Genomic DNA, 60948 nt, shown 5'->3' on the forward strand with positions numbered 1-60948 from the left:
TCGTCTACCTGCTGGACCTGTGAGACACTCAGACTAGAGAGGGTGATGGTTAGAATCCTTTAAGTTTCTGTATCTACGTAACAAAGCCGCAGATGTTTCCGCTCTGATGTTTGGTTTCTTCTCGCATGTATTTTGGGATGTTTGCTTTCATCACCAGCACATTTGATCTTCTGTGGGTGTTTAGCAGGTACAGTGTTGACGTGGTGTTTGTGTTGATGAATTATTACAGGATTTATGAATCCATCTGTGTCTCGAAAGTCAAATGGTTCCATCGTGTGATGAGGCTGGCTGCCATTTTTTCTTTTAATGTAATTACTTGGTATATTTTGTGTAGTTGTGGCCCCAAATATTACATTTCAATTTCTTTCTTTTTATTTTTTAAAAATTAAATAGTTCTGTGGTTCACGAAAAATCAATGATTCATTTTTACAAGTCACTGAAAAACTTTTCTTACAGACTTTTTACCTTATATCATTAATAATTTAATTTTCAACTTTTTTTTTACAAAACTGTAGTTTCGATTTTAGTTTGACTAATATTATTTGATATGTTATTATTCAATATAGATTATTTTCAGGGACGTGCTGTGGCAGAGCCTCACCTCTCAATGCGCAATCCATCAAAAACTGCATTGATACATGCAACTTTCTCATGCTTATATTGACCCATTTAATAAAATCAATATTTATCTTTTTACCATAATAAACATTGTTCCTGTTTGTGTAAATCTAGCCAAATCACAGAAGGCCTTACAAAACATTAACCAATCAGGAGCAACAAAAGATAGATAGATAGGCAGATCTGTCATTACAGCACTACTTGTCTAAAACCGTCGCTCGGGATTCTTCACTCTTGAGCCAAAATCTTGGAGATTTCTCGCTAAACTTTACGGTAAATTCCCAAAACGCCATTTTATAGGAGGAATTAAATGCTCGGCTTTCAAATTAAGAACATTGAATCAGTTGCGTCTTCCTTGTAATCCTTTACTACCACGGTCATACTCTACTGTTTAAGTCCACATTTGCAAATCCATTGAAAATTATTTATTAGTTCATTAATTTTAACTTTTTCTATATCCATTGATTGTTTAAAACACATTTAGATTAAGGATACAGATTTTGAATACATAACTTTAAATAAATTGATAATTAAAACATAATATTTCAGTTATGACTGTTATGTCAATGTCAAAGATGACTTTATGAAGCTATAAATCAATATTCATCCACAATCGATGACTGCCATAGATCTAGAGGACGTAGACTAATATCCCAAAACATATCATAACAATTTAATATAGACTTGTTGTAGAAAAATCATATATTTTTTTAAACTTAATATCTGTGTGTATAATACTGATGAGATATAAAAAAAAAAACAGTAGTCAGTTGAATAATAATTGAATTATAATTGAATAATAATTGAATAATAATCTCTTTTGGGTTTATATACCTAAAAAATCTGGCACTAAAGGAGTCAGTGCCAGCCATGAACCTCACCGCACGTCACTGATTATTTTATATTGCACTTTTTGGTTAACTTTTTTTTCAGAAACTTAATAAAATCAATAAAATCAATAAAATATTTCAGGCCAATAATTAAAGAAATTAAGTTTTTTTCCTGCCAGTCTTTAAAAAAGTTAAAAGATTATTAAATTCTCAAATATATATATATATATATATATATATATATATATATATATATATATATATAATTATTTTATATAATAAGATAATAGAAGTTAGGTAAACATATGACACCCCAAAATATAGTTTTGCTTACTTCTTGCAAAAAGTCTGAATAAAAATAAATGTTCAGATCCCTCGGCGTACCAAAAAGACAGACATTTAAGTCCGTCTCCTCCACATGGAGTGGCGGTTACACAGTGGCAGCGAGCTTCAGGGCAGCTGGAGTTCTGACCCAAGTTGTGATCGGATCAGCAGAAGCTCCCGAGCTCACGCTGCTTCACGGCTCAGCGTGACGCCGGCCCGGAGTCACTGCCAGCTTTGTCCTGCCAGACGTAAATGTGGGTTACACCTTTTCCTGAGATGAACACACAAGACTGCTGACCACACAATCTGCTGGAGACGTGTTGTTGGGAAATAATCAAACTCAGCAAGATGATGGATCCTCTGATGGACCCCGAGGCTTTTTGTGTGGCCGTACTTCATATTTGACACTCTTGACCTTCCTATAACCCTCCAGAAACATTTAGCTACTTTTAAGATGTGACTAACCAGTCACATAAAAACATAAAAGAGTCACTTAAAGTCGTTTAGTTCCCAGAAACCACCGGGTTGACGTGTGGGTAAATATCATTTGATGATCCCATTTGCAGCTCAATGGATGCTACTGTGTCCACACAAATAATTCCCTCTTTATTCAGTCAAATGTTCAGCCTGTTCTATAAAGTACTTAAAAGCAGTACTGCGTTTTTATTACTAGGATATGAAAGTAATCAGTTACATTACAATATTACTCAGTCTCTGAATTATAAGGTGTTACAGTTATTTTATAATACTTCAGCATTAATTACCCGCAAATATATTGTTTTTCTTGTGTAAACAGTATATAAATGATTGGATTCATGGCTCACAATGCAATAATATTTTGAAAGACATACTTTAAATTCATTCTGACTGGAATGAGAGGAGAGCTGTGAATGTGAATAGAGGCTGAAATAAAAGAGTTAATAAGAAAAAATGCCAAACAAAAGATTCAATGCTATACTTAAATTGACACGAATTGCTTTAAATGAAATGAAAGTGATTTGGTCGACTGGCAGACTTCAAACAAAGATCCGATCAACAGATGTAGCATGATGCTAACAAAGTGACTAAAATGTACTCACTTTGTGTTCAATGCCAGTATTATTTTTATCAAATGTATGACAACAATTGAATTCGAGCAGCATTTTTCTTCTTCAGCTAATCATTTTTTAAAGGGCAACTAATGAGAATGAAAACCCAACTTTCCTTACTTTCATGTTTCAAATGTTAAAGTCTTCCTCTCCAAGATGCAGTAAGTGTCTCATTATGACAATAATGTTATATGTAATAATAAAGTTTTTACTTTATTAAGTTCTCCTCTGTCCAAAATCTAGGCGAAGGAGAGGTTACGAGAGCTAAGTCCATTATGACTTAATAATGGCTTCACTCCTCCTCCAGCCAGCTGTACTCACGCCCCGCTTTGTTTATACAATGAGTCCCTTGGTGGTGTAGACTTCCGGGATTGATGACGTGTAGTGACGACCCTTAATGTTTAACCAATCACAGCAGAGCGGGTGTGGTTATGGTTAACCAGATTTCATTTCAAGAAAAATGAAGTGTTTTCAGTGGGCGGGGCTTAAGCACATTTTCTAATGTAAATATTTAAATGAAAAGAGAGTTTTGTACAAACAGACACATACGGATGATACAATATAGTCCAGGATCAATTAAAGACACACTAAATCAACACATTACTTGCTTTTAAAGAAAAATAAAAAGTTATTTAAAATTAAATGTAATTGTTGTTGTAATGTATTACCATATAACTTTTTTTTGTAATGCATTGTACAGTAATGCATTACTTTAAGTTACTTCCCCAGCACTGATAACGGGATGGTGATGTAATAACCAAGCTATACTAAACAACAATCACTTCAGCTGCAGGTGAAGGTTTGGTAGATGTCTTCAAGTGGTCAGAGATATGAACATCATTTAAAGTTTTGGTTGTAGCGTAAAAACGCTCTCAAAGCCTCTTTGGAAGTTTGTGTTTTGACAAGACAAAGCTGCAGCAGAGTTCTGATGGACTTTCCCCGCGGACCCTCGTCGTCTGAATGTGGGTCATTGTTTGCTTACAAGTACGTTCATGAGATCATGAGTGATTTCCCGATGATCCCGGAATAACGCTGGATTCACGCATCAGCTGACAGCTGCTCTTCTCTTGGCCAATTGCACGACGCTCTCCCATCTCTGGGCACGAACACTCAAGCCGTCCTCGGATATCTGCCCCACAACAAGCTTCTGTGCCGAGCGTGAGCAGGAAGCTGTGCCTGCGCTACATATGACAGCCCGCATTACTGTCTGCAGCGGGAGGCTTCTGTGGGCCTGCAGCCCGAGGAGCTGCGCAGCTGAGTTACTGTGCTTACTCAAATATTCATAACCGGATAATGAAAGTAAAAATAGTGCTCGTGTGATAGTGCCGGAGCTGGAGGAAAACAAAGCTGCATAAAGCATTATCCTGCATGGGCTGCATGTTGGTGGGTGACGGAGTTCATGGATGTGCTCTGGAATTCAACTTCATTGATGGAGGCCTGGTCATGCTCAGTAGCGCCATCTTTAGGGATCTAAACTCACTTGGGATCATTAGAAAACTTTTAAAAAGTAAAATAAATAAAAAAATACATGACTAACAAAAGACATTAAAAATAATTGGCCATGCACTTGAAAGTATATGAAGAGTTGTGAGCATAAAATAAATATTTAAAACCATCAACAATGGAAAAAAAAAGGTTTAAAAAATTGTAATTTGTGACAAAAAAAAAAAGTACAACAAAAAGTCAGACAAATAGGAAAATCTTAACAAGAATACTGTACTAGTATATGAAATAAATAAAAAAAATCTTGTGAAAAGTTAATCAAAGGGAAAAAAAAGCCTGGAGAAATTATAGTGGGAAGAAGGTCTCATATTAACTGTAGCAGTAGAAGAAAACTATTTAACAATAGAAAAACTTTCTATTGTTAAATAGTCGTTTATTTTTTATCCAAGCAATATGACAGTGTTATTGTTGAGGAAGTCAGTTAGTAGTTACTAGTTAGTTTTAAGAAATAAAAAAGTTTAGAGGAATACATTTGAAAGTCAAAAACATTAAACTAAAGCTAAAAAAAACCCCCAGATTAATCAAAAATTAAGTATAAATATGTTAAGAAAAAATCACAAAACAGCTGAATAAAGAGAACATACTGTACATAAAGATGGAAGTAACACAAAAAAGGAAAAAAGCGACACCATAGAAACTGATGATCAGGCTTTTAAAAAAGCAAAAAGAAAGTTGAAATAAATTAAAATAAATTCACATGCCACGAACAGTAATGAGATTAAAAATACTCACAATCTTTTTTTAAATTTAAGAATGTAAGTTAAAAGTTGAATGTGAGTAAATCGCATGAAAGTTGCAAGAATGTTTTGTAGTCAATTTTGTTTGTCAGTAGGATGTGTGTCAGATGTTTTCTTGCTTCTAAACGTTTCAACCATCTTCTCTCCTCAGGTGAGTTGGACGAGGAGGTCCGTCACGTCGGTCCTCCTGCTCCGCTGTGGTCTTCTGTACCATGAGCTCTGGCTCCGCCCAGGATGTGGCAGTGGAGCATTTCCTGCGTGACATAGAGCGGCGAAGCAAGCGGCTACACTGCGCGGTCATCGGCTGCGAGGAGGAGCGACCCCGCGGAGACATGAACCTGCTGTACCGGAGGAGCCGACTGGACTGGCGGCAGCGGGAGCATGAAGGGAGCAAGAGGAGGTGAGGACTATCTGGGGGAAATACAAATCTTACTTATTGCAACTTTAAGGGAGTGTTTACACATCGAGAACTGCAACTTCAGTTTTCGTCACAGTGTGCAGTAGAAAACTTGTTCCATAAAAGATGATTTTTAGTTTTTAATACTTGTGTAGTAAAAGAAAAATCGAAAATATTTCCAAAATAATAATAGTTTTTAAAATACTGTATGAATAATATTTCAATAATTTTTTGTTAAGAATATTATTAACATAATGTTACATCGTATACACTTATTTGTATTTTGCAATTATGTATTTTAATTTTTCTAATAAAAGGTATGCTTATTATTATATTAATATTTAAATGAATAAGATCAATCCCAACTCAATCCCTTTTTAAATAAAAGAAATCGAGATTAAAAAATGCATTTTGTGTAGTTATGGTCTGATGAAGCTTCATGAAGCAGTGTCATGTTGTTCAGAGGTCAGTAGGTGACGCCATCAGTTTAAAAATGATGTGATGTTTCATTAATCATTTGTTCAAAACAAAGGAAAAATAGTGCAGAGACCGCCATCTAGTGGACTCTGAAAATAATGACACCGCTTCATGAAGCTTCATCAGAATATCACTGATTTTGTGTATGTAATTTGTAGACTTCATCAGTTGAATTATTCTTTTTTTAAATCAACTTTTTATATTGGAGGGTCAGTTTTCTGTGAGTGACCGCATGAGTCACCATTGTTTAAATGCTCTCAGACCAAAGTGTCTTGTTTTGTCCAAATTCCACTTTGCACACAAGCCTTTTTTTGTTTTTCATATGTGGCGTCCACTACTCTCTGACTCAGACGAGTCATGACTGGATGTCACGTTGTCATGACAGCCAGGGTGTGAGGGAGTGAGGTTTGAAAGTGGCAGAGGTGCGGAGTAGAACCTTGTGATAACTGAGTGGAGGTTGAGGTGCCTGCAGAGAGACTCGTATGAAAGACACTGACCCGCCCAGTTTGTCACGCATGTTACAGGACTTGCAATCCCACTGGTGACGCCAAACATATTCATCACCTTCTTTTGCGGTATGAGTTACTGTTAGAGGTCTCAATCCTACAGATTTGTCCTGTCCGCCTCTCGTGACCCCCATTAGACATATATAAATAACAAGTACTTACTTTTGAATTTAAAAGTGTAGCTTTATCACAATATTATAAAGAACATCCAGCTAACTTTTAATCATTTATTCTATTAAATATGATTAAGTTAGACAGTAATTTAATATTATTGAGTCTTGTTTCAACATTAATTCAATACAGAAGATTCTTGTGTTCTCGTTACAATTGTACATTCTGTCCGGCCCGCTGTCACAATGCTACTTTGTTCTGGACGTTCTTTATCGCTCCGAGTCAAACCAGCAGCCCACTTATTTCCAGACATAAGATGAATCACTAAGAACGACCCATAACTCAGGGCGAGCACTTACGCTCACAGAGGGACAGGATATCAAACAGACACTGACTCGCTGTAGTAAACTTTAACCTCTTTATGACAATAATCACTTTTAAGTTGCAAGTTTTCCAAGATACATTTGAATATCTGCTGTTTTTCAGTGTGACTGGGAGTTTTTGATTGTTTAACAACAATATAAAAGGAAAAAATACAAAAGGCCTTCATTGCACCAACGCTAACCAGTTAAAGTAAGTGATAGAAATAAGTATTGAAATATAGTTAATCATAGTCATCGTATTGGACGTAATTTTGGTTTATGTTAACATCTCAATGTCAGGACTATGTTAGCTCTTTAGCTATATTAGCAAAACTAAAATCTACACATTCTGGAATCTAAATATATTTGTACAGTACACACCCTTTCATTCAATGTGTTTTCTTTATTTCCATGAGTGTTAAGATTGTAGAAATGTATCACTGAAGGTCCAAACTAGGTCTAAAACTGTGAAAAACTATGAAAACTATGAAGGAATACACGCAGAATTATGCACCCAACAAACACATTTAAAATAACTGAAAACATGTATATTCTAGTTTTTTCAAAGTTCAACTGTTTTGCAGAATTTTAGCTTTTTATTATGTATTATGTCTTATTGGACGACTGTTAGAATTCATATCATGAAAAGAACCATTTAGCTAAATTTAAAGAATGGAGTGATCATCATTACTTTTTAGAAACAAACATCAGCCTGACAGGGAAATTGCAAACCCAAGCCTGTTTCTGTATTCTGTAGGTATTCCATGTTGTGAGATGTGTTTGTAAGTGTGTACCAATCATTTCTACAATGAAGAAAGTATCTTTGTCTGTTTTGAGTCGAATACTTTTCTACAAAATAGCCATTTTGTTTACAATGTGCAGATCAATTAAAACGAATAACGGTGATGTGGTATCTTTGCAACGACAAGTCAACTTTTTTCGGACATATATATATAATTTCTTGTAGCTTCTCTACTTGGTAGCTAAGATGGCTATGATGTCGACACACTTGCATGGCAACGCGAAAATATTGTTTCTTCACAACAAGGAGGTCTTGCTCGATGTCAGGTCCAAGTTCTTCTACTAAGACAGTCGGGGGTTAACGCCAAGTGTTCAAGGATTGCTCACTTCAGTTCAATCCCGACAAAAACAACACAGTGTGACACTTTTGCCCCTAAATACTGTCAAATAGAAATTAGGACGGCGGGCGCTCCGGGGCAGTGCGGCCTTGACTTCTTCGGGATGCGTCAGTAAATCTTTCACATCTGCTGGTTTTTTTACGGCGACGCACGGGCGCAGCAGGTGGGACTGAATATTTAACGTCAGCCGCCTGAAGTCCTGCGGTTTGATTTAGCGTCCTGAGTTATTCATGCGTCCTGATTTGACCGAACTTTATTTTGGGCTGGATAAACATTTACAAGATTGAGTGTTACATGTTGAAATGTTTGCGGATGAAAGGAGGCTTTCGCAGTTTCCTGCTGAGAGTCACAAGAGCGACTTGATTGAACTCCCCGCCCACCAAATAGACTTTATGAGCAGCGGCGTACTTCCCCCGAGCTAGTACGCCTTCCTGCCACGATTAGACGTTGTTAATGCATGAAACTGATTTGAACAAGTCTGAAGAAATTAAAGAGAAATACTACTTTTGGAGGGGAAAGAAAACTGAAGCAGTGCAGTAGAATAAACACACTTCTTGTGGGTATAGATGGGTACAATACTGTCACTCAAAATAAATTATAATGGTACTGGTTCTGATGTAAACAATCTTCTTTTGGTGCCACTAGCCTTCATGGAAATCTGTTCTTAAAATTTTGAAAGTAAAATTCTACATTCAACTTGTATTAAAAAATAATTTACACACGCAATGAATGCCCAAAATAATGCTGATATGAAATAACTCCAAGTTTGTTGCAAAGTAAACAAGTTCAAAGCAAAATTTAATTTTTTATACATTTTAGAAAATCCTTTTAAAGAGGGGCAAACCTTTTTTTTTCGTAGACAAAGTTTTCATCATTTTCATTTTTTAAGTAGTATTATTTTGGCCAAAGTATCAGATTACATTCAAACCATACAGATAATTTGGCGCTCCTCTTTTAAAGACATATGTTGAACGAACAAACAAACAAACAAACTATTTTTGATCCATTGGTATAAATACTTATGATAAATCAATTTTTATGAAATCAACTGCACAAAAAAGCACTGTATAAGGTTCACAAAAATGCATGTGTGGAATAAATTAGGAATAAGAAGTCTTTTTATGGGTTTATGTTTATTGGTGCGATCTCTTTATTTAAAAAACAACAACTGGTACTTCAGCTGCAGTTTCACATTTTTTATTTAAATCATTCTTGTAAAAAAAAAGATTAAATAAGAGTAGTTTAAAAGCGATGTTCCCATGTGTAGAATTTGAAGAAAAAAAGGATCGTCACATAAATGAAGTTCAAGACATTACGGTATATTTTGGTGAGTTTAATGAGTTTGATAAATACTATTGGATGCCATATAACACATGAATGCGATGATAAGAGTGTTATTACTCCACTGGTCTTTCACTCAGATAACTTGAGGCAGCCAGAGAGAGGGTTTAGTGAGTGCACAGACATTTGGAGCAACAGAAGTTTTAACTTCTGAGATTATTCAGGCTCTAGAAGAAGAAAGCACTTCCAGCTGCCTGGAGGAAAGCCTCCGTTCCGAGGCTAAATATGGAACAGTTGTATCCATGTCGACGACGCTGACTCGCGAGTCCGTCCTGGAGTCAAAAACACTAAAAGTCGGCTTCAAGTTAAATAAAGAGCCTCCTTTCTGAGCAAAACTTCAATTTTTTGTAACTCTAGTTGCAGAATCGTGTCTCATTCAGTAGTGAGAAGCAGAAGCTAACAGGATCATGTAGTTCAGTATCTTAGGAAGATAGCTGCTGGTCAAATGTCCATGTTTGTCTATTAAAACAACTGTGCCAGTAAAAGCAGTTTTTTTTAATAATAACTTACATTAAAAACATTAAATATTTTCAGAGGTTATATGTGACTCCATTGTTGGTGCGACTTAAGCTCCATTTCCCCCTCCCATCATGCATCAGGAACTACCTCCCGACAGATTTATTTTTACTTTCTTGGTACTTTTGAAATAAAAGTACTTGTAAAAACCTTCTCAATGACAGTAACATGACTAAATGTCATTTTGCTGCAGCTGTAAGTGTGAACACCTTTGCTCCAGTTTTCCCGCCAAGGATCAGTGTGACTCGAACACCGGCGCTTCACGATTACACGATTACTGCTTATCCACCTCACACGCTGGCGAGCGATGTGTTGTGAGTCAAGTGAGATGTGATGGACGAGGGAACGTTGTCTGACATCTAACGTGAGACTTTCAGAGGGACATTAATGAAGTGGCCGGAGTGTTTGAAGCTACATGACCAGCAGATGATCCCCCCGTCAGCGTGTGATGATGTCATCACTGACTTCCAAATGAGAAGGTGGAGATGTAAGCAATTTCAAACTTAATTTAATAAATAATATAACAATTATCCTATTTTATCCTCAAAATAATACTGACAGAAAACAATGCAAAAAAACAAAACAAAACAAAAACATGGTAAAAATTACCAACACATTTTTGTGTTTTCAATTATTTAATTCATTTAAAACCTAATCAATACCCTTCCGTAGATGAATGGCGCTTACTACACAGATCTTTTGTGAGTGTGGGTGTTGCTGATGAATTGAATATAAAAAACAAAACATTTAACAGATCTGAAAACACAAAATATTTTTTAATACTTAAGGCCTTCTCTTTATACTACACTCATGCTAAGCTAATATAACTGATATAACGTCTATTTTTGTAAAGCGTAGTTGCATCAAATGAAAATAAGACAAGTAGATAATCAGTAAATTTGATTAAAAAAACTAAAATATTGCTGATATAGGACAATTCAACTAGCCTTTTAAAAAAAAAAAGAAGTTAAATCAAGTAATTTGGAACATTTTTAAACAGATGCTATGCAATTTTAAACAAAAAGGAAATTTCCAAGATCTTTTTTTATATTCATACATTAATCCTATCTTTTAAAATTACGTTTACAGCCTGTGACATATGCGTCACATCAAGTTCTACAGGTGAAGTTATAATTTCTATATATTGATTAAAAGTATTTCTAAATCCTTTGCAGCCTCTTCACAGAGATTTCTCCTGTAGTGGTTATGTTGTTGACCTCTACCTTCCCTCACTCTCGTTTGGAAAAAAAAAGAGAAGAAGAGATGCCCTCAGGGTTTTCATTGCAGAAGGAAAAAGCCCTCAAGGCTCCTCCACGTCCCCCTCAAACGCTCTTAATTAGGAAATCAATTCCCCTGTCAAAACAAAGCACTGTGAGTGTGCACTTTGTTGCTGGAATTCACTGATTCTTTATATCCTCAACCCACGTCTGAAGTCTGCTCTCATGCGTCGCCATGGAAACAGTGATTGATTTTGATGTCTTTGAAATCAGGGACGGCACAAACGCTTGAAAATATACAAACGAAGAAAACAATGTTTGCTCAAAGGAACTAGATCTGTGTGATTAAACGAAGCTTCCAAAAAATTAAACGTATGATAACAATAGAGATATGCAACTCAATCATTGACATCAATGGCACAAGTTGAGTTAATAGTGTCAATCATTGACGACTCGTGAAAGATCAAACATATCTGGTATATCATGGAAATATTTACATCAATTAAAAAGTTCAAAATTGCAAAAGGAAATTCTTGCCACAGTCTGAAAAATATTGTAGATTTAAATCCATATCAAGACTCAAGTATGGTTGATAAATTCATATTTAGCTAGGAAGGGCATCTATGATCCATTTAATTGCCTAATGGAGACTGGATGTAGCCATTAGCTCAGGGGTGGTTAATTAAGTGGCCACATTACACACTGTCACTGATAAAAATAAAAACAGAAAAAAAAAATACATATATGCAAATAGAAACGTTAAAAAGATACCTTTTTGATTATTAATTATATTAAATTATGTTTATTTAGTATTTGCCTATATTGTTGCTGAGAACTGTTAGGAACCAAACCTAATCTCCGTTGTGTCGTCCTCAAAATAAACTTGTGTTGTGTAAACCATTCACTAATTCTAATATTTTTGAGATCTCCTGTTTGTTGGGAATACTTGCTTTTTAATTTGACACTGACAACCTCCTCGGCAGAGGTAATAGTATTTTGAACTTAGCAACACAAGTAAAAAGATAAATAAAGTGATTTCTCCTCTGAATTATTTTACTAGAGTTACAATAATTTGGAATCATCATCAATATTTGTAGTATTGAAATTCTAAATAACCGAAACAAAGAATGATAGTTTCAGCAGTGAATGATTTTGATATTATGTAGAGAATTTCCATTATTCAAACCTGAAATTTTGCTTGTATTTAGACCAATATGCGAAAATACTATTGACAAGTTGAACCAGAAGGACTCTGATGAAGCTTCATGAAACAGTGTAATGTTGTTTAGAGGTCAGTAGGTGGCGCCATCAGTTTAAAAAAGATGTGATGCTTCTTTAGAACAATTATTGAAAACATAGGAAAATAGTGCAGAGACCGCCATCTAGTGGACTCTGAAAATAACGACACTGCTTCATGAAGCTTCATCAGACCTTCACTACTCTGCACCAGCCGTCGTCATGGAGATGTCATACAGACAGACATTCCAATGGTTCGAGATGGTTGACTTAACTCTGTGTGTTTCTGTGATTGCAGCTCCACACAGAACGACCCGTCGGCCACGGTCGGAAAAGTCAGAGACCTGGCTTCTTTCCGGCGGCACTTCCGGATGGGATTCATGACCATGCCCGCCTCCCAGGACCTCTCCCCTCACTCCTGTGCCTCGGCGATGGCCCCGCGCTCGCAGTCCTGTCACGCCGTGGGCGCCGGCGACAACAGTCTGGAGAACGGGGATTATTCCGATACGCAGTCGCAGCACTGCGGGCGATGTCCTCCCGCAAAACCCAAGCGTCACCCCAGCACTCGCCTCAGCACCTCGTCGGCTGACGGCAGGGCGCCTTCGGAGACCCCGCCCAGCCACTCGCAGGAGAGGAGAGACAAAAAGAATGGTGGGTTTGATCACGTGTGTGGGCCCAATGGTTTATAGTTACTTTGTATATCCAGTAAGTACTGTGCTGTGTCTCAAATCGCATACTACTCAAAGTTAGTATTTTCAGTGCGTAAGTGCGTCTCAATTCTTAGTGTGCACGGCGCACTAAATTGGCGTACTAACACGCCCACAAAACTGAGAACGATTCGATGGACACTAACCACCCTAAACAGCTGCCATCTTGATGACGTTTTAAACGGAAGTTACGTCATATATAATTGCATATATATGCATATATTTACAGGTGCATTTTCAGCAGCAGTACGAGGATAAACACGTCTTCGCTGCTGATACCAGCTTAAATATCTTGCGAATCTTTCGATTCTCATATTTTTTCTTTATTTCTTTTTCCAAAGTTGCAAAACGTGCTGCCAGCAGGTGGCGATAGCGTTCAAACAGCTGGTTGAAACATCGTTAAATAGTAGTAGAAGAAGAAGCTGTCGCGTCATTTCCTGTTAGTGTGTAGCAGCAGTGTTTGATTTGAGACATACTATCTGTGGAGAATTTGCGTACTATCATGATGCATACTAACTTCTAGCATACTAAGAGTAGTATGCGATTTGAGACACAGCACTGGTTAATAGGTTAATGGTTAATCTTGATAACTGATGCTTTGGTTTGCTCTGGTATAAAAAAGTCGACACTCACTCTTCTGACTTACTTCTTCTCACTTCGCAGCCATGAAGAAGTCGGAGTCCGGAGACATGAGCTCCAAAAAAGTCCCCCCACTGAAGCCCAAAAGAAGCCCCAGTACCCAACTCACCTTCGATACACTCCCCCCACGTGTGCCTCACTCAGCCGCCGCGCTGCCCTTCCAGTCGGCCGACGGTCAGATCCAGCCGGGAGACGGCGACGACGAGCCGGTCTACATCGAGATGGTGGGCCAGGTGTTCACCCGAGACAGCCAGACCGCCACGCCCCACCCGGTCACCCCCGTCGCCACCACGCCGGACTCCGACTCGGACCAGAGCGAGGCCATCTACGAGGAGATGAAGTACCCGTCGCACGAGAACCGGGAGGCCCACAGACACCTGCCCTCCAAACACGAGAGACTGAAAAGCTCCAAACATTTCCACGTCACCCCGTCCCCGTCCTCCAGCAGCTCCTCGTCCCTCCCCCGTCCATCCTCCTCGTCACCCTCCTACTCCAAACCCAAAGCTACTGTTTCAATCTCTCACTCGTCACCTTTGCCCTCCTCGGCGTCCTCCACCCCGGTACCCCAGGTACTCTCCTCCAGTCCCCACACCCCACGTGCCCCGACACCGTACCTTCTACAGGGGAGTAAATCGGAGTCGGAATCCAACACCAAGATCCCCGCCCCGTTCCCCAATCTTCTTCAGCACCGGCCACCTCTGCTGGCGTTCCCTCAGCCCGCCGCCGCATCCAGTGGGGTCGGAGTCCAAAACAAGGGTTCAGGTTCTTCTAAGACGCAGACATCGAATTCGTCCACTCAAGCCAGCAGCTCCTCGTCATCATCCACCAATAATATGGGATCAGGGTCCAAGGAACCTTCGGGAGGGAGTCTCACGCCGCAGGAGAAACACAGCAGGGACTCTCAGCTCGGTCCTGCACCGGGACTTAGGGCCAGGAGTCACTCTACCCCGCTGCCTCCCTCATCGAAGTCCACCTCTCCCTTCTCCCACCACCACCACCATCCCAACCATCGGCCGTCTCACTACCACCAGTACCGAAAACCGGAGAGAGGGGACTCCCCTGCACCCGGGAAAAGCGGCTCCCAGACTGTCCAGACCCAAACATCTAGTTCTGGCAAGGAAGGAAAATCGGTTAGCTTCTTGTTGAAGGGCGATAAAGGCGAGAGGGAAAGGGATCGAGACAGGGATAAGGACCGCGACAGGGACCGCGACAGGGACCGCGACAGGGACCGAGACAGACACAGGGACTGCGATAGGGACAGGGATCGGGATAGACACAGGGACTGCGATCGAGACAGGGACCGAGATCGAGACAGGGACAAAGACAGGGACAGGGACAGGGGTCGTGACAAAGACAGAGATAAGGACAGAGACAGGGATCGTGACGGGGGCCCATATTCGTTGGACAGTCTCCCCACCACACGCAGTCAATCGTCCCAAGGCACCAGCTCCACGCCCACGCCGCTGTCCTCCTCGCAGCGCCCTCACTCTCGCCCGCATCTCCGCTCCCACACCTCCCACGGCCTCCCGGCCTACAAGCCCCCCTCGTCCGACAGCCCCCTGCTGTGGACGTACCCCTCCGGCGGCTTCAGGAGACCGCCGGCTTACGAGAGTCTGCGAGGAAGCTCCTTGACGCCGTCTCTGCTGCAGCAGCCGTCTAGCCTGACTGGAGTCGGCGAGTTGTCGTCCAAGAGCAACGGAGGGTCCTCATCCCTTCACTCTAAATCTGGCTTTTTACCGTGGGATGGAAGCTTAGCCGCGGATGAGGGGTCTTACTGGCCCATGCAGAGGAAATTGTCCTTCAGCCACGGGAGCAGAGAGACGGAAAGTAAGCGCTCAATACTTTTGTTTTTCTGTTCAACAGCGTAAGAAACATTAAACCAACAAAAGCTGATAATATCCTCAAAAAAATAATATCATAGGTTCTATTATATTTGAATCAACTTTCCCTCAATCCAAAAAAAACATACGGATGTTTTTTGTTATTACATTTGTTGGCTGGGGACCTTTTTAGGTAGTCCCTGCTAGTGTAAACAAAGTTCTTTAAGACGATTTTTTCTTTTTTTGTTTATAATATTTTTGAGAAATGCTTCTGAACCTGAACCGTGATGTTTTTTTGCGAAAATAGAAGAGGGTCGATCGTGGAACGGCAGCGCTGATGCCTTATTAAGGATGGACAAGGAGGAGTTCCAAAGCGGACCCTCGAGCATCCCGGTCTACATGAGTGGCACCAGCAGGACTCTGGGCCACACCGAGTCGCTGGGCGGCGTCGATGGAAGCCTGGGATTCAGGGCTCTGCCCAGAGGGATGAACCTTCCGTGTCAGACTTTCCCCGCCTGTCGCAACGGAGGTATGGTTTCATCACCCGCCGTCGCTTCACCAGAAATAATCATTTAGAAAGGTCAGAGGCTAAAGGTCAGTTCCAGAGGTCAGAGGCTAAAGGTCAGTCCAAGACGCTCCCGTTGTGTCCAGAGATGTGTAAAACTAAGTAGTTTAAACTGACTTCTAATGTAGCATGTAGCCTTGTCAGCCTGTATTTGTGTGCACTAAAAGTAAAATATCATATTTTCAAAGTTAGAGGAGCAAATACCAATGGAAGACGACAACTTTCATCCACAAACCATGACTATAATGCAAAGAGACACCTACAGTAAATGCTAAGCTAAATCATGCTAAGGTACCTAACACAACCATGGGCAAAGAGCTAATTTTTGTTTCTTATTGACTATTATTAACTTAGAAAAAGGATGCTGGTTGTGGCAGTTAAAGTCTATGAAATCCATGGCATTACCACTTTGTATTGAATCTTTTAAAATATAGGACAAGAATTGTTATTTGGGACGAATATGCAAAATGTAACTCCCACCTCTGCCATACATCTCTTATTGAACTTTTTCTGTCACCCAGGTTATCTTCAAAAACGAAAATCAATTAAGTTGTAATACATTATATTCTAAAGCATACTGGGTTATCTCCTTGGGATGATCAAGTCCTGAAAAGTGCTTAAATAAATTGATTTTTGGCTGAATATGTTATAATTCTTTGTAGGATTTGGATACGTTATTGAAACATTACTTAAAACAATTATTTAGTTTATTGAACATTATAATCAAGAAAGTGAATTATCAGAGCCTCCATTTTGGTTCCGAATGAGGACAAATCCACCCAAATATTTTGTTTTCTGTAGTGACGTTGCTGATGAAAGCAAATGTAATATTGCATATTGTAAACATGACAGTTCGTGACCTGGTCCCTCGAATGTTTCCTCGCAGAAGTGGGGCGGCTGGGCCGTTCCTCGTCTGCGGCTGGAGTCAGACAGGTGGGTGGAGGAGGCGACGTGGTGAGACAAAGCAGTCTGCCCGCCCGAGAAGCCCTGAATCAGGTGAATACCTCCTGTCACAGACTCCATTAGCCGGTGCCTTAACATTACTCTCATTACGACTGGAGACAGTGGACTATTTATAGCTGCTGGAATTACACACAACAACAATGTCCTGGCCTTTCCTCAAAGGAGTGAGAGTGTGACGCAGGTTTGAGGTAGATAGGTGGCAGGAAAGAGAAGAGAACACACTGTACAGAGCTGCAGCACATTTGTGTAGATGCTGCTGACGCAGTCTGCTGCAAAGACAGTCTCCCTGTCTGGACAACCCTCCCTCAATACGGAGGAGCTGGAGAAATGGCGCCATCTGGTGGATTTACCAAACTACAGCGTATTAAATCACACGCTTGACGCTTTTAAATAAAACTCCAGGTTTACTACACACAACAAACGCAATTTAATGATACAGCAAGTAATTAACTCGGTGTAATAACAAACTGAATTTATATTCATACATTTCATATTCCAGATTTATGTGTTGAAGATTTGTATCTCTATGTTTTATAATTGGGGAATTTCTTTTAAATGTTGAATTAGGAATTTGCTTTTGAATATTATTCAATCAATCATTTTAAAAATTCTCTAAACTCAAGTTTTAAACAAATCATAAAATAATAGTGTAATATTTTTGAATAATTAATAATTTTGTTCTTGTTCTTATTTTATTTTGATTATTTTTTATGAAAAATTGCTGTATTTGCTGTGGATAATTTGGAAAAAAAAAAAATTTTCAATAAAGTTCTACCTACCTATCTACCTAATATATAAAATGACAAGAAATAATTGAAAGTAATTAAAATATGAAGCATTTTCCCTGGTTTTAAAATTCATCAATGATGCCCGTTTTACAAACATATATTTTCTAAAATAACCCTCATTTGGAATGTAATTGTACATTATTTTACTATTGATTTATTCTAGTTAAAAATCGCAAATATAAATCGTAGTAACCAAAATAAAAAATGTAAATAAATGAAAGTACAATATTTAAAAATCAGTTGATGATCATATATGCAGTAAAATGTATGTGGTACTTAAATTCAGATACTGTCCTGTTGTCATACTTTATTTTCCACGTCGCAAACTGATTTTGACCGACCCCTCTTGTGCCCGTCCAGCTGCAGGGTCTGGGTCAGACCAGCCCCAGCAGCACCGGCGTGTCCCGGCAGCAGCAGCAGCTCCAGCTCCACCAGCAGCAGTTGCAGCTCAAGCAGCAGCTCCAGCAGCTGCAGCAACAGCACCACCTACAGCTGCAGTTCCAGCAGCTCGCCCAGCTGGCACAGGGGCAGCCACCGACCGGCGGCAGCGCCGCCGCCTCCGCCGCGCAGTCCCAGCGCGACGGGAAGCTGCTGGAGGTCATCGAGCGCAAACGCTGCCTCTGCAAAGAGATCAAGGCGCACCGGCGGCCGGACAAAAGCCTGTGCAAGCAGGACAGTATGCCCATCCTGCCCAGCTGGAGACGGACACCTGAGCCCCGCAAGACTGGCACGCCGCCGTGCCAGCGGCCGCAGGCTGTGGTTTGGGACACGGCGATCTGACACGACATGGCAGCGGTTAATAAGAAGACCAAACAAACAGCAGGTGGTTAAACAAACGACAACAGACAAGAGCAGGTCGAGGGCGGGAAAATGAATGAAACCAGCCACGGTGATGTGATAACCTGGAGGCCGTCGGGGGTCCGCCGGGCAAACGTTGGGGCGAAGGTGTTTGTCTGAATTGATTTCTAAAACATTTCTACTTCGGGTTCTAATTGCCAACGGCTCTCGCCTCATTAACCAGATACGATGACGTTTTTTCTAAAAAAAAATCGGTGTTGCCAAATTTTGTCCGCGATATCTCTTGTGAATAAGAAAAGACTCTCAGAAAGTTCGTCAAAGTGTTTCTTGAAGTCGTGAATGCTTATGAGATGTATCGTATCAATAGATTGTCATTGTGGATGCCGATAATCACCACAGAGGAGTTAGATCTTTAAAAAAAAAAAAAACTACCTAGCGTGTCTGTTTGCATATTTGTATTGTACATTTACTTTCTTCACTTTTATAGCAATATGCTCCCGACACTGGAGTGACATAACTAAAGTGTGTGTGACCTAGCCTAACAAACATATCTAAGACTTGAAGGAGTCATATTTACTGTGTCATTCTCTGCATGTCGCAATAGACATACAGTATCGTACGATGTATATGTGTAGAGATGATCATGTTTTACATTCAGCTTCACTGCTTGTGGTCGCCGGGCCTGGGTGGGATTCTTTAAACTACGATAACAATCAAATCTACAATCACTGAAATGTTCGAAAGAGCGCACCTGAAAGTTTTGTTTCCCTCCAGCACCTCAACTTTGCCATGAAGTCGCTAATGCTACATGCTAAAGATGCTAACAGCGGACATGCCACGTGGAGGATTCGACATGCTATAACTTTGAATCAAAAAAATGTTCTCTTTACTTAATACATTGAGCTAGCAGTAGCGAGCTAGCATTAGCGTGCTTGCATTAGGGAGTTAGCAGCGTGCTAGGAAACCGTTTTTTTCTTCTACAGTATAAATCTTCTAGCTAGGTAACATCTCCGTAAGGTCCAATTCTACACAGCATTTATGATCAATCATTTATACAAGTTAAAGGTATTGTGACATTAATTGTAATTGTATTCTAATGGACACTTTTACAAACTCAAGGAAATCGCTGTGTTAGCAAAGCGCAGCATAAAAAGCGGCTGGCAATCGGTGAATCTACTATAGTTAAAAACAGAACTCCCAACCAGTCATGCTGGCTGTTAAAAAGTGGCTTTTCGTGGAAAATTGTCTCTTAAAAAGTAACAAGATTTGTTAATTTTGACAAACCAGATCAAACGAAAAAGTTGGCAAACAGTCGTGGTAGTACGAGGTGTAAGTCCAGAAGTCTAGAGTAGCTATGACATTTTGGTAACCCTTGGCTTTCAGGGGAACCATTAGAATGCATTTGGCCTCACTCTGGTTGACGCTTCAAAATAGATAAAGAATGACCAGATCCTATCCAATCATTACTCAATTAAATGTTTGCACCATGTGTCAACTCAAGGCTGGTTCATTATTATTATTGTTATGTAGCCCAACTCAAAGTATATCAAAGTACTTATTAATATCGTAACCTTTTTCTCTATAAGTAAGAATGAGATAAGCAACAGAATGTATTGGTATCAACTAAACTATACAGAAACTTCCAATAAAACTTAGACTAATGCTGGCAAGATACATTTGATAGAAAAGGAGAACAAACACAGAGATAGTATACATTTCATTAGGCCTGCTACCTTAGCTTCTGGTTTTTCCTTTAATATCAATCAGTTGTGGCTCAGCTCATAGTTCTTATCCCTGGAAAACATGTTCTATTGTGCTTCCCTGTTCAATTTGCTTGTGCACTGCCCAAGTAGCGGGGAGGGGAGAAACTTTTTGGCCAACTCTTTTCTTAGTTTTTGAGCACTTAACTTCCCTCTGAGAACCATGGTTCTATCTAAACCGCTATTGATGGAGTTCGAAGAACCAAATGTAATGTAGTATAGCAGACTGTTAACCTTAAAATAGATGATCAGGGACATCATAGCAATCCGTAGCCAATTTAATATTCCAATCATGTCGTCTGCTTACCTTGAAGGATTACCTTGAATTCGATGGTTCATTAAACATTGGCAAAGTTGAGGTGCTCCATATTTGATCGTATTGTAAGGGACTCAGACTTTCATTAGTGCAACATATCTTTCCTCCTCATCCCTTCCTTCCCCTTTTTTTATCCGGGCTCATTTCTCGCCCGCTGACTGAGCGTTGATCACCTCAAACAGAATGCTGGAACAATCTGCACAAACAAGGTGAACTCGCGTGTAAATAGACCTGTATTGAAAATGTAGCATTTCCATTTTCATACTTGTACTCGACTCATATCATGTAGCATAAACTGTACAAACTTTGATCTTTCTTTCTGGAGAAGAATCTGCTGCAGCCAGTTGTTCATCACTTCATCCCGATTACGAAGCCCTCGGAAGAATTGACAACCTAACGTTTATGCAAGACTCCCTTTAAGCTCTTTTATTTATGCCTTTTTTTCTACATCCTTTGTGTACAGATTCTCACGGCTTGTCGTCTTGAAATACTTTGCTGCTATTTTGAACTACTGGTGTCGTTCTTTTTTCGACTACATGAGGCTTGTTTCCTTGAAAAGTGAGCCCTTCTGTGCTACAGGCACTTGAATGTCTAGCGGTCGTTGACTTATTTATTGTTTTTTCGGGGGGCGGGGGGGTTTTGGGGTGGGGGTCGTTAGCACCAAATTGTACAGTTGTGTACACCAAGTGAAAAGAAGACCTATTTTAAAACGTGTGAGAGTCACTGCTTGGCCTTTTTTGGGTTTTTATTTAAGTTTCCGCCTGCGTGTGCTTCTGGTGACAGTGGAGTCCATTTGCAGAGGTCAGGTGGGAGGAGGCGGGCAAGTGCAATGCATGCAGAGATTCCTTACACTTAAAATTGTGCCCGAGTTCAATTCTGATACCAAGAAGTCACCCAAAAATGATTCCTGATCAGACGTGGAAAACCCGGTAATCGCACCCGGCCTAGTTTACAGGAGCTGTTGGTTTTCGTGTGTGGACTAAAACAGTGGCCATTATACGAGTGCCATACTATATTGATATGGTAAGATACGGTGTTACCTTGGAAGTCACTGTAGTGCTATATTTGCATTGATATTGTCATTCAAATAAATTTTATATATTGAACTTTGACACTTTTCTGACTGTTTATCTTTCCGCAAGGACATGATGTTCCAGCTCTTACTTCTGAAGGATCTCTTTAATCCAGAAGGGGGCGCCCTTCAGTTCCTACATTTCCTGAGCTGTTGGCTCTGAACATTCTCTTTGATATATAATTCATGCCTATTAATGTGTTGATTACTTTACGTATTCACCAGTTTAATTTACCAAATGTATACAATTAAACACGCAATTCATTCATTCTTTATTTCTTAACTTCAACAAATAATTAATTCATATGCACATTTTGGAATCAATTCATCCGTCACTGTCTTGTGTTTCATTTTTCTATCCACTCACCAAAGCCTCTTTATCCGTCTATTCCTCCCCTCATCAACATTCATCCTTAATGCTTTCATGCGATAATTAATCCATTCATTAAACCACAATTTTAAATCTCATTTGTCCCATTATTCAGCCTCACTGTCCATCCATACGTATAATAATCCACTACATTAGATTTAATCCACACATCAGTCCTATTATAAACCCTAATTCTCTGGTTTGTATCCATTAATCCATTAATCTCTGAGTCAATTATTGCTCCACAAACTACCTTTTTATTCCTGTTAACATGAATACAGCCGTCATAAATTCTTATCACCAATTCAAGAGCTGGCGTATGTCATTGTCAACCTGTCATTCATCCCTTTTAATCCCGTCACCTGCCTGTCTCTCTTCATCCAGTGAACACAAAACTTTCATCACCATCCTCATTTAATCTACTCATCTATTAACTTGTCCGTTCATTATGTCATACATTCGTCAATATATGTTCCAACCATTGTTCCATTCATCCCTAAACATATCAATGTATTTATCCACTCGACTTCCAGTCCCTTAACAGAATTAATCTTTTCATTCACCCATTCAGATTCACCCACTATTTTGTTCTTTCATTCATCAGATTATCCATTCATCATTATTTCCTCTGCTACTTACTGTGTGCTCTGGGTAATTTCACGTTTTTCATCCTGCCATTTTTTTAATCTCTGTGTGGGATTTTCCATCAATAGAATAATGCCACTTACAATCATCCCTTAACACCAAGCGGGGCCTTTAAACCTCTATATTGCTGCCATCAAACCATCAGTCCATAGTTAGAGCCGCTCAATCTGTCTATGATTTGCTTGTTATCCTCCATTCATTTACATGAATTTACCATCTGTCATTCCTCACTTGATCATTCACACGTTCATGAAATATGTAAACACTACACATCAATCCCTCTTTTATATTCATGAACCCCCTCAGATGACAATATTATTCATTTAAGATGGAAAGACTCTTATAAATCCAACTTGGTCACGTGACTCCTCTCTAGCCAATGGGAGGCCGGTTTGTGTTTCTCCCCACAGAGGTAGAATTGAAGGAGTTGATTGGACGGACGCCGGAGCTGAAGGGGGAGGGAGTGTTTGCTGAGGGCGGGGGGTGCCGGGTGGAGAGAGAAGGAGGGGGGAGTGCTTTACCGCAGTATCACTAGATTTCTGCACCACTCATCAAAACTCTGCGGCATGCAGTGGAGAACTGGGGGAGGACAGTTTCCACAGTCTCTGCTCTCCATCTGACAGCCGTTCTCCTGCTCTTCCTCTCATGCTCAGCTGTTTCCCCTGAGCTGCTTTAATTGCCCCCCTCCCTCCCTCTCTCTCGACCCTCTCTGATCACTTCTGTAAGACTTTTTTTTGAAGCTCAACTTTTTACGAGAAGATGGCAAAGGACGGAGAAAAGAGCGAATGGAAGGAGTATATTTGGAACCCGAGGACGAGGGAGTTCCTGGGCAGGACGGCGAGCAGCTGGGGTGAGTGCAGAGCAATGCAGCACTTATTCATTCCAAAGGTGCCAGGAGGACGTTTCTCCTGTCGCTGTCCACTCGCCGCTGGTGCTGAAAGCGAAAACTCTCCCTGACAGAATCCTCAAATCTACCTTTCAATTTGCTCTTTATTTATTAATTTCCTGCCCTTGCGCAATGCGCTCAGCATAAGGGTGGAGGCATTATTTGACACAAGAATTATCCAGATTACCGCTGCAGTGCTGAAACAGGTTCCACTCTTGTTGCTCGTCCACGCTGGGGAAATGAAAAAAAAAAAAAAAAGGGTTTGATGATGTCACCGACTTTCCAAAAGTATGTGTTCTGGTTGATTTATTGGAAGAACCATGAAGCGATAGGCACATATGGCTCCGTTCTAATGACATTGGAGCATTTTAATCTGGGTAAAGCCGACGACCAAATGCTATTTCTATCACCTCCGACTCTGCCCCCCTCCCAGAGTGAGTAAACCAGTGAGGGGGCTTAATCCTAATCTAATGACTTCATTGGCCGACAGGCGATCTGGACTTTCAATTCATTTCTCTCCATTCTGCGTGATGTTCAGTTATTATAATAAAGTTTTGAAGTGGGGGATGAATGGACGACAACTGAGACGGGAATCAGAGACGGGAACTACAGTTATAGAAATCCTCCTGCAGTGTGTGGGTTAATCCAGATCAGTCTGTCCAAGGTGCTCCGAGGTCTGGTGGCCTTTAAAAGCTCTGTTCTTTTAAGGCTTACTAATAGGGCTATTTCGGTAGCTAGCTACAATGTACTAAACTTAGCTTTATTTCTTGTCTGGCGATGAAGGCCCCCTCGGTTGTTTGATGTTTTAATTACAAGAGCCAGCTTCAAGCATCAAACGCTTCTCTGTGGATCAAACGGAACACTTCCTGGTCTGCTTTTTGGGTGGCGCTTTGATGGATGGCATCATCTTAGATAACATGCTGCGCTCCTCTAGAACATCACGTAGCTCATCCTGGTGGGACGGAGAGATGCGGCTGAAAGGACTTCTGCAGTTCAATCTATTTTACCTGTAGTCTGAAGAGTTTCTGTAACTGTTCCATTTAACTGAATTGCATTTAGCTGTAAATGCTGGATGCTAATTAAATCCCAAATAAAACATTCTGGATTAGTGACAAAAAATTGACACTTATTCATCAATCAATTACCCTTGATAACTGTTTAGACCAGGGGTGGGCAAACTCGGTCCTCAAGGGCCGCAGTGGGTTTCTTTTCCAACCAATCAAGAGGACACCTTTTGACCAATCAGATCAGATCAGATGACTGTCAGTCTGATGTTGCTTGTTTTAGCTTAAACCTCATTGGTTAAACTGTGCATGCTCGATCCGTTGGAACAAAAACCTGCACCCACTGCGGCCCTAGCCAAAATGCCTCCATTTAAATATATGTGGTAATGTCCATCGACTGGGTCGCCACTGCAGCATCCCACAGTGCGGTGACAAATACTGTAACAAAAATTGTGGAAACCAAATCACAATATCGTTTAACTCACAAGATAACTAGCGACCAAGTGACGAAAAAGAAGCATAATATTGTTTATGAAAAATTATATTTGTAACTTTTCCATAGTTAACGATCAAGTTAGTATAATTACTTCTGCAGAAGATCAATGCATAATGATTAGTGATGGGTTGATGATGCCTTATAATACAGCTGTTTAGTGAAGAAACTGTGTCATGATACAGTATCGTGATACACAGTCTTGAAAGGCCACTAGATGGCACCCACTGTTTTAAAGTATAATGCAATGAAAACTGGAATCATTCTGAAACTGAGAGTGCCATCTAGTGGCCTTTCAAGATGAATAGAGTGTATCATGATGCCTCATCTGCTGTTTCATGAGGCCTCATCAACAAAACAAAATGCATCTTATTTTCCAAGTCACGCCCAAGTCGATGTTGGGTTGTTGGATTAATCTGGTGATGCATTATACCAGAGAAGAAGTAAGAAGACGGAAAAAGTATGAGCCACTTTTTGTCCACTGCTTTTAAGCATAACCTTGAAAATTCCACACTTTCATTACCTGCAGTCAGCTCAACTGGTATCATCCAATTTACAGACAATCTGTAATAATTATAAATGTCGTACCTTCATTCAATGCTATTGTCAGTCGCCCCCTGGGACACTGATGCTACGGAGGTAGTCTAACACCACCTGGGAGAATCAATCGTTCGTTGGGAAATGGCAAAGATAATCTATAATGTGCGCTTATTTATACTTTTTTATGATTTTGCGCCCATGGTTGCATAAATTCATCATACTGCAGGTTATGACTTACTTTAGCTACAGAACATTTCCTGAACCCCTCCCTAAATGTAACTTGGGGAGACCGCCAAATTTGAGTGCACTGGTGAGACAATGAACAAGTGGATTTAAGCAGTGATGGTCTGTTTCTGGGTGTGTCTGTGTACGGTGCCAAAGGTGTAGTCGGCTACTTATATAGATGGAGCTGGACGCCAAGGCCCCTACTGCACAAGTCCATCTGATTTCAATTTTTAACCAATGACTTTAACTAATGACTTTAATGATTCTGATAATGCATTCAATAACTAGCTATTTGTTCATTTTCTATTACAACCACCTTGTCCAGTTCCTCTAAATTGAATCTTATTTTGTTCTGTTTTCCATTATATATAAATAGTTGTTTATGCATGACCCAAAACTACAATAAACAAGTAAAGTATAGAGATGCCGTATGATCAACTGTCTTCAAATTATTAAGATTCAAATTGAGATCCGAGTGAGCGTGGACGACCTTCTCATTAGCGGTGAAAGAAAGCAGACACCTCCTGCTGTCATTGTTCGTCTGCGCTTTTGTTCTTCTCTTTCAACTGCTGTCTGTGAAGCTGAAAGAGAGAAGCTTGGCTGAACCGAGCCCGTGTGGGCTCTGAACCTTAGACCCTCCAGGAGGTAGGGGGGACGCCAACCTGCAGTGACCCGGTACACCTGCAGACCAGTGTTAGTGTATATGATAGTTTTATTCCTTTCGTTTGCTAAATTAACTTTCACATATTTATCTGTTCACTTATTTCCCTTTACATTTTTCTGACTTCCACTTGAATTTTTAAAAATTTATCATTTTTATGCTAATGTCAATTTATCTTGATTGAATTAGCATTGGTGTACCATAGCTACTGTTAGCTTATTTGAAACACCACTATGATTCCACAGAGTATTTTAAAACCAATCATCTTCAGGGTACTGAGTTTATTTAAATACCATCGAGAATAATAGTGCCATAGTGATAAATGATAGCATACATGCTACATTATAGTCTATCATGTTATGTTGCAGCATTTGACCTAGAAATAAAATATTGAACACGCATTTGAAATGTGGTGACAAGTTATAACTAAGCCTTGTGCAACACCCCATAATTATTAACAATAAAATGAGTAATTATAACAATTATCACGCTACATACATTAGCGCTGCCACTAGCATCATACATGGACAAATCTGAGCTGAACTCTCTTCGTCTGCAACAGAGAATACATGAATAGTAATTACATTTTTAAAACCAATTAAAACCTTTTAATTGAACAAATATTTGCTTATATATTAATGGTATATTTGCACATGTTGAGATTTGAATTATATGGAAGAGATTATTAGCAAAACTGAAAAAATAATTGTTAAAACATCATAATTTGAACTGTTGCTGTGCATTATGGGAATATTTTTTTTTAGATTTTACATACAAATTGAAATATGAAAAAACATTTATGTATCTAAATAAGCTACGACTACTTTAACAAAATTACTTTCGTTTGATGCCCTCAACTCTATGTGAGTTCTCCCCGACTCCGTGTGCCTGCTGCTGCAATTATTCTGAAGACATTGCAGAGAAAGACTGCAGCTCATCAGAATAAAGAAGAAGTGCAGCAGCTGTGTGTGACATTTTCTTATAGATTCCAATCAAGCATGTGTGTGTGAGCCGGCCTGATGCTGACACGGGGGCAGCAGGTCAGGAAGCTCAGCTGCTTCCCCACCGGGCCTCAGGTGTTGAAGGTTGATTTGAAGGGAGGGGGGATTTGAAGGTTATTTATAGGTCGTAGTGTATTGCTCAAGGTGTGGACCTCTGGGAATCAGTGAGTTGAAATGTTGACGTTCAGAGGATGAAGGATGATGACAGATGAGAGGCCATACCTTTATTTCTGATGCCTTCACTAACACCTGGAAATAATCATAGAAGATTTGATTTTGTATTTCTAACCCTATTTAAAATGTCACTGTGCCTTGGCTATTTTTAGCTTTACTTTCGAGTTGAGTTTTTTCACATCTTCCCATTAAAAAAAAGTTTTGATTCATGATAAATACGTATTATTATTATATTATATATTATAAAATAGCATGCTAGCATGACAAAAAACAAATGGTTTAATGATTTTAACACGTTTTTATCATCTCTCTATCAGTCATTTGCCCTTTAGTTCTAAAATATTATATTTTGTCAATACACAGAATAGTGTTGTGTATAGTAAAGTGAAAAAAATTCAGCAGTTAAATTGGTACAAGTCTTCTGTTGACTCTTTTGCTGAGTCCTTAGTTCCAGCGCATTTGGTAATTGAAGCATAAAGTCAATCACCAGAAGTTCAATCACTTAACCTGTGACCTGATCTCCAGGAGGCCCTTGTTCACCTTCTGTAGTTTCACCCATTGGTACTGGATAATGAATTTAATTGCCTGGAGTATTTCCCTCACTGAGAGATCTGCTCTGTCCTTTATACGATCTGCTATTGTGACTGTTAAATAAGACGACAATTATCCATGAAAAAGCAGTTGCTCTTTTCGAGCTCAAGCAACCATTCTTCGAGTGAAGCTTCAAGTTGTCGCTTTTAAGACTCTTGTGACCTTTCATCCTGTCTCACCTCTGACCCCTTTTCTCCTCCGCAGGTCTGATCCTCCTTTTCTATCTCGTCTTCTACATCTTCCTGGCCGGACTGTTTGCCCTCACCATGTACGTGATGCTGCAGACCCTGGAGGAGCACAAGCCCACCTGGCAGGACCGCCTCACCACGCCAGGTAACCCCGAGGGTAACCGGCCCAAACAACACGCTTCAGTACTTGACTCTTTCTCTCTTCCTCATCTGGCGGCAGGAATGGTGATCAGACCTAAAGCAGACGAAGCCCTAGAGATCACTTACGACATTCATAAAACCGAGAGCTGGGACATGTACGCTCAGGCGCTGGACAGGTTCCTGGAACGTGAGTATGGAGCTCAGTCTGGAGGACATGACATCATCCTTAGGAGCCCAATATCTCAGAATAAAACAATACAAAGAACACTTTGAGATACATTTTTAATTGATTAAAAATAGTGTTAAAATACCTCTTAAAATATGAATCGTTTTTTTATCAAGTATATAGCGATTTCTATATGTTAAATAATATATATATTTATATATATTAAATATTATTTTCACTTACTTACTTGAAATAAAAGCTTTTGTGGTAGAGAAAATACAAAAGAATATAAAATATTGTTTGTTCATAATAAATTTAATGTTAACAATAGATTTATAATTTGAAAATAAATACACTTTTATTAAAATTGATACATGTCTATCATTTTGTATAATAAAAAATAATGTTCAAATATTTTAGACATAATCTGTGTTCTTATTTTTATTTTATTTTATTATTTATGTAAACTGCTTTCACCATTTATTTACAATTAACTCCCATTTAAAATATAATTTAACCTTTAAATATGCATTTTATGAACATGCTTCTACAAGTACAGTAACTTCCCCTCCCCCGCTCCTCCCTCCTCTCCCCCTCCTCCCCCCTCCAGCCTACAACGAGACCGTTCAGGTCCAGAAGAACGACCACTGCGTTTCGGACCAGTACTTTGTGCAGGAGGACAGCGGCGACGTGAAGAACAACCCCAAGCGCTCGTGCCAGTTCAACCGCACCATCCTGGACGCTTGCTCTGGCATCGGCGACCGTTACTATGGTTACCACGACGGCCGTCCCTGCATCATCATCAAGCTGAATCGGGTATGAGAGCCAACGAGAGACGGGATGCTGTTGCTAGGAGACGAGGAGTCCGTGAGAGAGAAATATGAAACAATATAAATAAGCTTGAAACACGTGCAGCGGCGGAAAAATAATGGATTCAATTAGACAAATTGTTTAAGGAGACATTTATGGACTCATATTTGTGTCAAATTGTGTGTTTGTTGAGCAGGTGATCGGGATGCTGCCGGCTGTGGAGGGGAAGGCGCCGTACGTCACCTGTGGGGCAAAGGTCAGCATCGTTTTCTTTCTCTATTCTCATCTCCAGTGTGTCTCTGCTGCATGTTTCATCTCCATCTTCTCCATCCATCATTCAGAGGTACAAAGTTGGCCAAAACGAATGGGTAAGATACAGAAATTGAAGTAGAGTCCAGGCGTAGAAATAGTTATAGTTGTTAAAGTTCCTTTTGAGTTTTTAAATACTTTAAATTACTTTGATTCCTACAAATGATTGGAGATAAAATAGTTAGAATAGATGGAATCATGTAGTGTGTGAGCATATAGCTTTCTTAATTGAACAATTTCTTAACTTAACTTTTTTAGGCTAATGACTAAAGAAAACTAGCATAAAGCAGGACAACTTCTGATTCAATTACATTAATATTTATAATTACTGAACCGTCATCTTCTTCGCTTCTACTATTTGTGTCCCGAGAAACTACTGCCACCCGCTGAGGTCATTGTTTTTTTATTGGTGTCTCAAATGTTTAAAAGAAATATATATATAATTTTCTGAGAATTTTGTTGAAATAGAAATCTAAATGTGTACTTAAAAAAGCAGCTTGCAAGATCTCTGCACTCTCACTGCTTTTAAGTGAATTAATAAAGTACACAAAACAACCTTTACTAGGTAGATACTTTGTCTCCTACTGCACAACTACAATGGCGTCCACCAAGCAAATGTTTATCTAATAAACTTTCTTAGCATTATTAGCTTCATAATCATGGAGTATTTCTTCTAGATTGTAAATATATATTATATATATATGTTATAGATATATTTAAATAAACTGATGATAAATGGGTCATTGGTGATTGTAAGCTTCCCCCCAATTTAGTTTTTCCTTCAATCCATTCCCTTCATACGGGTAGTTAGCATCGGTACAATTCTTCGCTTTCTGACTTTTTTTTCACCCACAGAGGGAAGACACCGACAAGATTGGAGAGATGCTCTACTTCCCTCCTAATGGCACCTTCAACCTCATGTACTACCCTTACTATGGCAAGAAAGCTCAGGTAAGATTTTAGAGTACTCAAAATAAATCAAACTAGCACTGGAGCAAAAATGCTAGCTTGGAAAAAACAAAGGTCAGATGTGATTTTAACACATTCCTTTGTTAGAAATGTAATGTTAAAGTGCAATAAAAGCACTTTTCTATATTTTATATATATAATAACAGGTAACTAAATCTGGCAAAGTAAGTCAAATGTATTCTGAGAATGTATTGCCACATATAATACCAATGAAGAAATTTGAGAAAATACCTACGAGTCGCTAACTTAAAGGGCACCAAAAACTTAAACTAACCAGAGCGATGAGGTATGTTAAAATTAGCCTTTTATTTGTCAAAAATGTTGGCCCCTTGTTCGATAGAGCCAAAAAAACAAAGCTAACTGCCAACATAGTAGCATTCTGTTTCTCCTCAGTTCTGACCAAAGCGCTGTTTTGCAGGTGAACTACTCTCAGCCTTTGGTCGCCATCAAGTTCCTCAACATCACTCAGAACGAAGACATCAACATCGAGTGCAAGATCAACGCCAACAACATCCCCCTCGGCAGCGAAAGGGACAAGTGGGCGGGCCGAGTTTCCTTCAAGCTGAGGATCAACTCAATAGAATAGCTCTTCCTTTACTGCGGCAGAAACCGATGGCAGAATTCCCACCCGACATGTTTACAATCCCCCCCCCACCCCCCCCACACCAGGGGGTGGGGAAACGGTTTGCTAAGAGGAGGCGGTTATGAGGTTGAGGGTGCTAATCCTGTGATTGATTTTGTCTTTGGGACAAATGTTTTTTTCTGTATATTAGTTTGAGGTGATATCTATTTATACTGCATGACCAACTAGGGGACATATGACGGACGTAAACGTGTGTTCGAAGTTTGCAAGGATCCGCGACATATTTAATTGCTGTGCCCCCCTACCCGACCCCCCCCGCCCCCCTCTCCGCCGCCTCGACACACACTACGTGTTTTACTAACCGTACTTATCTACGACGTAACCGAATACAAGCATTACGCCCGTTTTCTTGCACTTGAAAAGAATAATCGGATTTATATCGCAATGGATGAATGCAGAGGTGACGCCATTTTTGCATGTGTGTATCGTCTTTACCGTGCTGTGAGGGACGGGGGCCCCGGAGTCCTACCAACACTGACCACCAGGAGGAACCGGCAGGGTGTAGTTAAAAATGATTAAGGAGATCAATTAGACTTTGAATGCATGACATCATTTAAAAGTTATTTACGTTCATACCTTTTTTTGTTTAGACAAATTGAGATTAAATCCTTTTTATGACAAATATATGTTTATTTGTATTTCAGTGAGAAGTATAGAAGTATAGCTTTAAAGTCCTTTATTTTGTCATTCAATCTAAGCAGCGTAAAAGCTAGTGTTCTGATGATGTCTTGGGTTCTGAACAGTGGTGTAGCACCACAGAGCGGATGGCTCTCCATGTTGTTGGGGTGGCTTGAATGTACTGGAATGGACCGGGCGGGTTCCTATTATTTTCCTAAGGTTTGGGTTACGCATTGTTCAGGCTCCAAATTTTCATTCAGAACCAAATTTTAATAAATTAAGAACCAATTATTAAGTCGAGGGACCTGCATTTAACGTTCTTTAAGGAACCTCAAGAGTAGTTGTATAACTGAACATATGAAGGATACTTGAATTGTGTGTGTGTGTGTGTGTGTGTGCATGTGTGTGTGTGTGCTCACTTCATTAATCATCAAATGTAGGTCGGGAAGTTGCATGGATCGTGCAATACACATCAATTTACATCCTTGTTTTGTTTAAACCCTTTAGTTTCAAATGTAGATGGTTGAGAGTAATAAAAGGGACTGGATTTAAAGCTGATGAGCTTAATTTGGTATATATATTAAAAAAAACAACTAAAATGTATTTAAAAAGTGAATATATAAGTGCAGTTATTTGGAGAAAAAAAAAACAAGTAAAATTTATTAAAAAACCGTATAATACATTATAAACAGTCTCATACATTATCTCAGCAGTTAAATCCATTTTAACAAGTTTAAATCATATATACTTTCCTTTTAAATGTTTCTATTTCAAATAAGAAATATATGATTTTTGTATCAATGTGCACTCGGGTGCTTCTTTTTTTTGTTGAATTTGTGGATAAACCTTGAGTCTTACCATGCATATTACTATTTCTTAGTTTTAGTTTCTTCTTCCCCTGTTCAAGTGGTGTCACAGCTGAGATTGCCACTGTGACAAAAACAGGAGGATGAGAATGTGTGTCTGTTACTATGGCAACCGCGCTGCAGACAGTGACACACTGAAGCATCTGTTTATCTTATTGTGGTCTCACTAATAGTAAAATAATTTGATAAATAACATTCATATATTGTCTCTAATTCGTCTTAAGATTCCCACAATAATAAATGGCTAAGAAATTTGATCAATTGTACGTTCAACCACTTAAAAGATGTTAATATTTTTTAATAAATATCAGACTTTATTTATGAATAGTTGCATCCTTTCCTCCGTATTCTTGCTTCAGTCATCTCATGGTCGGGATTTCTCCTGTGACATTCCCCCTGACACTTACTTAATTTCACTCTAATCTCTTAATCTTTTGGGCTAATCCACGCTGAACTTCTTGACACGACTACGTCGCTCTTCCTCCTTGTGTCTTGAATTGAGAGCCTTCTGTTCGACCTTCATCATTTTCTCATGTGTTTGGCTCGACCACCTGACCAGGATTATTTTCTTCAACCAAAGATCTTCATTCGTGTGTGATCAGATCAGTGCAGAAGCTGTAAAGAAGTATCTTACATAATTAAATAATACGCACAAGTTGCTCCACTTTGACATAACAGTGCCTCCTGGTGGACAGAAGCGAAATGTTCCCCCAGTGTCACAGAATGTTATTTCCTGTCTCAGTACATCCGGAGATAGTCCTCAAAAAGCAATATATTTATTTCCTTGTGTGGCTGCGTGATTTAAACAATCCTTGGAGAGGCAGAATTTTCTGCATTATTCTGATGAAAACAACCTTGTTTTGTCGATTTAAAGAGTATTTTTATTGCTATTTTGTTGTAAAGAGCTGAGAATGTACTAGCTTAGTGTAGGTCGTATCATAAAACTGGAGACGCTGGAATTGATTTAGAAAGACTTTATTGATATTTTTTTGTAGAAGGGAAGTCATGAGAGAGATTACAAAGAAGCCCACATTTAAGAATTAAAGGGTCCGTGACAGGATGTTGGAACCATTCATTTAGTCGGAATTCGAATGCTTAATAATTGTACAATATTTGGGAGTGAATTGAAATCTAGTTCCATGCTGCACTCCGATCCCCTTTATGACAGAACAAGAAGAATTCCGCGCCAATTGATCCATTCGTAATAGTAGACCAAAATTGGATTGAATCGAACGACGATGTCTTGGTTGAAAATCATGTCACAGATCCTTAATAGAATCAAGAAAGCAACAAGCCCTTTATTACTTCCACGTCAGACAATTCTTCTGCCTTGAAGGAACAATTTTTCATTTCACTGCCCAAATGGATGAAACTCGACTCTGCGTCTTTATGTTTGCTCTGATTGTATATTTTTGCTCATGTTTACTGCAAAGATAGAACATAATAAATGTCATTTAAGGAAACCCGCACGTTGTTTGTGTGACCATTGTTTTGATGAAGAGGTCTTGAAACAATCACTTACTGACATTGAAATTGACAAGACCAATCATGTGACTTACCGACTCAAATCACGCTTTTCAAAGACATCAGTGTATTGTTACCATAAAAAAGCGCAATATTAAACAACATTTTCATTTACAAAAGTCACAAACATTACTTGGTTGCATTCCTGAATTCAATCTGCTCACTAGTGATGGTCTGATGAAGCTTCATGAAGCAGTTTCATGTTGTTTAATGGTCAGTAGGTGGCGCCATCAGTTTAAAAATGATGTGACGTTTCATTAGAACAGTTGTTCAACACAAAGGAAAATAGTGCAGAGACCAGTAATCAGTAAACCCACACACTCGCGTCAAAATGACATAACCAGTTCTTTATCTTTCTCTCTTACACATGCTCACACCTTCATAAACCTGCTAAAACATGTACTCTCTGAAACACTCACTCCAACATGCCATTACTCATGACGACATCAAACACACAATCCTACACACTCACTCCTACACATTCTGTGTGTGTGTGTTACCAAGTAAAATGAGAGATTGTGCGCTTCACACTGCAACAGAAGATGGAAATGTGTACGAGAAACCGGCAGAATATTTCCCCACCTACACACATAACTGTGGGTCAAAGGTCACAGACTGCAGCTTCTCTGCTGAGCATAAATAGGAACATGTTCCGTGTGAATCTCATCCGTGCACAAATTTCTGAAGATGGTCTCTGTGTCTTTTACAACCGTTTCAGATGTTGAGACTCAACACTGGTCCAGAGCTTCTGAGAAAGAGAGGCGGGATTACGCAGCATTAGAGGTATTTGTGGGTTTAAAATAGTCTAATAAAGACAAGCGACGGTCACCGCCAATTACCAGCGCTTCTCCCTGGAAATTATAATCCCGTCTAATCCACAACCTCTTAACATTATACCATAGAGTACATGTACTGTTCATTAATCACGCCACATCCAAATATATAGAGGATTTAAATAAAACGATTTTCTTGTTGAATGATCCAGAATTAACATTGTTTTTAAAACAAATAACTGTTTAACATATTCTGATTAATGAGGTTATTTCATTGCTCATTTGAATCTGTTTGTCACTGCGGATTATACCATTTTATTATGCGCTACAATTAGCTTTTCATTTTTTTCACACTCTACAACACTCCCATGTGTCTATTACATATCACCAGTGTGCTTTATTACACTGTTTTTTAAAACTTTTGTTTCCAGAAAAATAAACAAACTTTTAACGCATGCTTCTTTAGTATTGAGTATTGTAGTAATGCCAGTGCTACAACATTTGTACGACATTACCAGGAACCTTTATAGCAAGTACAGTAGCTGATATGATATTGTTACATGTTAGCATTTGACCATGTTGTAAAATTTAAGATAAAAAAATAAATAGATAACATCCAGCTAAGTTTAGAAGTTGCCATATACTACTGACAAATCCTACTATTGTGGGAATTTCAGCTTGTAGTCAATTTTAACTTTAGACTAGTACCTTCTTGTAATGCTAAAAGAAAAAGTGCAGGTACACAACCCATCTCTTGTATCCAAAAAAAGACAAGGTGTAGAGAATTTCGCTACTTTGTTAAATACATTAGCTACTGATAAAATTTAGTGGCAAAACTTTTTTTTAAATAATTTAATAAAATTAAATTTAAATTAAATTGGCAAAACGTATGATTATAGGTGTTATAAAAAGACATAACTGTCAGTTCCGAGGTTGATACAACTGTAAGCATTCACAAAATATTCACAGCAGATTCAACACAAACTAGAGTTGAATAAAACTAGTAAATATTTGATACATAACCAAGTATGCGTCAGTAACGTGTCACTTTTATAAAAAAAAAGAGTCTTGACATCAGGGTTTATAAAACCTGTAACGAAATAATTCTTTATTCAGGTTCTCCCACGTGGTACAAAAAACTCCACAAATACTGACAAATGTACTCGCCACACTTGCATCATAGTCATCACAAGAACCAAACAGAATCAGGTCATAATCATTTGGCCTCATACACAATTAAACTGGTCCCGCATTTCCGCGATACAAATGATTAAGACCACCAGTCTTGAGGTAGGGAACTGAATCATGAAAATCACATTCATTTAAGAGAGCAAAAAAAACTGAACTTTTAATAAACCACAAATAGAACTTAAAAAAAAAAGAGTAAAAATGACGCAGCACGTTTTTAACCACCAGCTGCCTTCAGCTCAGGAAATGTAAGGACATCATTTAGTTTAATACTGACACAAACAGACCTTCAGCTTGAACCGTTTCAGCCCTTTGGTTAGTTCCACGTAGGAGCCCTGATTTACTTCAGAGCTTTTTAAGGCTAGATGGCTCTCACCAAATGTAAATAGATTAAATATCAATACAGTCTTCAGTCCAGTTGGATGTTGCACTTACACGTCACAAATGTTTAGGCACAGTCGAGCCGTTGTGTCTAAAAAACGCAAGTTTACCGATTTTGAACGATGCAGCAGGAAGTGGTCGATAATATGAATGTCATGGGTGAGGGATAATTCTGCCTTTCCTCGAGCTCTAAAATAAATGAAGCAGAACGTCCTTAGTTTGTTTTTATCTTGTAATCCTTTGGTTTGTTTTACACAGTGTCTTTGACAATAGGAATATTTCTTAAATAACACACACCTCTGGAGGTAAAGTCTTAGGATCTTATATTGGTTTACGATTTATTCAAGATGGACCTATCCACTGTCAGGCCACTTGGGCCTCTCCTCCTTACCCTGACAAACATCAGTCCAGAATGCAGAAGGAAAATAGGCCTATGATACCTTGAACTGGAGATTAAGCAGCTAGAGATAGTTAAAGTCCAACCAGTATCTCTTCCTCCAACTTGACTAATCCATATAGAATCCTCATGACTGTATACTCTGTACCAGTTGATCCAGTTTTCCTTCCCTGTAAAGTTCTAAATTGAAATAAATCTCTGTCTCCAGGACCAGGAATCAACATGCAGTATACAGTTTCTGTAATGAAATGAGGTCGGGCACTATCCAAACGATTTTTGGCAACAAGTCAGATGACCATGCGTTTACTCTCAGTTCCTCTCAAACATTATAAAGGATAAGAGTAGCGGGGTAAAGTACCTGAGGCTACACATTACGTTGATGTTAACAATTTCAAGAGAATATGTGTGTTTTGGGAGGTCTATGAAAGTAGAACTTTAGGTCGACTGTGTAAGGTGTATAATGCACTGCAATACCATCGCTAAGGCAGGTCCAGCATGCCATTCTCCTCCAGAGCCGTCTCCATCCGGTTGTACACCTCCGTCATGGCCGTGACCACTTTGCCGAGCAAGTTGCTGAGCTCGTTCTGATCCTGGGCGCAGACCAGCCTGTAGAAGAACTTCCGCTCGGGCAAGGCGATGAAGGCCACCTCGGCAGCCCTGCGCACGAACCAGCTGTGGTGCTTGGACAGCGTGCCCTGGTACGCCTCTCGACAGAGGTCCGACGGGCTCCTCAGCTGTCCGGTCGTCGGAGTCTCTGCCAACTTGGCCAGGAAAAGCTTCAGCCACTGCAGAGCTCTATGTAAACGCAATACTGTTCGACATCCGGAGTCGGTCTGCTGGTGAAAGTCCACTAGGCCTCGGTTGAGCTCCGCCGAAATCATGGAGCGCAAAGAATGATAGGCACCAACATATTGGGATTCCTCTTGAGTTTGGACCTTATTCACCTGAAGATCTTGGCTCACTTCAGCTTCAGGGTTCTCTTCCGCAGATAGGGCGAGTTGTCGAATAATTGTTGTCTTGGTCACTATCTCTTTGGAGATCAGTCCAACCATCGGCCCCAGAGAATCCATGAACCTGTAAAAACACATTCATACGTCACTACATCGCGCCGTATTCTATTTCATGCTGTACAGGTTTTATCAAAGGCCACTGATAAAAAGGTTAGTTCAACCAAATTTCAAACTTTACTCATTTACCCTCATGCTGACTAGACAGTAGACTTTTGTGCTCCAGAAGTGCTTGTGATATAAGTGATATATAAAATGTGTTACCCGGAACACTTCCTGTCTGTATCGCTTGTTATTCTTTAAATTTCCACAACAAACAAGGTTTAAATATAGAGTTACTTAAGTTTTTCCAATACAACTATTTTTGGATATAAGACAAGATGAATGTTACAGACGAGCACCACGGAGGTATTTGGATGTTTTTATGTGTCTTTTTGTACGAAGATGTAGATGAAGACCACTGACCTCCAGTCACTACATTAAATGCACTTATATTTTTGCCTAGAACTCTAAAAAGAACAGATTACTCTTAAATTAATTCTTACCCTTAGTCAACATGAGGTTGAGTGGAAAACAAGTGAATTTTGGGTGAACTTTGTTCCTTCCACCAGACTTATGATAAAAAAATGTTTACAGTATGGTATATATACTGTATATATATATATATAGAGAGTGAGAGAGACAGACACCACAGTGAGTATAGACACAATGTATGCATGTGTGTGTTTCATAGTAGCAAGAGTATTTGTTGTTTAGTTTGATGATAGAATATTTTAATTAAAGAGCTAGCAGCTAATAGCTAGCAGCAGATTGATTCTAGTATTAGCTGCTTTTATTACTTTTGTGATCACAAAAAGAAAATTTTTCTAAAATATATAATTTTTAACTAACATGTGTGGGTGGTACCAGGAAGTCATTTTGGCACGTGAAAGTTGTAAAAATATATTTTCCTCTCGTGGTAAAGCTAATGTGTGTTGTTTTATATGCCAATACAGCTGTGTGTTTGACCTTTGTATTATAAAAAGCTGTTTCCTACCAAACTATTGAGAATGCACACTCAGTACTTTAACAGCTTATCTGGTTTAATCCAGGTTGCAGAGTGTGGCTGTCAATCCTTGTTGATTATTTCTACCTTTCCCCGGGAAAATACAGCTTTGTTTAATATTCAATCGAACTTAAATGCACCGTTTGGGTCCTAAATCAGAAAACAATAAGTTGTTTTCGAGGTTCCTGAATAAACTATAAACTCAGACTGTTTTTTCGACCCTGAGGTCGAATCTTTCTGGGAGGGATCAATAATTGATGCCGAAGAGAGAAAACAGTCGAGAATGATGAACCTACTTGACCAGTTCGTCCCAGCTGGCCAGATACGGCTGCATCAACACATCCGAGCTGTAGGCCGGAGCTGCCAGCATGTGGGACAGAAGCAGGAACACCTGGAAGTTCTGACCCGGGCACTCCTCCAGGAAGTACGGGCCCCCAGGTCCGTCAGCACTGCTGTTGGACAGCTGGTGGAGCTGAAGCAGCAGGAGGGGGGGGGAGGCGGGTGAGGACGGAGGGAGGCAGCAGGGAAGCACAAGGAGAATGTCATTTAATATTCCTACTTTGGGATTAGCAAAAGTGCTGGAGATGAAACCTACCTTGTTGATTTGATTGTATCCTTTAATGCAGGATTCCCAGTGGTAGTGCAGCCCGCCCTCTGGAACACAGACAACACAAAGGTCATCACATTAGATCAATCTAGATTGTACAGAAACGCTGATATCATATACTCTTGGATTTATTGTAGGACTCAGCCTCCAGGAATGATGACCCACATCACATGTTCCTGACTCAAGCTGAACACAAACAGACTCACAGATCATTGCACGTCTTCAAATCATCTCTTAAAATGTACCTGCCGTCGTGACAATACCAGTGTTAATAGGATTAATAAATGAAATAAAACATAAATTAGTATTTTTAGTCATTCAGTGAACAAATTCAAGGACAATACTTAATTCTAAATGTTAGAAAAATGCAAGAAAATTAAGATAATGCTAACTAAAAAAAACAAAAACTGTGATGTGCCATATTTTGTAGTCGGTGATTAAAACATAGAACTTAAAAGATAAAGATTTATATAAACTAAATACGGCAAATAATAAAAAAAAAACTGACTTGATATTAAAGGTACATTTTAGTGAGGATGGTGCAGCAAAAAAATCTAAATATACAATTTCAAATTAATAAGTGACAGGTTTTTCTTATGAGGAACCAATGTAGTAAAAAACAGGAACTAAATATATTTAATCAAAAGTATACAGTCTTATCTTCAACGTTAATGAAAGACTGAATCAAAACTGTTTCTCAAAACAAAGTATAATTTGATCCTCTCTGGAAAGTATTTAGTTTAAATTCCGAGAAACATTTTTTACATTTTGGTTCAAGACTTAGAATAAGCAAAATCCCGCTTTAATGTCATTGTCATGTGAGTGTGTCATGACATTTGCTTTCTGCTTACACAAACAGCAAAAGAGATCATTAATCGCACAACATGACATTTTGTCACGAGCAAGAACAACTTCACTGCATTTTGTGATGTGTCAGAGCTGATGCAACATGTGACCCTGATGCAGGAATGGATTTACAGTGAATCACAAAACGCTTTCCTGTTGGTTGGGATGAAGGTCTCATGATTTTTACTGTTGCAACAGTTCAGTACAGGAATATGTGCACGTCCTTGAGATCCTTAAGAAAGTTGTATATAACACTGTTTATTATTTAATCATGATTTAAAAAATACTTTGTATGATATAAGATGGCTGATCACAGGGAGAAGAATACTAAAAAGAAAGTAAATGTAAAAATACAGCTATTAATAATAAGATTATACTGCTAAAAAATATTGGAACAATATATAAGTAATGATTTACAATTGAATTTATTGATGTTTTAGTCGTGTCACTTGTGCATTACAAGGTGTCAAATATGTTTATGAAACTTGTACACATACCGTAAAACAATTTTATTAAGACCTTTTACACATCTCAACTTTATGGCGCTATAATGACATGTTACAAGTGTATTATAAAATATTCAGAATGCAATTTGTTCTCGCGTGCAGGAAACCACAGCAGCAGACACCAAACCGCATGTTAATTATTTTACTTTCATTATTCCACAATTTCCTTAGTGTTGAGCAGAATATTGAAATTCACACTTTAATGACAAAAACAATATTAATATGTACAATTATGGGTTATATATGACGATTTAAACTAACTACAACTAGAACCAGAGACAAAACCAAGCTAAGGTGCACCTAAGGAAATGTTAAGCTGTTTAAATAATTAAAATGTGAGTCCCCCTGGAAATACATTAAAAAAAATCGATGAAATTTGACAATGAAGTAAAGAGGAAATCTAATTAACTCGTGCCTTTATTTTGTAAGGCTAGTTCCGGTTTCATCAAATGTCAAAAAATAAACATGTACACGTGAATTTTTGCGTTTTTAGCTTTCGACCGCACATAAGTGTGTAACATTTTTGGAGTTGCCATAGGATGCCTGCTTGTACTACCACTGCTATTCGTAAGTACTTTATTTCTAAGGTGTGTGTGCCCTGACTTATTTTAGCAGCTAGCTTAGCTGTTAGCTTAAGTATGGACTGAGAAGCATGCATGTTTAAAATTAAATAATAGCTGTATTCACCAAGCATAACACTTTGTGTTAGTATTTTATATGTATCCCTTGTCTCAGTCATTGAAAATAGGAAATTAACTCACAACAAACAAATTAAAAAAAAACATTTTAACTATGTGACAAAAGCTGTAAAATATTATAATTTTATTTCCAACGTTTCTGTACATTTTGTCGGATTTTATTCAATTTAAAATCCCTGAAAGATTATAATTTTGTTTTAACACAACATACATGGTTGAGAATGGTCCAGAGAAAATAACCTATCCTAACATAACCTAGCTAGCTGCTAGGATGATACTCTTTTGACTCTTTGTTGTTTCAACTCTGAGACAGTCCCTGGCAGCTGAATTTGTTGTCAATAGATCAATGATTGATGTCTCCCTCCAACATGTTGTGAGGTATCGTGTCATCTGCCAACTACCAGGAATAGAGTAGATCATTCTCAAGGCGACAAAGTTATTTCTGTGAAGAACAATAACTCATACATTTATTATACAGTAGTTTGAGAGACTATTATTTCCACAGGAACATTTTCATGTGTGGCGGACATGGTCAATTTCAACCTTCATGAAGCGCCAGAAGATGGTGTCGACAGGTTAAGGTAAGGTAAGGTAAAGTAGAACTTTATTGTCTCTTGAAGAACGTTTTCATCTGCACAAAGTAAGGTGGCTTTGGTTCTTGTATATACAATCTATGAAAGTCTATGTGCGGTCAGTGGGTCACATGCTATCCTTTGAATGTATTCATTTAGAGAAGGTCAGATTAAACATATAAAACATTAAAAAAAAATTACATTAAACAGCAAATCCTTCTTATATACATGTATTATTATATATGATTATATATGGTCTATGAAAGTAAATGCATAGAATATTATATTAAATAAAAAAATAAGTGCTTTGAAATGATATTCATACACTTGTCCGTGCTGCTTTTATAATTTATATTAAGATAACAAAGATAATAATTAATCCAGTTGGAATTTTATTTACTAGATGGTATACAAAATCAACTAATATACAATAAACATTGTGTTGTTATGTTCTGGGAAGATTTTTGAATCATCAATTCTATTTTTAAACAAGTGCCTAAAAATGATCATTTTAGTGGACCATAGATGGCACTATACAGCAGATGCTGTGGTCCTTTCATTCATTTTATAGGCTGTAGCATTGGATCGGGAAGCGTCGCACCATGTGACACATTCATGATCCACAGCATATGCATTCCACACCAGGGAGGGATTGTATGGATAGTGAAGGCACAAAACACATAGAAATACTCACGTATCCACAGGGAGCCGAGGAACAGCAGCAGGACTACGATAGCCGCGGCGGCTTTGCTCTTCACACCCATGCTGAAGTCCGCTTTCTCCGGTGCCGGTCCTCCTTCTGTTACCTCTGCCAGCGTTTCGGCTCTCTAATTCCTCTGTGTCTCACATGAGTCCTTGTTCCTTGCACTGGCTGTCACCATGATTACTCCCGGAGAGACCCCTGCTCCTGACCACCCCCTCTTCCATGCTTAAATCTTTCCCCTGAATAATCCCTCTGGAATGAAAGTTCACTGGTTACGGCTTGAAGAGCTTTTTATCAATGTTTAACTTTCTGCCTGTTTTGTTTTCCAGCTCAGGCTTCCTATAGCGTTCCTCTCAAGCGTGCCTCCTCGCTGTCTATTCTTTGTCTTTGAATGATTTGAGGCTGCTGCTTTCTAGCTGTGTTGCTCAATCTCAGAGTCCAGAGATCGGCTGGGCGCAGCCACTGGCTGATAGTGGGAATCCTGTCCGCCAGTAACCCTTGTCCACACTTTCATCTTCCATATATGTCGTCCTGGTCAGCGCTACACAACTCTGGCTGCTTCTCCTCCCACCAACGCCCTCCCTCTTTTCCACTCTCTCTCTCCCTTTCCCTCACCCCCACCGCTCTACTCCCGCTCATTCACACACATCATCGAGACCACCGGCATACATCACAACAGTGCTGACGCCGCTTTAAAAGCCCCAGTGGCTTGAAAGAGTAACAGGAAACATGCCACTCTTTCAAAGTAAAACCACTGAGCATACTTGTATTTTATTTATGTGTTGAAGTCATGACAACGTAAAACCACTGTATTGATTCAGCTGCTGAGTGACAAAGGGAAAGGCGTGGGGGGTTTAATTCTATGGGTTAGCGAGTGCTGTGAGGGAGGCGCAAAAAGGAATATTCAAAATGTAAACACCTTTTTTTTTTTCTACCGCATGATGATTACTTTGTTGGAGCATGTTCTGCCCTCATATCTGTCCTGAATCAGTTAAGGCTTCCATGGAAAATCTTTCGAAACACAGAAAAAATACAAGTGCAACAAGAGTATCAGATAAACAAAAGGCTAGATTGCTTTGAACAGATGACGAATTGAGACGCTGTTGTGGACCGAGAATGAGTTACGAGTCACGCTTGTCGACAAATCCACGCACTTCAGAAAGTGACCAGGAGCAGATGGTGTTCATGTCATCTTAACCTCCTGAGGACTCGAGAGGTTAAGATACATTTTGCCTTTCAGCACCATGATAAACATTTAAGGTAACTACCCGTCATGTTGTATCAGTATCAGGAATACCACCAAATAATGCTACCAAAAATTCCTATTGTTATGAGAACAATTCCAAAAAGTCCAGCAATTTTTCCGAGAACTTACATAAAAATAACTATTTTAATTATATTACTAGATCAGCTTAAAAAAAATCTAATTTTCGTTATTTGTCTTTCATTTCTCTTTTTTATGTTTCCGTCAAAACACCAAGAAAATTAAAAACTAATTGGAAATACAAGTGTCTTTGTATGTACTTAACAAGTTTAGTCCAAATTTCAGAATCAGAGACTTTTATTGTCAGTGTTGTAAAACGTAGGAATTTGTGTGGTGCAGTACAGAATAATAGGATGCACAGAGATAAAGATAACACAGAGACTACGCAATAGAAAAACAGAATCAAGCACCAAGGCAGCCATTCTTGAAATAAAACGTATATACATCAAAATAATTAGGCAATGTAATCATAATTTAAGAAGTTTATATGTCATGGCAAAATGACACTTCAATATATTGCTCCTTACATTGTGTTGTGTTGTTTATTTGTATGTTGGATTTAATTTTGTGGGAAAAAAACAGTTCAGGAGATCAGGATTTATTGTTATTATCCCCCAAAAAATACTGTTAAAAAGTTAGAAACTAACATTGTCCAAGCTCTCCACTTTGGGACCTGTTAAATTGTGTGTTAATGTGTGACGCAGAAGTTGTGTAGAAACAACTGACTCTGTGTAATCTGCTGACAAAATCTTCAATGACAAAGTCCTTTAATCTTAGGTGACGATGTCAGTTTATGCTAATCTAAGCCCAGATAACACTGTTTAGGGAAAACTGAAATGTAGATAATAGCGTAAGGACAGAGCGCTGAGTCCAAAGTTATCACTGCTGATAGTCGTAATCACTGTTAAGTTGCACACAGCAGTCCAACATCATGTGAGGATAAGGAAGCCAACAATGGGGGGCTTGAGGGAAAGAGCGCCAAAAGGAGTGAAAGAAGAGGCATTCATGGCTTCACTGGGAGGGGCCGGTCATGGGGCTCTTATTGTGTCCAACCAGTAAAGACGGCAGCTTCTGGCCTGTCTGCACGTTCCCTCAGAAGATATGTGACCTTTCCAGTGCGCAGCTGGAGAAGACTGGAGGAAATGTTGCACTTACAATCAAGTTTGGTTGTAATTGGAAGCAGACGGTTCATGGTTGTTGAAGGAATTCACAGCTGTGTAGAACCTGTCATGGGCAGGAATTCACTCCATTCTCCATATGTGTGAAGGTTCATGAGATCTGGGAAGAGACATGAGAAATACTTATATGTGAATACAAAAGTTATTGAAGTCCTCAACTTTGGGAAGGAGCTAAACCCAGGCAGGACTTTGCACCCAAATGAGAGCCATGTTTTTCATGGTTAATAAAGCTGTCTTGAAAAAACCCAAAAAACACATCTCTTATCTAAGCCAATCGGGATTTGGTAACGTTAGGCTGGAAAATTCCCTGCATCTTTATTGTCATCCACGCCGTGTTGTTTGAGTTTCGGCTTCCATTTCCTACTGGACAAATATTCCACTCCCATCACCTGATATTCCGCCCACCTGTAGATCGTGCCTCTGATTCCGACGGGTGTCAGATCCTATTCCCTTCGTTATCCAGCATCTCTCCCTCCTGCTACCTTTGACCGTGACCTCTGATATCTGACTCACCCTTCGCTCTCACAACATTATCCTAGGATTCTTTTTTTTTTGAACCAAGAGGAATCATTAAACATGGATCCACTCACAGTACCAGCACCGCAGATTGTTATGAGCGGCAGCTGATGTGAACTTATTTTAAGTAACAATTGTAAAGATTGGATTGAACCCAGACTCGAGGGGGTCATTATCTCTTTTGGTTTCACGGATTGAACGCAGTCCTTCAGCTCTTATCTCTTAATTTCTTTCCATTGCTGAATAACTTCTGAGGGAGCTGCATGTCATTAAGTTTAAGTACTTCATGACCGTTTCCGGAGCCTTTCTTCTTGGGAGCAATTATTCTTCTTCTCTTTAATTAATGCACCCAACTTTGGCAAGTATGAGTCAGGGCTGGTGTGTTAAACTCACTCACATATTGATCAGAATTAGCAGGAAGAGTACATTTAATAAATAATTAGGGATGGGAGTTACTCGGTTAGACCTGTAGTCATGTAGCCCACCTGAAATCAGTGAAAATCATGTCGACATGTTATAGGCCAACAACATTTTTTTTACTTTGTCACGTGTTCAATTACAGATTTTTTCCTTTTTTATCTTTTCTACAATATTTTTTCACTTTTTGTGACAATTCCTTTCCTCAAAATAAATTGTAGTGAATTTGTTACATTAAGTCTTAATATAGTTTGCACATATCTGTCCGTGAAAAAACTCAATAAATATCAATATCAATCAAATGAAAATGTAGTGAAAACTCAAGAAATACACTTCCTATTGGCCAATTCCTGCCTACCGGTACATTAAATACGGTACTTACGTACTGAACATGTTCCACCTAAACTGAATATTAATACAGTATCAAGAAAAGGATATCGCTGTATATCTATATTTTCCCAAGTATTTTAATCACATTAACATTATAAATGACTATATGATGAAATGATTGTAAACATGCATTTGAAAGTTAAAAAAGGTAAAACGTTAATGAGTATACAATCATGTATTCTTCAGTTGTTTGACTAGTAGAGGTATTACGGTAATTTAATGCACGTCATTGCTATTGCCAACCCTTGCAACCGAGCCTTGACCCTGAACCCACAGTGAGACACAAAATCCGCCTTGTGGTGGCTCCTGTTCGCTCGAAGGAGCTCATCTCCACTTCCACGTCTGTATATTTAGAAGTTCATCACATACTGAGCAACTCACATGGCACATTCCAAAAATCAAGAGTGTTGCCCTTGTCACTGCAAAGTGACACTGCTTATGTTACTCACGGAGCTAATTATAATGGCCCGTTCAGTCTCTGGATTTGATGGGGAGAAAATAACCTTGCAGAGGCCTTGACATGGTTTTCAGAATCACCTTTGTTGAATCTTAAAAAAAGATTTATCATGCAGATTCAGGTCACTAGATTGATTTTGTCCGTGGCCTTCTAACCTCTGCAGACGCTCTCTGGCTCCTGGAGCCCTTCATGTGAAGGCTCTCCAGGGTGTATTAATACTCCAGACGCATAGTTGCTCAGTCCATCACCTGTTCACCTCGCAGCACCACGCAGGTTTATGTTTCTCTGTTTTCATCTTCCAGTTACACGTGGATTTGTGCTTTTATTTAAAGCACCATTCATGCATTCATTTATTTTTAAATGCTTTTATTTTTTCATTACACCTTCCTCACCACCTGGTAATGCTTCCATGTTCATGGCTAAAGTGACATCACAGCCGACAGATGACATCACATACAGGGGCAAAGGTCTCTTGCTCTGCTGTTTTTTGGTAGTGATATTCGGTGAAAACTTGTGAACAACATTTTAGAGTGATAGAAGTGTGGAGCAGCTGCTAGCAAAAACATGGATCCAAACCTTCTCAAAGTTCATCTCTGTGTGGAAGTATTTTCTCACAGTCTTCAGTTTCTCTCTTACTTGACATTTTGTCTGTTTTGGCGAACACAGCAGTGATTAAATATCTACACGGACAAGGATATTTGGTTCAGTCCATTATCATGAATTTTTTTTTCTTTTTTGCTGATTCACAATCAGACGTTTGTTTCTGACATTTGTGGTTCAACACTGGTCAGAGCCTAAAACTTCCTCTATAAACCATCGGTGGCCAAGTACTTATTTATTCGTTTCAATCTCTTTATTAGATTTAGTAAAATTGTATGTTTTACACATTTTCAACAGTTTTTCATATACACAATTTGTGTTTGGTGTGCATCATACACTTACAAAGCTGTTTTTTTCAACGAAAATCAAACAGAAAATCAAACAGTTTTATATGTAGTCAAGTTTCATACACACTTTTGGTTCTATATACATCATTTCCCTACAATACTAAATAACAGACTAAAAACAGTTTTATCCGTCCAAACACTTTTTACTGTGTGCATTTTTGTGCACATTATGTATTTTATATTTATATTTGTTAATATCATGTAAAAATGCATGTGTAATTTGTACCTAATGTGTCATTTAATCAATAATAACTGTCATGTGAGCAGTATATTTTCAAATTCATTAACTTTAAAGTAATTTATATGTCTTTGACAACCGGGCGAAGCCTAGCCCTGAAAGCACCGAACAAAACCCCAATACTAATATTTCCTAAGTGGCAACATTATAAACTGGTCACGTTACCTTAGGGCCTAATCAAAAAAATTGATGAAGAAAAAGAGGAAACTTAGTCTCACGGGTCTTCTAAAACACATGTTGTCCCTTAATTGTAAAGGATTATATTTTATATTCATTTTAATCAAATATCCACAATTCTAATAATACAATAAATATGCACAAGGCAGTTGACAACAAATTATGATTTTTTTTTTTCTTTTAAGAAAAAAGTCCTTAAACGACTTCATTAATAAAGTCAAAGGCTGCATGTGGCCCCCGGGTCTGTTCTATAATTCAATCCCTGTCATAGAAAGTAAGGATGAAGTGCCAGTTTCACTTTCAAGTCCCTGATTTGGTCTTTCCAAATCTGCCATTTAACCAGATTGGCATCAGCGCATCGTCGGTGTTTAATGATCACGATGATGGTTATTGCGAGTGACCGGACTAGGACTTGACATCCTGGTTTAGATCTCTACAGCTGCTGTGAAATCTGAGCCACGGAGCGCGACAGCCGGGGTGGGCGACACGTTTAGGGTTCGTTGGAGGGGGATTTAGAGGCTCTTTCCCTGGGCCTTTACTTTTCCTCTCTGCCTTGCGCTGGCTCTGTTCACATTTTCCGAAATTCGGATGTTGCCTCGCAGTCTGCTCTGAAGAGGTCGTGGGCACGATGGCAGTGTCCAACTTTTGGATGCTAATAGGGATTTTAATGGTAATTGGAAGTCAAACAGTTGAAGGTAAGAGGATCTTTTGTACACTTGTCTTCATTGTGCAACAGTCTTTTTAATATTCAAAATAATGTAACAATTATAATTCTAAATCACTTCAGGATTAAAACACACATCTAGAGGGATAAATCCTTGCGTTTCAATGGAATATAATGTATAAGAAAGTTACTTCAGTCAAGGTTTACAGTTTTATGAAAACAAACATCAAGTTTATTTTCTGTGTGGCTCTGTAGGATGGAAGCTGACGTCCCTTAGCTATTCCTTAACACAGACCTTTGTAAAGTGTGGCCCGAGTGAATTAACAGCAGAGATCCGAGATATTTTTTTATTGATTTGAAAATAATTACGATAAATTGATTAACATATAAATAATACAGAATAATGACAATATATAATCATATAGAATGTTTTAGTTATGTGATGATATTTTACCCTATATCTTTTTTATTCTGTTTATTGCATTTTTATTATAGGTTTTGCATTCATTTCACACTCATTCATTTTGTCATTTTGTTTTAAAAGAACCTCACAACAGTCAAAATGTATAATGTGGCATTTTGATATCCCACACTTGCCTTAACCAATCACTAGCTTTAACTATTTAATATCAGTGTCCCCGTAAGTTACATGTATATGCTTGTTTGGCACGAGCCAACTCTTATCATAATCAGGAGTTCAAGCCAATGTTAAGAACACCATTAGCTAAAGAATAATTGTTAAACCACTCTGATCTTGCCCTGTTTACTTCTGAGGCACAAATGGTCAGAAATCTCAGGCTCTGACTCCATGAGTTCCCTGCGCACACACAGAGCTATACTATTTGTTATTTGTGTAACTCCAGGGACTGAGAAAGTTCCTGAGTTGAACTCGATCTTGGCGGCTGTTTGTGACATATCAACACCTGAGAAGCCGGACTCTAGCTTCTGGCCAGACCAGTTCACACAGATCTGCATCCTGCTCAAGCCCAGGTCTTGAAGTCTGGTCACTCTTACATCAACCGATCGAGCACAATGGTACAAATGGTGACGTCCACTTTATATTTTATTAATCTATTTATCGTTAAACTCTGTGATCCATGAGTCATACTTACTTTGTTTGTCAGAGAGATCTCTCTGCCCAAGTCGAGAAGACTCATTTAAAGTTGGGGAAAGTTTGACTCACTTAGAAGTGGAAAATGTAGTTACAATTCTTAAAACCATTTTCCGTCTGGCTCCCTGGTTAAAGGAACTCTCTTAGATATATGGGGTTGAGAGATTCAACGAGTCAAACGAACTGACTGGGTTGAGTTGCTAAACAAAAAAGTACATTAGTAAAATGTATGTCCTTATCACCAACAACATTTAAAACAATACACTTAATAAACTTGAATTAAGGAAATGAACAACAAAGGTGTTTGGTCTTGTTTAGAGATGAGACTTATATTTATATTCTGTATGATAGATATTTTAAATTAACTGTCAAGATTGTGATTGTATCTTGTTCTACATGATTGTTCAAAGTGACATTGACTGTCTCTAAAAGTGTAACGTGCTTTCTTAAGTGGATCATGTGCTAAACTGTTCGGAACATTAGTCTATCCATGTTAACAGCGGGCCTGACGTGACATTTGCTTTTTGAAGTGGTATGTTAACCCCATTGTCACGGTCAGTACTGCTGTGTGCGAAGCTGTTACTCTTGGTGCACATAAAGCTTTACTTTTAACCTTGAAGGAGTCAAAATATTTCCACATTTGAGAGAGCATCTAAGATGTCTGTTCTTAGCAACACGGGCTGTTCTGTAAGAATTTAAACCTGAAATTGACACCATCATCAGGTGAAATAGCTGAGATGAACTTGACCAGGAGCTGTTGTCAGCCATTAGACCTGCATACATTCACACCAGCAGCTGTAGCCCAAAGTTGCTCCAGCTGTAGGTGGCAACAGAAGCTCAGCAGGTGAACTCAGTTTCTTGAATGCTGAATATGAAGAGAGCAGACCAGTGTTGGTTCCTATAGATAGCTCTGCTATACTGGTGTCAATGCTTAAAGTCATTAACAAAGCATGGACATCCCATTCTAAAAAAATAATTGAAATTGTTCTGCAAATACAAGTAGGTGATAATAGTTAAGACCGAATTATTTTTATTTATCATGTGAGGAAAACAAGACCTAATTTAAAAAATGGTAATAAAACAATACGCACCTATTGTAAAATAATTTTCATTGACTTAAATTGGACAATTTCTTGTAGAGGGTTATAACACAACAAATACACTCTTTGCATTGTATTGTCACAGTGTGGTGGGTTGAACAACGCAGACCAAGGGACTGGTTGTATAAAAAAAGCGGGGTGTGATTACTGCGTAGACCATTATTACTTTATAATAGGCTTTGCTCCCGTGAGCACTTGTTTGCTGAGATTTCAGACTGGGGGAAACTTTATAAAGTATAGTTATAAAGTAATAACTTCAAAGCATCGTCATGATGACTTACTGCATCTTGGTACCTTTAGACTTCAATATTTGAAACATGTGAGTGAGTCGGGAGAGTTGGACTTACACATTAGTTGCCCTTTAAATAAAAATCAACTGAATTAACAAATTATAATGCTGGATTAAATAATATGCAATTTTAAAAGAGACCGCAGCTTAACACCAAATAGTTTCTGTTGGAAATGCTTGAGTCACTTGATATTTCGATTTGATGAGTTATGTTTTTGTAATCTTTTACTTTATTAAGGGAACATCTTGAAATAGTATCTGTAAATGCACAAAATGAGACAACTATCATTTTAAAGAGTTTTCCAAACAGTACAAAGCTAGTGGTTGCAATCACATTCAATTTTTTTTTCCTTTTTATTTAAAGAAAATAATAAAATCATCAATGTTTTAAGAATTGTGTTTGCGTTCGACAAACTTACACAAACATGTAGTTGAAGGATTGAATAGTATTTTTCAACAATTTAAATATGAATTAGGATTGTTGTGATGATGATTTTTACCATAATAGCACAGTCCGTATGCATGACATCATCATTCATGTTAGCTTAGCTGCATTAATGAGTAAATTCATAGTCACAGAGAAGTAGATTTGTTTAGTAATATAATGTATACTTACTTAAATAGTGAGATTAACGTTTTTTCATTTATTAAAAGCCATTCAAGTGTTGCAGTGAAGTGTTTGTGTGTACTTTACTACACAGCCGATGTTGATGATAATTGTTAAGGACCTGCATGTGACTTAAAGTTCAAGCATCAAGTTTCTCAGCTACCATGAAACATGACACATAGTGACAGCTGGCTGGAAGGTAGTAGGAAATAACCTTTCATTCCATGTCTCCTTTGTTTTGTCGGAATTGACGATGTGTTCTGTTTCTGAAGATCAAGAATGTTTGTTGCTACAGTGTCAAACCCACACATTATTATCTTGTTGTCCCAACTTTGTAGATCTGTGGGAGACAACTTCATGACGTGTTTGTTTATAAACGTTTCAATCATGGCAATAAAGGCTTAAGTCGCGTCCTGAAAATAAAGGTTAAACCTCTGCCGTGCACTCGACTTCATGTTATATGATTAAACCATGATGGGATTGATTGTCTCGACATAGATATTAATTTCAGAAACAGCAGACTAACCAATCTTTTTCATTTTAAATTCTGTGGCGATGACGACGAAACTGTTTGAGCTGAATATTGATCACAAATACAGCTGATTCGTCTGGTTCTCCCCTTAACTTTTTTCTGAAGCTTCCTAAGTAGTGAAGCTATTACAAATGTCACTTCACTGTAGATGTGTCTCGATCTCAAGTGTACAAACAGCTCTTTGTCAGCATTATGTAGATCTGAAGAGGTCATTTGTTAACTTTCGCCAAACTTTGATATTTTATTATTGTGCAGGTTCCTTGTCTCCTCCTTCTCTTCTTCATTCCTCTCCTCCTTTTTCCTCCTCTTTTTCTTGCAATCTTTCGTTCCCGTTCTCATTCTTTCTTTTTCTTCTTTTCCTCCACCTGTACCGTTCCTTCACCCACTTCTTCTTCCTCTTTGACTTTTCATGTTCCCTAATTTCTTCATTTCCTCTTCCCCCTTCCTCTTTTCAATCCTTTCTTTCTTTTTCTATCCTTCCATTTTTCTTCTTCTCTTCCTCCTTCCCTGTCTTATATGATGCATTTCTCTTGCTCTCACTCTGTCCTAAAAAACTGTGAAACCTAATTGTAAAGAAGTTTAAAAAAAGTAATCTTCTTCTTTCTTCTCCTTCTATTTCGTCTTTCTCTTCTCCACCTTCCGCACTGAAAACTATGATTCTCTGTTGATAGTTGAGGGTAACCACCAGGAGACGCACCTCATCAAAGACTTGTTCAAAAACTACAACAAGAACATCCGTCCGGTGACCAAACATGAAGAGAAGGTTGAGGTTCAGATCAAACTGACGCTCACCAACCTCATCTCTCTGGTAGAAACTCATGTTGATCACACAGTGACGATGGTTCCTAAAATATTCTTCATTATAGAACGAAAAAGAAGAAACTCTGACGACCAACGTTTGGATTGAGATCGTGAGTATTTGGTCTGTGAGCTTACTCGACACTTGTGGCGTGTCATGTTGATTTTGTTCTTCTACTCAGCAATGGCTGGACTACCGGCTGTCGTGGAACAAAACGGAATATTACGGCATCAGCATCATCCGTGTCCCATGTAAAACCGTGTGGTTGCCCGATATCGTCCTTGAAAACAAGTGAGACAGAGTCCAATCTAAACTCTCTCCACGTTGTCTAACATTCTCTCTCTCTCCAGCATTGACGGAAAATTCGACGTGGCGTACTATGCTAACGTGTTGATCACCGACGACGGTTGGATGTACTGGCTGCCTCCCGCCATCTATCGAAGCACGTGTTCCATCGAAATCACTTACTTTCCATTTGACTACCAAAACTGCACGTTGGCCTTCAGGTGACAATTGTTACCAATTTCTTATTTTCACTAAACATTACATTTATCACACTTGTTTCTCCTCCCCCTGGACGTCCTCTTTTCTCTTCATGTTTCGATACAAATCCGTTACGGCAGATCTCAGACTTACAGCGCCAACGAGGTGAACCTGACTTTGGCCGTGGTTGAAGGTGTGAAGATCGAGTGGGTGGACATCGATCCTGAGGCCTTCACAGGTAAACTTTAACTTGACTCAGTGCAGATTTAGATGTTAGACGTACGTTTATGATAACAACAAATGATATACTGTTCTCCCTTGCAGAGCACTTTCAATGGCAGCGGATAAACCTTAACATAACCACAGAAGTTTCAGGGAGGCACAAATTACAGCCGCAACCTTACTTATGGTGCCAACAAAACTTTTAACTCCCATGATTCGTCTCTGACGGATAATTAGTTGCTACAAGACTGTATTTACATAAGCTGTTATTTGTTGGCTGGGCGGCAGAGCATTATAGGAGTTGTTCAGGTTGTTCAGAGGGATGAAACCGCATATATACAATGTTGAGTTTGCAAGTTTAAATAAATGTTGCTAAATAATATAATTGATATAATCCTTGGCCGTTTCCTTTTTATAATTATTTACCATTTTATCTCATTGTAATGAAGTAGGTTTTCGAGAGTGTAAATGACTGTTTATAAAAGGTTTAAAGATAGGGCAAGGTGGAATTATGAAAGATCAACATTTATTTGAATAGTAAAAGATTAAATAGTCCCTACTTCATGATTGTCTTGTAGGGGTTTCAGAGAATAACTTTTTTGGAACCTTTCTAACAAGTAGTCTTCATGCCTCCTGCTTCTCCTCTTTCTCATCATTCAATGATCCAACAATAGTTTTGTGTTGCCAGAGAATGGTGAGTGGGCCATCGTTCACCGTCCGGCCAGAAAAATCATCAACCCACGGTATACACCCGAGGACCTGGAGTACCAGGAGATCATGTTCAACATCGTCATCCAGAGGAAACCTCTCTTCTACATCATTAACATGATCATCCCCTGCTCGCTCATCTCCTCCCTGGTCGTGCTGGCCTACTTCTTACCTGCACAAGGTACTGATGAGTCAGCACATTTGAAATGTTTTTACACTTTTTGAGGTGCCATGAATCTGACAATCGGGTCCAGATACGCGGTGGGCACACCACTAAACATTCACACTCATTGAAAGAGTGCCTTTAAAGGCCCCTTCTCTTTCACCTTCATAGCAACCAGAAACTGCAACTTGTGATCCTGGTTTGAACTTGTGAAGGTTCACGTTTCTTTTCCCATGGATATCAGCCGGTCTGGTTGTTGCTCCCAACTGCCTTTCACAACTTGACCGCTGTGCGGTGCTATCAGGTTGAGCTATCACATCAAGCTTGCTTATTGGTTGAGCAGTGATGGGAGCGGAAAGTAACACTGGGGATTAAGGTCGTAAGGAAGGGTAAATATTTTTTTTTTTCTATTTTTTTTTTTACAAAAGAATGACTTCAACAAGGTTCGACTTTTCACTATTTTTACACGGCCCGCCATAAGTCAGAGTAATGCCATTTGAACACATAGCTATGTATATATAAAAACTAAATATTTCCCCCAAATGTTTTGTACAGTTCATATCTGGCAGCAGTCAAAATGCATGATAAGCAGATAGAACTTTTTTGATACAAGATCACACAAAATTAAATTAAATTAATTAAAAATAAATTAACAAGTATTATAGAGTAGAGTATGTATAAGAAAGTAAGTACAGTTCACACCACAGTCCAAATTGTTGTAGAAGACTACTTTTCACCTGTCAGCAATGTTGTCAGTTTGATTATATTGACCCTAATTTGGCTTCTTTTAAACATGGAAGTTGGGAAAAATAGTTTATCGTGTCTTATTGATAACTCATTTTCTCTGGGTTTTAGATTGTTGAGCAGATTCTTAAGGAGGTAACTCCAGGTTTACACAGTAACTCCAGGTTTAAATAGTAACTTTTTTTTTTTTTTAGAAATCTCCTCTTTAAAAAAAAAATTAAAAAATACAGGTGATGGTGATTTGGTCAAGTTGAAAAAAGCAAGGATACTTAGATGTGGAAGGCAGTGCGTTTGCAACAAGTCAAACGTTATGTCAAATGTATTATTCAAAAAGGTAGTAAGTAGGGAATCGTCCACTAGATGGCAACAAATACATATAGTCAATCGCTCTCAGAGCTTCTTCAGACTGTAGATGAAACAGAGGAATAGAAACGAAAAACAAAATCCTTTATACATAAAGTGCATAGAAATAAGCATGTTAGTCAAAATACTGGGTTGGGTATACATGTAAATATTTAATGAAATGACTCTACATATTTGGAAATATTAAAAGTCCCTGTCTCTCTCTTATTTGCTACTTCAAAAGAAAAGCACGTTTTGATGTATTATTTGTTTGTATGCACTCAACGTTGTAGGGCATGAAAAGTGCCAAAAAACGGAAAGAAGATTAATGATAAGAAGAGGCGCGAGCAGTGACAATAGTGGGCTCTGGTCATAATGTTTTAGTCTCTGGTCATAATGTTTTAGTCTCTGGTCATAATGTTTCAGTCTCTGGTCATAATGTTTCAGTCTTATGACTCTCTCAGTTGGCTCCCTCCACTCTGATGCAAAGACATTCCGCCAAACACAATCATTGCAAACCCTGATTTTTTTCTAAAATCACTCACTGTCATTCAAGGGTCACTGTTCAAAAACTACACATCTTAGGAAAATTTCAAATACAAATAAAATGATCAGGACTTGTGCCTACATTTTACAGTTGGAATAGTGTTTATATTTCTGCGTCTGCCAGGGCAGGGGATGTTTGAAAAACAATTTCCTGGTGGGAAAAATAATAGCCGTGCGATTCAGCCGAGCATTTATTTTTCCTTATGTTTTGATGTGAAGTCAACACTCTTAATTATATCTTTTTATTTTTCTTTCTGTTTCTGCTCCCAGCTGGTGGACAGAAGCTGACTGTGGCCATCTCCGTGCTGCTGGCTCAAACTGTCTTCCTCTTCCTTATCGCTCAGAAAATCCCAGAGACTTCGCTCTCCGTGCCTCTGATCGGCAAGTAAGTTCCCCACGTTCCCCTGTTTCTTAAGCACCAACGCTTCCACTCAAACCTTTTTCCCTTCCCTCAGGTACATCATCTTCGTCATGTGCGTCACGACTCTCATCGCCACCAATCAGATCGTGGTGCTGAACTTCTCCCTGCGCAGCCCCAACACTCACACCATGTCCAACTCCGTCAAGCACGTGAGTCCCACAAGGGTGTGGAAGGTTTTCTTTTTTTCCTACGAGTGACCTTTTGGTGGACACCTTCAGATCTTTCTGGAGATAGTGCCTCGGTACCTCGGCATGTCTCCGCTGGCGGACGACACCGAGGTGACGACGGAGATGAACGGCCTGCGAGAGAGGAGGCGGAGCTCGTTCGGGTTGATGCAGCGAGCTGAAGAGTACGTGCTGAAGCAGCCGCGGAGTGAGATGATGTTCGACAAACAGAGGGAGAGACACGGACTCACCAGGTCCATCGGTGAGAAGACATGTCGATAGTTCAGGAGTTTTCAATAGGTTTGAGCCAAACTATTCAAAACTTGAGGACTAGAACAAAATCACTTACAGCAGTGGTTCCCAACTGCCATATATTTTGTTTCTGGTCTATTGATTATTACTGTCTTAAAGGCTCTTGTTTTGAAAAAAAGATGGTATTATCTCTGAGGTAACATTAGCTCTTGACTCTTGACAAAATGCTCATTTCACTCAAGTTTACTCAAAAATAATAATAGTTCTCCACTTGCAAGTAGGGGTGTCAAAGTTTACGATTTTTTTCTACACCAGTACCGTATTTTCCGGACTATAAGTCGCAGTTTTTTTTCATAGTTGGCAGGTTGTGCCGGGGGTGCGATTTATACTCTGTAACGACTTATGTGTGAAATTATTAACACATTATTACAGGTATATCATTTCACATGTTATTTTCACATAAACCGCAAGAGGGCGCTCTAGGCCTGTGTTTATAATTTCGACGTAGAAGTAGAAGCGCCGCATCTTCTACCTCCCGAATTAGCAGAGTTGTTTAAATGTGACACCGATGATGAAGATATCATTGGATTTTAGTTATTTGGAGTTACACGGATGGTTTGGTAACTTCTTAGCATGTTATTAATGCTATAGTTATCTGACTCTAACTCTTGTTGTTAACATACCAGGCACGTTCTCAGTTGTGTCGTGTAACGTAAGCATACAGTACAATTATTCAGCCTGTTGTTGCCTCTATTCTATTTTTATTTTAAGTTGCCTTTCAAGATGACATGTCCGTTCTTGGTGTTGGATTTTATCAAATAAATTTACCCCAGAAATGCGACTTATACTCCAGTGCGATTTGTATATGTTGTTTCCACTTTTATTATGCATTTTATGGCTGGTGCGACTTGTACTCCGGAGCGACTTATAGTCTGGAAAATACGGTAGTTGTAACGGTTACACACAGTTGCTCTATATAACCACTATGAGGTTCTGTCTCTGTTCAAACCCCTCCTACTCCCATTACAGCAAATCCCTTCCAGTAGTTATCAAACCATAAACCTTTATTCTTGTAGACTAACTTCAAGTAGGTGCTGAACATATAAATCACACAACTTCATTTACTGTATTTTTCGGAATATAAGGCAGACTTAAAACCTTTAACTTTCTTAAAAATCAACAGTGAGTCTCATGTTTTAATACCGGTTTTACTTACTAACCTCACACATCACATGACCAAAACAAACACAACTATTTTGGTCAAAGCAGCTCCGTGTCACTTGCAGCCATGTTCTGTATATATTGCAGAGAAATGAACGCAGAGGACGGGAGAAAAAAAAGTGTGAACAGTTATTGGGTTTTTTTCTCGGTATGATTTATTACGTACATGTCGACACTGGTGGTCACAACGAAGCAGCATTTCCAGTATTAAATGCAGGTGCATGAATGAATCTGCCTGGTTGTAGTCCAAGCATGTTTAACACTTAGTGACTCAAGAGCATGTTAGGAATCATCGCAATTGTCTATCAGTGCAGTGACTCGCTTCACCTCTGCCCCCCCTAGTGGACAACATGGACATCAGCAGCACTGCTAACCTGTACAAGAGTCTGGGTCAGGCGGCTCCAGAGATCAAGCAGTGTGTGGACGCCTGCAACTTCATAGCCGAGAGCACGAGGCAGCAGAATGACATCGGATCGGTAAGAAAGATAGAAAACATGTCTCTGTTCATTCCTGATCCCTTCTTTCTTCCTGAAGGAGATCGAGAGCTGGGTTCTGATCGGGAAGATGATCGACAAGGTGTGCTTCTGGGCCGCCATCCTCCTCTTCATCATAGGCACTGTGTCCATCTTCCTCACCGGACACTTCAACAGGGCCCCGGAGTGGCCCTTCCCTGGAGAGAACAACAAATACGTACCGAGTTAAACAATACTTTTTTTTTTAAAAACTCATGTATATCATTCGCTGCAACACTTGCAGCTCACTCGTGTGACGCCCAGTCGTCCACTCACAGCCTTACGACTCCAACACTTGCTTGACGTTACTAGTCAGCTGAAGGTGTTCCTGAACGAGGTCAGGTGGGATCCAGTCCAAAAGCACTGAGTCATCATCATATATAATATGGTCTCACAGTCGGTCCACTTGTTTAAAAGTACACTTTGTGACAAAAACATTGTCACAATGGAAAAAAACAACAACAAGTTTTTTACTGCATGTTGAAAAAGGTGGGTGCAATAATTGTAACTTTATTAATTATGTAGCGTGTAATGATCAGAAGAATAGAAATAAAGGGATTTGTTTTGTAAGATGTGTATAACGGGTGAATTTTCTGTTTAGTTACAGCTTTGAATTACAATTCATTACATTTCTACCAATCAATAATATTCAAACCATCCTACAGCAAAATGTGATTGAGATACTTTTTCGTATTTAATACACAAATAATGCCACCAATCCAGTACATGACGTGAGAAGTCCGCAGTCCTGCATGTACAATGTCTTATTATTTAAGTGCTAAAGACTGAATTAAGGACTTCAAACCGTGACTCTTTATCTTTATGTGTTGTTGAAGTTGGAAGATTGTGTCGTACTATATAATGTTTTATAAATAAATGTTTTATTTTCACCATTCGTATCTTTACTTTATAGTGTGTGTGAGACATTCATGTACATCGCTCATAATGAAGCTTATTTTAATGAAATCAACTCACTTTCTAATGAAAATCTATAAATGGGAGGCAGCGCCTCTTAGCGGCTATAAAGCAAAACTACACAATAATCGTATCGCATTTTTTAACGGGATGATCTTTCTTTCTTTTTTCTTTTTTACAGAAAAGGTGTAA

General features: G+C 38.9%; 4 protein-coding genes across 5 annotated transcripts in view; 3 read left to right on the forward strand and 1 right to left on the reverse strand.

Annotated features, from left to right (window-relative positions):
• nyap1 (neuronal tyrosine phosphorylated phosphoinositide-3-kinase adaptor 1) overlaps nt 1-21266 on the forward strand; it is a 38256-nt gene extending 16990 nt beyond the window's left edge. Inside the window, exons 2-7 of the mRNA XM_087806877.1 lie at nt 5252-5500; nt 12701-13053; nt 13773-15575; nt 15876-16097; nt 17020-17129; nt 18245-21266. Of these exons, the coding sequence (XP_087663003.1) occupies nt 5313-5500; nt 12701-13053; nt 13773-15575; nt 15876-16097; nt 17020-17129; nt 18245-18664 (3096 nt within the window). The 5' untranslated portion in view covers nt 5252-5312 and the 3' untranslated portion in view covers nt 18665-21266. The remainder of the gene's footprint in view (nt 1-5251; nt 5501-12700; nt 13054-13772; nt 15576-15875; nt 16098-17019; nt 17130-18244) is intronic.
• Nucleotides 21267-23407: 2141 nt separating this feature from the next.
• atp1b2b (ATPase Na+/K+ transporting subunit beta 2b) lies at nt 23408-34597 on the forward strand. 2 transcript variants are annotated; one of them, XM_087807387.1, is made up of 8 exons: nt 23408-23695; nt 28625-28753; nt 28829-28936; nt 29526-29731; nt 29922-29981; nt 30067-30093; nt 30890-30985; nt 31422-34597. In XM_087807387.1, exons 1-8 carry the CDS (start codon nt 23605-23607, stop codon nt 31587-31589), a joined length of 885 nt encoding a protein of 294 aa, XP_087663513.1. In that variant the 5' UTR covers nt 23408-23604; the 3' UTR covers nt 31590-34597. The 2 variants fall into 2 exon arrangements, with proteins under 2 accessions (XP_087663513.1, XP_087663514.1); XM_087807388.1 differs by lacking the exon at nt 30067-30093 and having other exon boundaries at nt 23409-23695.
• A 1955-nt stretch (nt 34598-36552) lies between these two features.
• On the reverse strand, nt 36553-43941 carry gltpd2b (glycolipid transfer protein domain containing 2b). The gene is made up of 4 exons (XM_087806888.1): nt 43369-43941; nt 40041-40099; nt 39742-39917; nt 36553-38467 (listed from the first exon to the last, which is right to left on the reverse strand). The coding sequence occupies exons 1-4, from the start codon at nt 43436-43438 to the stop codon at nt 37873-37875; spliced, it is 900 nt and encodes a 299-aa protein (XP_087663014.1). The 5' UTR covers nt 43439-43941; the 3' UTR covers nt 36553-37872.
• Nucleotides 43942-49377: 5436 nt separating this feature from the next.
• chrne (cholinergic receptor, nicotinic, epsilon) lies at nt 49378-60731 on the forward strand. Its single transcript, XM_087806884.1, has 12 exons — nt 49378-49656; nt 53936-54072; nt 54131-54175; nt 54245-54354; nt 54414-54569; nt 54687-54784; nt 55457-55657; nt 57542-57656; nt 57727-57841; nt 57911-58118; nt 59672-59805; nt 59864-60731. Exons 1-12 carry the CDS (start codon nt 49590-49592, stop codon nt 60029-60031), a joined length of 1554 nt encoding a protein of 517 aa, XP_087663010.1. The 5' UTR covers nt 49378-49589; the 3' UTR covers nt 60032-60731.
• The last annotated feature ends 217 nt before the right edge of the window (nt 60732-60948 follow it).

This window comes from Callionymus lyra, chromosome 14 (assembly GCF_982586985.1).
Source record: "Callionymus lyra chromosome 14, fCalLyr1.hap1.1, whole genome shotgun sequence".
NCBI lineage: Eukaryota > Metazoa > Chordata > Actinopteri > Syngnathiformes > Callionymidae > Callionymus > Callionymus lyra.

Coding starts and splice junctions, on each gene's coding strand:
- atp1b2b (XM_087807387.1), top strand. CDS start 23,605: ATGGCAAAGGACGGAGAAAAGAGCGAATGGAAGGAGTATATTTGGAAC. Junction 28,754..28,828: donor GGACCGCCTCACCACGCCAG/GTAACCCCGAGG, acceptor ATCTGGCGGCAG/GAATGGTGATCAGACCTAAA. Junction 30,986..31,421: donor ACTATGGCAAGAAAGCTCAG/GTAAGATTTTAG, acceptor GCTGTTTTGCAG/GTGAACTACTCTCAGCCTTT.
- chrne (XM_087806884.1), top strand. CDS start 49,590: ATGGCAGTGTCCAACTTTTGGATGCTAATAGGGATTTTAATGGTAATT. Junction 54,355..54,413: donor GATATCGTCCTTGAAAACAA/GTGAGACAGAGT, acceptor CTCTCTCTCCAG/CATTGACGGAAAATTCGACG. Junction 55,658..57,541: donor CTACTTCTTACCTGCACAAG/GTACTGATGAGT, acceptor TTCTGCTCCCAG/CTGGTGGACAGAAGCTGACT.
- gltpd2b (XM_087806888.1), bottom strand. CDS start 43,438: ATGGGTGTGAAGAGCAAAGCCGCCGCGGCTATCGTAGTCCTGCTGCTG. Junction 39,918..40,040: donor GATACAATCAAATCAACAAG/GTAGGTTTCATC, acceptor CTGCTGCTTCAG/CTCCACCAGCTGTCCAACAG. Junction 38,468..39,741: donor AGCTGGGACGAACTGGTCAA/GTAGGTTCATCA, acceptor GTGTTTTTACAG/GTTCATGGATTCTCTGGGGC.